The sequence below is a fragment of the Saccostrea cucullata genome, unplaced genomic scaffold (assembly GCF_032062105.1).
Source record: "Saccostrea cucullata isolate Sc308-1 unplaced genomic scaffold, CSIRO_AGI_Scuc_v1 ctg2298, whole genome shotgun sequence".
Lineage (NCBI taxonomy): Eukaryota > Metazoa > Mollusca > Bivalvia > Ostreida > Ostreidae > Saccostrea > Saccostrea cuccullata.
In genome coordinates this window covers 1-70,367 of record NW_026936418.1, presented here as the reverse complement: position 1 = coordinate 70,367, position 70,367 = coordinate 1, and the positions used below count along the sequence as shown (strand labels likewise).

Sequence of the window (70,367 nt, the reverse complement as noted above, 5' to 3'; positions counted from 1 at the left end):
ATGTACGAACAAAATATGCCGGCCGTGGATAGTCTGCTTCGTATGGCAATACAGAGGTACCCCTGTAACTCCAGGGATGTTGTCTTCGCTTTTCGACAGTCATCGGACGAGGGAGCGAGCATGTCAACTACTGCTATCACAGTGATATCCGTTTTAGCTATTCTGGTTGTAGCTGTGATAGCTACTCTGATTATTGTATATGTGATAAGGCGGAAGCACGTGGCGACAGGTAAGGATGCTTTATTCGCGATATATCTTTCATGGTGTAAATTTCTAGTTTATACGGAAGGCAATTAATAAAAAAAAAATCATGAAAACTTTATTTTTTTATTTTTTAGTGACATTCGGTAAATTCAAATTTTAAACAATAACATAAATTTATCTATTACTGAATTAATGGGTTTTTTTTGCCATTAAGCATGATTTCTTGTTGTATAATTATTTTTTAAATCTACATATTTTCTTAACAGTTGCAAGACCTGACAGACAACCGATGATGCAGAAGGTCCATATTGAGGAGGGGGGGGGGATGACGAGAACATCTACACAAACAGGTCCTTTGATGATGCAAGGCTCCACCCCCAGGCTTCCCCCGCTATCCCCTCACGACAGAGGCGACTGACATAAGTCTGACATACACAATAACCTCCCCTAAAACACACACACACTCAAAATAAAATACACGATAGGGACACTAGTTTCAACTATGTTTGCTTTGTTGTATATTTAGGTGCATCCTGTCAGAGGCGGTTTACATTTTGAAATGTGACATAGAAAATAACCTCTCTTAAAACACATACACACTCAAAATAAAATATGGTGATCTTTTCACTTTTAATTTGCTGAAGACAGTGTTTGTTTTATGCATATTTAAGTTCATTTAACTCTTCACAACTTTTTTTTATATCTTTGACGCAACATACACTAAATGTTCACGTCATAGAAATATGACGTTACCATTTCCCCTCAAGTACTGAAAAGCATGGTGCAGGTTTCTCTTAAGTTTAGCGTAAATAATATTAAAACCTGATATTTTGATAAAATTTTAAGAAATAACTTTTCCTATTTTATGAGATTTAACAAGTATAAAATGAAAGGAATTTGGAAAAAAAATGAAGATTAAATGAAATTCTTAAAGTGCGTGAAAATGCGTTATTGTGGGGGAATGGTATATGCTTGATTTTGCGTCAGAAATAGGAAATGATATATGCATTATAATGCGTGACTGCGGGGAAGGGGGTTTATTTTTATTAAAACATTATTCGTGCAATGTAAGGGAAGGGTAAGCAGTATTTAATGAGATCTCTTATTATTTTTCTAAACTTCAGCTGATATTTATTTTGATAGCGAATTATGAAATTGTATGCAGATACTACATTGTAAGATAGAGTTGTCAATCTGTTAATGTGTTCTTTTATACCTCTTGTACAACTACGTCTGTATTTTTGCTTAAGCATATGCTTTATTTAATTGATTTTTCTTTTGTATTTCTTAAAAGTTGCTTGTTAATGTTCATTAGATAAATAATGAATTTAAAGATAATTTTGATTGGTTAAAAAACGGGTATTTCTACATTTGTAAAACTTTGTAAGTTACTTTTATAACCTTTGTCAAACAAAGACATTTTTCTGGTGAGGATTTCTTAGAGATTGGATAATATGCACACCTGCGTATACTGTTCTACAGAATAGTCAAGTACAACTAATTTTTGTCTCAATTGTATGCAATTTTGAAAATATATTGAAATTTTATTCAATTATGTTTTGTTTTCTTTAAATGGAGACGTAATTAATAAAAGTTATACTATGGCAATTGATTCCTCTCCTCCTCATAGTCCTGAACGACTTAACCAAACGCAGAAGCTTGTTCCCCTTTTTTTCATTTTCGTTTTAAATCGAGGATTGACACTTTCCCCTGTTTGTTTGTATGCAAGATAAACTAGTGTCTTTGCAAACTATAATTGTCTGCTTAGAAGACAGTCTAATTACAATATGACTGATGTTTCGAATCTGTTACTGCTTCTCGGTTAACTGACAACAGAGGATTTGGTACATACTGACCAGGCCCCAGGATCATGAAACACACTTAGACTTAGGTCAAAATTTCAATTATCTATAAAATCTTTAAAACTTGATAAAGGAAACTCATAATTTGCATACAACAGCAGACTGATGATACAAAATTGGAAGGCATTTTCATTTTGGGAGGCTTGACCTCTAAAAAAATTCAGCATCTAAGGCACTTTTTGACTTAAGCTTAAGATGCTTCATGATCCTGGGGCCAGATTTCATTTTTACCCTATAAAATATCAAGAATCCAGGCGCTTCCAGAGGCCTATCTTCCCTGCCTAATAACCTCCTCCTCTCCAAATCCCTGCTTATAATGATGAAAAATTTACGCGTGCTCCGCCTTTTTATGGACGTTTTAATGCATGCCATTGTATGCACTAATAAATCCACATTTCATTTTTATTTCAAACTCTCTCGACTTTAGGCGCGATGTTGGTGACCTCTGACGTTACACTTTCATAGCGTATTAATTTACGTAATGCATCTAAAAGTGTTACTTGCTTGACTGGTACCCCATCGCTATGTCTTTGTACTTGAAATACGAATGTAAAAAGTCATTGGCTACTTATGATTAAACTAAAGAACATAAATGGCGCTTAATATATTGTATGTATATGTTTTTTAATTACTCAAAGCATTTTAAACGCATTTACATTTACATGTATTACCTTGAAGCAAAACGAATTTTTTCGTGTAAAGTACGTCCACTGGACAAATATGTTGAACGTCGTAAATGTTGCGTAAAATATTAATTAATGGAGTAAGTCTATTAATCTGACATTCAATCTAACCGTTTAGGGTATCAGATTATGAATAACAAATACTGTAATCGATGGGGAAAACAATTATAATTTAACAAGTCTTAAAAAGGCATTGTCTTATTTTTGCACGTCATTTTAGACTCTGGACATTTCTATTGTTTTGAACATATTTTATTGTATAATTTATACAATGGGATTGGCTACAAGTTCTTGCAATTTAAAAAAACCTCTCCCTGTAATATATACAATAATTAAATTAGTGATTGCCAAAATAACAATTTAAGGTGTAAAGTTATACATATACATGATAAATACAAATATTTCAAGTTAATACAAAATATTTCAAGTTAAGACATTACTAAAGATTCAGAGTTCTTACAATATGTAGATCTATAATGATACATGTAGCCTAAATGATTACAATTATAACAGTTATTTGGAAATATATATATATATATATATATATATATATATATATATATATATATATATATATATATATATATATGTCTCAGTTGATTCGATACGCAAGAGCTTGCTCTACGTATGAACAATTTCTTAAACGAGGTAAATTACTGACAAGCAACTTGACAAAATAAGAATATCAGCAGTCTCGTTTAAAGTCATCATTACGTAAGTTGCATGGTCGATACAATGACGTTGTAAGCAAATACAATTTTATCATTGAGTCAAACGCTGACTGACGTTTTTCATACCAATTGTTAGTCCATCATTTATACACTGAATTGACGACGGATTTTTTCCGTTATTTCCTGATCATGACAAGGAGCACATGGCGAGTGTGACCGGTCGGCAGGGGATGCTCACTCCTGATCCCACCCTTGATCTTTTGGGGGTCCGGATTTGCTCTGCTCTTGTTTTGTATTTTTTTTATGGACTTTGAGATTGAATACTGTTTGTTATCTTCATATCCTTCCTTGAATTAACATAGTTCCTTGATTATGAAAATAAAAAGTGAAAATCTATGCTCATGATTTTAATAAGGAATATCCTTTCATGACAGGTATAATCGGTAATGCAAGCCCAAGTTTTGTCTGCTGTTGTGAATGGAGTAGAAAAACATTAAATCATTGACAGAAGTAAATAACTGATCTTAAATATGAAAAAAACGAGGTATGGGTGTTTCTGTTGTAAAAAATGCTCATCCTTCATGTGTGTTTAAAGGCGATTCCATTCCGTTTCTTTCAACCCATGGGTCCTGTTTGTGCTTTTCAAGTGAATATTGTTGTGAGAGATTCTTTTTTTTTAAATACACATGAGAGATCATTGAATAATTGTGATGTGGAATGGTTAACATGTAGCTCTTTTAATTATCCCTTGCCAGATGAGCCATATAATTATCGGGAAATTCATAACTTTAGGCCTTTGCAGGTTGAACATGTCCAGGATATACACCAAATGGATTAGCAGATGTGCAATTTTAACGGAAGCCAATTTAGTTTGTCTTTGGAACCATCACGTGTATAAACGTTCACTAGGTAAAGTACTCAAGTTATCAATAGATGGAGGTAGCCTCTGCGAAATGGAAACCGACAATAATCGTCCTCTTTTACATAACAAAAAACGGAAATAAAGACATCTGTGTTTCTGACGTTTCAAATGAACCAACAATTTAACAGTTTTAAACATGACGCTATTTTCAAACAAATTATCAGTTAAATTCGTTCAAGTAGGCAAAAATTATGTTCAAGCCTTCTTTATTCCTCACTTAGATATTACATGCAGTGAAGGGTAAACTTCAAGGGTACTGCACCATGATATGTTTTTGGAATAGCATAGGGAATTTGATATTAACTATTTAACCACAACTTATTCATAGCGCACTTTTTTAAATATTTGAAACTATTTATCAAGATGAATTAAAATTTAATAAATTTGTACATTATTGACAAGTAATTTTCCATTAGAATGAAACTCCTATTTTTACTTACCTTGTCGATGGTTATGTGCAATATTTTTTTTGCGACAGAAAATTTGATTTTACGCATAAGTTTTGTAAAGTTGACATTTGAATGATGCTTTACAGATTGACAATATCTATGTAGTGCTGTGAAATAAAAAAAAATGTCGGGGGGTGGGGGTATGTTGTTTTCGAGGTGTGTAGAGACCGAATAATTTATGTGAACTTTGAAATGTAAATTGTAAATTGTTTCATACATAACTGCTCAACAATTCTTCATCCACTAAATCAAATCCCCACAATCCAATATATATTCCTCGAACCACGAAAATTGGATCCCACGAAAATATGTTATTTTACAGTGTTCGAAGACTTGGTCTTCAAATTTTCTGTTGGAATCCTTATGGATACCAAATGCGCCTTGTTATAAATTATAAGCAGACCCATTTTTAAATTCATATGAAGCAAAATCCATTCTATATCTTACGTTATGAAGAAACGACTTGTTTTGGCCTTCAGTTCGATATTAAAGATACAATGTACTTAAATATATTTGTCTTTTTTCTCAGTGATGTATGTTCAAATCAATTCATTTACGGCGAATATCAATTAATAATACTTACTTTCATTCACGCCTTGATTTGGTATCTTCCAATAATCTTAAATCTTAAAACAAAAGATACAACAGTCTTCGGCATCTGTTTCATATTTGAATATTTTACTATAAAAACATTGATGGTGACATATTAACAAAGCTCCATGATTAAAATTTCAATTGTAAACGTCCTTGATTAATGTTACCATATACCCGTATCACCGGTAAATAAGTTAACGTCTCTTAGTTGATTAGGTACATTGAACATGATCTACGTACATTTAAAAAAAATTCAATTGATAAGAAAGCTGATGATAGAATTAGAATATCAAAAAACTTATTTCAACTCATTGTTTTGTAAACAATTTGCAATATGGCGGAAACCATGAGGTTGTCAACAAATACTGTTAAATCTATTATTTACTCGTATGATGACTAAGGTTTTCTTAAGGAATCACTGTCTAGCTAGGAGACTATGCTAGGGACATCAACAATAGTGGAAAACATTGGATAGTTTTAGCATTAGGAAAAAAAATTATCACATGTTTCCCACAATTTTTTTTATCACTGGCATTGTCTCCTAACAAGACAGTGATTCTTCATATTTTCACTTTAACTTGAAATAACAATCTTTAAAAAATCAAATTCCATCTTATAAAGTAGGTTTGAAATGCTATCTTATTTTCCATTGCACCGCCCCATGATGTCAAATTTTACTGTAAAATAATTGTTCCATAAAACACGAAACAAATTTAATGATTGTTCAGTTACTGTAGTCAAATATCAACATTTATGAAAAAAAAAACAAAAGAATTTTAAAATATGATCAACGCAATCTTGTTTATTTAAATTATACATTTGACCTAGATTTAGTTTGTCGGAAGCACAAGCATGTGTATAGACCCTAGGTTACTTCTCCTCCGCCATATTCCATGCAATGTTGCAGTTGAATCGGGAGTTGGTCAGGAAACCGATTTTTGTGGATTTAAAAATGTAAGAGAAAGTTGACATGTTTACGAATGTTAAAATAGTAGAGGAAGATGAGTTGCTTACAAACTTGATGGCATTGACTGTGGGACGCTGCCTTCATCAGATGATGGAGTGTGGCTGTGTCGATTTCTCCATGTTCTCCAGAAAGGCTGTTACAAATGTAACGGAAGTGGAGTTCTCGGTCTCGCTGATAGTGGACAGCGTTGCGCTATACATGTAGCGACTGGGTTTTGATCCTAAGATAATTCATTATTTTTTTTGCTGGTAAAAGGATATATCATATCTAATTACTCAGTAAACAATAAAACATTTATTTTTATCATCAGTTTATTTATATGCCACTCATAAACATGCAGGTTGGCATTTGACCTTTCAGTAGTATTTTAATAGAGAAATAAACATACCACAGGTATTAAAATAAAGTTTTAACTATAATTTGTAGTGTTTTATCATAGTAAAACAATTGGAAATGGAAATATATAATAATAGTTAGGCCATTATTTTTACACTGATATTTTTCTACGGAATTACAATATCTGTATTATTTACATATAAAGGAAGATCATTTATATACAGTAAAAATAAAAGTGGCCCTAAAATAGAACCTTGTGGCACACCTGCTGTGACGGGCAAGAATTTAGAAGCATACGTACCTTAAATTATTTTACACATTGTGATCTGAAGCTTAAATAGGAATGAAACCAATTAATTGACATTTTGTAATAGTGATACAGCTTATTTATCAGAATATCGTGATTGATTAAATCGAATGATTTAGTAAAGTCTTGAAAAGTTATCCCTACATGATTTCCTTGATCCATAGCTTGTAATTAAATGTTAGTTTTCTTAATGCTGTTTGACAGGAATGAAACTCTCGAAACTAGATTGTGATTTATACATGTATATTAGATCAAGGGTAGTAGTAAAATCCCGTAGTTGATTGGTTATGTGTTCTTCAATTAATTTGGACAATGTTGGAAGAATTAATATAGGCGTGTAGTTTCCTGGATCAGCATGGTCCCCATTCATAAAAATAGGAGTGATTTTTGCTAAATGTGATGGAAATACACCATTCATGATGCTAGCATTTATATGATGAGTAATGGATTTGTATATGATTAGCTTAGAGTTTTAGTAGACGATGCCCAATTAAAACCCGATCATACATAACACTTGCTTCTATCGCAGATTTTTCGTTTCTTTTGAAGTTCTTGTTTGCTCTGCTCTTGATCGGTATATTTATTAATATATAATAATAATAATAAGAAATATATATAAAAATCAATTCAGAAGTGAAATGTTTCATTAGAAAACACCAAAATTTAATTGTTCGACTATAAGGAATTCCTTTATTTCGAATTGGAAAACCTTTTCATTCGTGTGGATGCCATATGTACACGTATTAGCCCTCTCATATCTTGGACGCTTGAAAATAGTACTTAGTCAATACATGTATCCATTGATTAGCATAGTCTGCATGGAACTACTTCCAATCTATAACCACCTTGAACCGATAAATGTGCGAGGACCCACCCTTTATATCTAGGGCTCTGGCGAAGCTTTCGAATATTCAGTACAATAGTGTGTAAAAAGAATGAGAATAGTTTATTATCAAATATAAAATTTAAAAAAAAATAAGGCATATCCCATATGAAAAAAATACTATTAGAATTCAATCGATGTATTCAGTTGACTACTAGTTGACGGTCAACTGACCGTCAATTGACCATTAGTTGAATTTTTGCCATGCAAATGAGGGAGCGATCAGCTCATTTGCATAGAGTGGACCACTGTTGAATGCTCCTATATATTCTTTGCAGTTGACCGCTAGTTGAATACCCCACTATTTCCTTTACAGTTGACCGCTAGTTGAATACTCCACTATTTTCTTTGCAGTTGACCGCTAGTTGAATACTCCTCTATTTCCTTTACAGTTGACCGCTGGTTGAATGCTCCACTATTTTCTTTGCAGTTGACCGCTAGTTGAATACTCCTCTATTTCCTTTGTAGTTGACCGCTAGTTGATTACTCCTCTATTTCCTTTGCAGTTGACCGCTAGTTGAATAATCCACTATTTCCTTTGCAGTTGACCGCTAGTTGAATACTCCATTAGTCAGTGCACGTAGATTGCTTTCATTAAAGTAATATACGCCGTATGGATGCCGATTTGTATGTGAAACAAAATGATTAAATGGTTTGAAACACATAAAGTGTAATGAAAAAATAATATTTCCACAAAATTTAACTATAAAACTCGTTGTAATAACAGAACAATAAAGCAATATCTGCAATCAAGAATTCACTACAGTCTTTTTATGAATATTGATAAAGGAAGTGCGTAAACAGTAGGTCTAAATATAGACATGTATGTCCACGGGAAATTATAGACAACGAGGCACGTTGCATTTTGACAACGATTATTAATAAAAGGTTAATATGCGTCATAACAGAGTATAGATGGTTGATACTGATTACATTTAAAGATAAGTTATATTAATAGTAACACGCCATCCATGTCAAAAGTGAGTTGTATCTCAAAGGGCTTACCTCGTTTTCTTGACGCCGTGTTTGTTTATCAATCTAAAAGTTGCTACGGCGTCACGTGGTGGATTTACTTAAAAATAGACATTATTCTCCTTGCAGGATAATAAATAATTATAATTTGATAACTTTATAACGAATTTTATTTAAATGGTGTAATTTACAGCATTTTCGTAACTTTTATTGGTAAACAAAATATATAAATTTCCAGCCGTATTTTAAAATGGCGCACGTTATAGCGTATATTACTTTAAATATTTGAAAAAAAATGGAGGGAGATTTGAAATCTAAGACAAGCAGTGTTCTTGAAAATATGAAAAGTCAAACCAGTAGAGTTTCTAAATTGACATAAATGTACTTGTAAATCTAAATGCATTATAAATGAATTGAGCTGGCACATCTGATAAGTTGTTACAATCCTTCTTTATTTTCTGGGCAAAAAAGGTTATATATAGAATTAGTCTAAAGCAATTGTATATTTTTACAACACAACAAGACACTTGATGCATAACAGGTTTTCAGAATTCTTTCAATATTTAAAAAAGTACACAAAAAGGGACCTATACTGGCTACATTTTTTTGCATTCCTATTATCTGTTTGAAAATAACAAGTTAATTTTAGTAAAAACAAATCTTTAAATTTTATATACTTACAATAGTACATGAGATATTTCACACGCTGAATCATCACGAAGAAAATAATAATGTTTCAAATCAAAATTCCCATCTTCTACAGAAAACACACATGTACTGATTCAAATCTTGGTTGTTGTAATTATGGTATAACAAACCCGATCTATGATAATGTAATTTTGAACCCAACATAAATTTAGCGTGGGAGAAATTTTCTAACAAGTCTGAGTGTTCAACTAGTGGTCAACTCTTGTTCTGCATGAAATTTCAAAGTATGAGCATTCAACTAATGGTCAACTGGCCGTTTTATGCAAATCAGTTGATCGCTTTTCAGAAAAGCATTCAACTCCGAGTGGTCAACTGTTTTCGCATTAACAGTTGACGACTAGTTGACGGTTAGTTGACGGCTAGTTGACGGTCAACTACACATTTTCGTATGGGTATGTAATACAAATAATTCTCAGTTGTCATACATAATAAAAGTATATTAAACATCATATTAAAGTGATGTATTATTAATCGGAATTTTGCATTTTGTTTTATCTTGTCTCTCCCATCAAAGGGTTTTTAAACCTTAATGCAATAATTGTTTATGAGTGCGTTTTTAAAATTGTTCTAATTTATTGTGTTGGCTCAGTTCAATATCGGAGATTTGTTTGATTTATTAATCATGTGTTTTCTAATGCAAAACATGCCTCGATAGGTGTTGGCACAATTGATAACCCAGTGCATTGCATGAATTGGTCCCGCACGCCAAATACAGAATAAACAACTTGCCGAAGTCTGTGATAGCTCATTCTGTATCGCTTCAAAACTCTTTTGAGATTGCTCACCGTTCGTTATGCCAATATTTTATCTCAATATATGACTGTTCTTGGCTACCATATTATATATCGAAAACGAAAGTAAACCTTTCCGGGTGTGGCTTTTTCTGTAATATGTTGATCTTTAGGCAGACCGACTTGCGATTCATATGATCCTACAGCAATCTTACAGGTAATGAAACGATTTTTCACAGTATTGAATAGGTTGGGCACAGTTTCTATTTCTAAAAAAATGAATTATTTCTCCTTTCAGTAATAAAAACATTACTTATTCGGGAATTTTCACCCTTTTAGCATCTATTTTCGTGTTTGTTTTAAATAGAATAAAACATAAAGTGAAAGAATATTTCACATCCTCTAAATATTCATTGTGTATTAAGTGTATGCATGCTCAAAACTGCACTATTTATTGCTGCAAAAAGCTGAAGAAGGAGTAATGAAATATCTCTTTGGTATATATTTCTTACGGAAGCTAACCTGTGTTCAAATTGGGCGATTGAATACGTTCAGCACTTGCTAACTCGTTGATGAAATTATTCGTCCTAGTTTTATTTTAAACTATTTATTAAAATGACATCGTAAAAATAATTTTAAATACTAGTGCCACTGCCCCTTTTATATATGAAAATAGTTATTTGTAATATTAAATCTCAAACGATATTCTTTTAAAATTGTTTTAGAGAGAATGCCTTTATTAGATTCCATACTTTTCGTTTCATCAGTAAAGTAAAAGGTTTGGATTACTGCTGCACGTGAGTTTCAATTCCTATGCATTTTTAAAAGATGTTACCTCCACGCAACCAAGCTATGAATTTTTTCTGTTTTTGAAAAAAAAATAGTTAAATACTTTTTAAGGGAAATATTCACATCAATTTAAAGAATACTCCCGATGCCGTATGATTAAATCTCATCTTACTCTTTTTCTACAGCACTGAAGGGTCGAATTTTTTGGTCATCGAGGTTCGTTAAATAAAAATTAAACACATCACATGGTATTTTTATGCACTTTTTATTTAATAAATTGATTTGAGGCATTATTAAAAAAATATGACAAAAATTCCCGAATTCAGTAATGCTTTTATTACTTAAAAGAGAAATAGTTCCCCTTTTTAGTAATACTTCCCCGAAAAGGGAACTGTGCCAAACCATTTAAACATTACTATTTCGATTGAATCGCACATACTTTTTTCACAAATTATAAAATTATATTATTTTAACGATATTACATTAGCATTTTTTCCTTCTTGCTAAACTTTTTCTGTCATTTTAATGAACAACAGACGACGGGTTATAATACTCAAGACTGAAATATTGTATATTTTACTTTCTTTTAAATGAAAACTTGCTTGGGCTATTGGGTAGTGGAATTGGGTTTAAAGGGAACGGAGTCAAAGAGTGGACCAATGAAAAAGCAAACCCGTTTTCCTAGACTTGTAGTTCTCAACACCCTTTTTCGGTAAAAAATGAAACTCATTAATTTTCACGCAGTGAACAAATTCTGCTCAATATTATACGTATTATACATATATTACCTGGCTTCGAGGACAGCATACCAGAATATTTGCAAGGTGACAGGAAAACCCTGGAGTGTTATGTCGCCTGATGCCGAAGGTAGAGGGCGACATTTCACTCCACGGCTTTCCTGTCACCTTGCATCAAATATTCTAGTTTTGCTGCCCGAGAATTAAGTCATGTAACATATGGTATATAACATTTTTAAACATTGAACCCTAATCGACCATCGAACATAATTATTGAATACTATGTACACAGATACGTTTAGTATAAATCCGAAATATACCATCCTATCTCGTGGGAGAAGATTTTCAGTATAATGACACTTGTGTTGATAACCTTTGTGGTATTGAAGGATTTTTTTATCCTCAATTAAATTATCCAAATCCTCTGAATTCAAATAAACAAATCGCAGAAGTTGTCCCGTCTTTTTAGTTTTCGGGGAACTGTTTACGTTTGCTTACCAACTGCCTCTGTAAATTTCGAACCCGACGTATTTAATATGCAGAATGATTGCACGCGAGGGAGGAAACATAACTGTGTTCGGGAGGGCAATATAACTGTGTTCGGGCGGGGTGGGGGGGCAATATAACTGTTTCCGTTGAAATATGTATCCGCCATGATTAAGCAGTCGGTAAAGGGCTTCAAATATAGACCTATACTCCGCACTCAGGGCCATTGAGCAGTGAGGGTTCTTTAGCGTACCAGCGCCTTTCGTGATACGTCTATCGCCTACGTTATTGAGGTCATATCCGAAAGACCAGTGACTATCACTTCTGATGCCGAGCGCTAGCGAAGGAAAAGTCACTACCTATTTTACGTCTTAGGTTTGACGCGGCGCCGCAAACGAGAATCTAACCCGGGCCTTCCGATCACGAAGCGAACGCTCTATCACTAGGCTACCGTGAACGGTTTGTACATCGAAGAATTTGTCAACATTGCTTTGTATGACTTTGAATAAATCATGAAAAATTTATGAATTTAAATATTAAGACTGAAGAATTATATAGAAGACATTAGATTTATCAAGTTTTCATTATTATTTAAAAAAAAGTTAAGAATAATGTGTATGTTTTTAATTCGGAATTTGTTTTTATGACAGGTAAACAGGATAATGCAAGCCCAAGTTTTGTCTGCAGTTGTGAAAAGAGTGAACATAGCTAGAACTATTGATTATGGACAGACGTATATAGCTGATCTTAAATGTGTAAATAAAGGAAGAGTGTGCTTCTGTTGTAAATACAAAATATGCGGATCCTTCTTGTGTGTTTAGAGGCGATTCTATTCCGTTTCTTTCTACTCATGGGTCTTGTTTGTGCTTTACAAGTGAAAATTCTTCCGAAAATTTTATTATTTGGCATACAAGTGAGAGGTCATTGATGAATTGTAATATTTGTCATAGTTACTCTATTGGATACCCTTTACCAGGTGAACCATACAATCCTCAGTTATTCAATAGATTTTGGCCTTTACATGATGAACTGACTACGGGATACACACCAAATGGATTAGCAGTATGCAAATCGGGGGCAATTTTAGCTTGTCTTTGGAATCATCAAGTGCACAAGCGTTCACAAGGCAAAGTACTTAAGTTATCTCTGGGTGGAGTTAAACTTTTTGAAATAGAAACAGACAAAAACCGACCCCTTTTTATTTGTCCGACCTACATAACAGAAAACGGAAATGAAGACATCTGTGTTTCTGATGTGAACGCCGTGGTCGTCACCGACGCGGGGGGCTTTCTGAGATTTAGGTACACAGGAGCACAAAGTGACCCTCAGTTTGATCCATTCGGTATCTGTTGTGATTCCAAGAATAACCTCATTGTAGCGGACATGGTGAAAAACAGAATTCACATGATTGATCAAAATGGCAAGCTGCTTCACTATATTCATTACAGTGACATACACATGCCACGAGCTCTCTGTATAGACGAGGATGATAATCTGTATGTTGGAGAATGGTCCTCTGAAGATATAAAAGTCCTCGCACTCCAATGACTCTTCCAAGAAGAACTTTTTTCAGAAATTTTTATCTAATAAATACTTTAATTCATTGCATTATTTGCTTCATTTTTATATATAATCTTTTTGATAATTTTGCAGTTTACTGTATAACTGTTCATATAAAAGTCAGTTAAACATACTAAAGAAGAGCTTAGTGGTATTGTTTTCGTTTCAATGAACTGTCCTTTATTAGTCTGAACCATATGTTGCTTCATACAAATGACTCACCCATTTTTACAAAAAGGAGAAAGTGGCTTGTTATAAGGATGGATAGCTGTGAAGCAACAGTCTGAATTAAGAAACAACCCTCTATTGTCAGGAAATCTTCTCATGCTTAATTTCAAAACATGTGGAACAGGCACTAGTATTTCATAAATGCAATGGCGAATCAAAAAGGTAATGCATATCAACATAAGTAAACACATTTTTAAAGCAAGTACTTTGAAATTTTAATGGGTTAAAGTAGCTACATGTATAAAACGAAGAGGTAGAGTAAGCCATTATAATTAAAAATATGTGCATGTATACGTCATTAAACGAAGTTTGTCTTCTCATTATTATCTCGAAAATTGGAACCACTTTTTTGCAAAAAAAAAATATATATTTTAAAAATTAGTTAAGGTTCTTTAGAGATTAAATAACATGCGTCTTCTGTCGTATATTAATATTTGATCATTTTCAGCTTCTTTGCAACCGCTCAACCAATTTTGGCATTGAACACATTTGGATGAAGGGGAACAACATTGTTGAATCTTGTGGCTCTATTGATTATATATCGAAAATACATTAATTCTTTGATTTTTTTCTTTGTTTCTGGGTTTTAAACAGACTGACTACATACTTAGTTACATGCAAGTTGAGCAAGTGCCATTCTTCCAGAATTGTACTCCTTGATATAAAGTAAACATTGATGGTGAACAAGGATGCCGTTTCCTAAATTGTGAAATGTGTGGAGGTAGGGTCAGGTATTATATTTAGCTATATATTATTGATTAGTTGAAATGCATTTTCCCCTACTCTGCCTATGAGTATTTAATAACCAAACTAAACATGCTTAGTTATAAAAGTAAAGATGAGCAATGATGTCTCTTTCAAAATTGTGAATGTCATAGCCTCTGGTTTAAAACATGAACCTTTGATGGTTAGAAAGTTGTTGCATGATACTAAGGCGACCTATAAGGCCCATGGGTCTTTTGTTTTCTCTTAATCGAGCCGTATGTTACATGACATCTTAGTCACCTAAAAAATGTATTCCCAGAGTTACAAGGTCATTTCATTGAAAAAATTTGTTTCTCTTCCAAAATATAATTCAAAAACTGGTGACTCAGCTTTGTTCAATGACGATTCAATCAAATTTTGACTCTTCCCGCCCGCCATAACTAACGCACAATATTATATATCAGAAGTGAACTTTCCATAAGAAGGACATTTGCTAAGATACGTAGATCCAAGCAGGTATAGTTGCATTATGCTTTTTGAGGAATTTCACAGGTCGAAATACAAACGTAACACTTCTATCGCGCTGAAAATAAAACATGTTATGGTAATATATCCAATCATTTCATTAGTATGCACTAATAATGGACCATTTGTAGTACATACATTTTTATTTATTTCCTGTTTATCATTTACATTTGATTATTGTAAGGAATATCTGAGGGGCTTTAATATTCAGATATATGTTCAAAATATTCATTCATGTCTTTTCTTTATCATTTAAACTATCTAGGACACAAATTAAACGATTTTTTCCTAACTTTTATACAAATGTTCAACAAGAGAAAAAGAGATAACATTAAAAAGTCCAAATTGAAACACGTGAAGAGGTTAAAGTTTTCAATATGCACATTACTGACGAAGAGCTTTATAGGAACGTATTTAGTGATATTGTAATGTTTCCCGGAGTATTTTATCAATACATTAGATAATTTTACTTTATTTGTCTACTTTTACGTATCAGTGGAAATATTGAAAGTACATACAGTCTTCACAAATTAACACGACCTTATCTGGACGAATATATGTACCCGCTACCTCAGATACTTGAAAAACAAATTTTGTAAAAAAGATTGATGAGATTCTTCTTTGACAGCCTGATAACACTTTATATCCATGTAACATATAAATGTTACTATTCATCATGATAAGTAAATAATATAAACATCATAATATATACAGACCCTACTATTTTAAGAGTAGATGTTCCCCTGTAAAATTTTTTTCCCAAAAAATAAGCCCTAAAGATGATTTTCCTTAAGGAAAAACGACTCTAGAGGAGGATATTTTTCCTTAAGAAAATCCCATATCGGAGAAATCCTACCCTATGCGTTTTTTCCCGAGAACCAATCTACTCGCCATCAAGAAAATGAATGTACTTATGTCTTTGGACGGAGATTAAAATATGAAATCTGAATTATAAATCCCTTTTTCTCAGTAACCATTCAGCCAATTTCTTGAAGCGTGGAAATCATATGGGCACACATTGGTATATATAAATATTCTTCAATTAGTTGTACCGTTAGCTCCGTAGACGGTACGCTTGTACCCTTATCCGGAGGTCATGAGTTCGACTCTCGGCTGCATTTACTTATATCATTTAAATAAATGGGTAGCAACTGTTTCTTCGCAATGGCAATTTAAAGTAAAAGTGGGCCCTTCTGATCAAGGCAGGTATTGACACGATAAAGTTCACTCACTGCTTGATGGCCCTAAGTGCCGAGTGGAGATCGAAATTTAAAGCCCTTCACCGGTGTATGATAACGTCTCTAAACTGGATGTAAAACAGCATACAATCAATCAATCAATATACAATTGTATTTTTAATTTCACGTAAAATCTGCCTCTCAAAATTCTGGTATTAAAATATTGCCATGGGTAATTTATTTAAAAAAATTTCAAAGAATTTGAAATTTAGAAAAAAAAAATAATAATGAACATTTTTATTTCTTATTTGCTTTCAAATCCAGTACAGAATTCGGCTTGCAAAAGAAATGTTTTGCTGTGTATACGTTTTTGCCTTTTCTTCAAAAACACATTATTCACTGTTTTTCAATTCTGTTTTTGTTACAATGTACATGTAGTTGAAAATATTATTTTAATTTCTAGAAAAATCTCAAGAAAATGCACATTATTTTTATTTTCATAACACTTAATAATTCCCCCTTTCCTTAAATTCTTGTAATTTATATATCAATTTTAAGTTATGAGAATAATTTTCCATTTTTTTCCAAAGAAATACACGATAAAATAGCGTGATCTTATATTTTCTTCAATTCTAAAATATTAATTATATACCCCACATATCAGTTGAAGTAAAATATGAGAAAATTGGAAAAAGGAAAATTGATTGTCTCAAGAATAAAAAAAATTACTTCAATTGAAATAGACCTTTATGCTCATAATTTGGAACTTGTTTTCATGACAGGTAAGCAAGATGATTCAAGCCAAGGTTTTTTAAGCATGTAGGATAAAATTAAAATTGTGAACGTGTAAAGATGTGTAAATAAAACGCGTCTAGAAATTCAAAGTTTCAATAACTTCCAGAAAAAGAAGATATTTTAGTATACATTTTCGTATACAATGCTATAAAAACATACAAGATATGAAATAATAGAGAAAGTTTCAGAAACTGCTAACATCAAATCTGTGTCTATACAACTTTAAAAACAATTTTCTCAGTTCCTTTTCCAAAAAATGGCAATATTCTGCTGCCGTTCGAGACGCACACTTTGAAACAAAAGTGAACTTTTCCACGAAGGGCATTCATCTTAGCAGGTAATGTTGCGATGAACTTGATATAATGAAAAATACAGGTAGTTAACAACAATAACAACAATAATATTGTCTGACTTTCTAGACAAAATTCTTGAATTAGAACGAATGTACTTTTTATTACTTCCTATTCGATCATTGTAGGTTAAAGCTGAACACGATTCGTAAATACGCATACACCATTTTATGTATGCGACACGGGGAATGACGACCCGTGTTCGTGCTGGTTACCTTGCATTACATTTGTTTCATATATGTTATTACAGTTACGTTTATCTGTGTTGTTTGTATACTGTATTGACTTGTACAACAATAATTGTAAGTTTCTTTCCGGCATTAGACGACGTTTCACGTTGGTATGCTGGCTATGGAGTTGTGTATAGCATATGTCCATAAACCACCGGTGTCGACTGATTACATTGAACGGTGACTACGTCCTGGGTCCGTCATTATGAAACATGCTTAAGTCTAAGAATGCTCTCAAGTATGAAAATTTTCTCAAATCCAAAATTCTCAGACTCAGAGGCCGTCATAAAAGTTTAGAAAAATAAAAATTCCTTAAACTCCTTTATTCTCAAATTCTCAGCTGAGTAATTCTCAAGAGTTGAGTTGAAAATTTCTGTTGAGAATTCTCAAAGTTTTATGACGGTGGACCCTGGTGTTTATATACGGGTCTTTATGGCCTGCGGGGTAGCGGGAATCGGGAGCAAAAATGGCGGATACATTCCTTTTACGAATCTTGTTAAACTTTTAATCTCTAAAACCATATAGAGTTTCCCAAACGGGATATTAATTGCGACCATAACAATATTTAAGTATACAAATTCCGCACAGGATAAACAATGCTTTTATAAATGACAACAGAAAAAATTGACTCAGCAAAATGACCATTACAGAGGCAAGAAAAACATTACTTACGTGTAGTCTAAATAAAGTAATACGTGGTTTTATCCCTTACTTACAGCGTAGATTTATTATTTTTTTATAAGACGAACAAATTGTTGAGCAACATGTCCATTATATCGATAAAAAGCAATCTTAAACGTAAAATTTACGTAATATCTGTCCCTATTGATAAGTGTTTTTTTATAAGACGCACCAGATCAGTAAACTGACCTTCAAATGACCCTAATATCCATAAATTAACAGAGGTACTAGTTGTTTTCTTTAACGACCAACCATGGTAGATGTCTTGACCTTGTTATGCTTCAATGTTTGGATTGAATGTAATGAAAACATTGAATCAAAGCTGTAGAGGAAGGGAGGGATGTGACCATTTTCGGACTATAATGATCTCTTTTAGAAGAAGAGCTTCATATCAAGATATACATGTACAAATATGATGAAATATGTTGTTGTTTTTTTGTCAAATGATAGTTGACAGCTCAAAATATCATATCTTAAATATTTAGTTATATCTGATGGTTAATTTGTTGACCCACAGTCCCCTTAAAAAGATATTTAGATTTTAGGCCTAATCTACGTAGAATATTTTATCTATCTAATCCATTAAATGAATAAATATTTTAAAGTTTATATTTGTATATATGTACCTCTTGATGAAAAGGCAAGAAAGAAGAGAAAGTCCATAACTTTAGAAGTTAGGTCCACGAGAGAGTCAAGCATACTTTATAAAAAGAAAACTAAATCAATTAAAATATCTGATTTTTATGTGTATTAGCCAACCATACGATGTGGACAGAAATCTGACTAAATCTTTTTAAAATTTCTATAAATACCCAGTATTTGCTTACATGAATATGCAATTCAGATTCCAACGTGCAAAACCAATTTCTTTCGAGTAGACGTTTTTTTTTTCAAATTTGAAATCTAAACCAAAATTTGTACAACTTCCTTTTGGGATATTTACTTACAGCTCTAATGAGTCACAATGTCCCATTTTGTGATATTCTCATCTGATTAGAAGATTTATCCCAACTTGTAAAATTAATATTTTGCTACACCTCTTTGTTCTGCTTTACTATTAGGTCTCTATAATGCATTCCTATGAATAAGAACCTTAAGTAACGTCCCAAAAAGTAGTTCCAGCTGTGGTTTGCAAGGAGTTATTATACAATTCAAGGTTTTTTTTATGCAAAAAAGTATATTATTCTGTATATGATTCAGCAAATCAAATTGCTTGATACTGGTTAAATTAATTTGATATCTCAAACTGGTACTTTTGCAGTTCATTTCTAAAGGAGCTACTTCTAACAGAGAATTGGTTGGATGAAATTTAAAAAAAAGTAACAAGTACTTCTCAGATACCTACTATATCTGTGAGAAACTGTCAAACCTGCTTTATTTGATGTGCATTAAAAATCATAATCAGTTCTAATTTTAAACTGGATACTTTTGCTACTTATGTTATTCATAAAATCATGTCTTTAATATTTTAAAGAGGAACACACATTTTGTTTTGTCAATTGTTCCTCAGTTTGTTTTATAATTTCAAGAAGGTGACTTTTTTGTTTGGATTCTGCTTCAATTTTGAACTAAATGGATCAGACTCCAGAAAGAAAGATACATATTGAGTTAAAAGAAGTTATTTTTAAGAATATAGAATACATAACTTTAAACTGAATCACTGGTACTTTTAATTATTCACAATATTATAATAAAGCTCACCAGTATCTGAAATATCAACTTGTGTATCAGCAAAAGATAGTTCTCCGAAAGCTTTCTTTTAAATTTTGTCACACCTGACAAAAAAATTATCCAGGCTGATGTAGACTGTCAATTCAAGCACAGTTTACGCGCGAAAACTTGATGTAATAATACGAGATCATCAGCGGTCAGAAAACTATTTCTTCCTTTTATTTATTATGAAGAAGTTGTATAGAACAAAAATCGAGTCTCACTAATTACAATTGTACTTTCAAATACAACTTTGAGAAAATATGGTGTCATGAATATACTCATCGTCGCAAACCACGGCAAAAATGTACGATCCTCTCCCATTCTGGCCGTGGTTGAACGAGGAGAGAATTCTTTGTAGCTCATTAAAATATTGACCAATGCGAGTAAAGCATGGTCGGATGATGAACTTTATCGCGACCTTTCAATATTAAATCGCAGTGTAGGAAATATTTCTTGTATACTGTTGACGCCAATTATTGATTTCAATATTGCGATGGAAACAAAACATTCCACTGACTGAATATGGCGTCACAATAGGGAGGCGTAAATATGCAAGATTACGACACTTTTTGTGATCAAGCAGTCACGGGTAGGAGAGATCTATATGCGGACTCCGGACCGTGGATTGAGACGATGGAATATACTCTGTAAACCACGTCATTTGGCCTTAAAGATACCTTTATGCAGATTAACAATTGATGTATATGTTTTCTTTTCTTACTTTGAAGGTTGCTTTCATGCTCGAAAAACAGGGTGATGCAAGCCCTGGTTTTGTCTGCTGTTGTAAATCGAGTGAAGATAGTGAGACCAATAAATTATAGACAGAAGTATATAACTGATCTCAAATATGTATATGATGGAAAGCTGAGTATTTCTGTTGTTAACACGCAAGTTGAAATTGATCCTTATTTTCAATACAAAGAAGGTTCTATTTCATTTTTCTCCACACATGGGTCCTGTCTGTGTTTAAGGGGAGATCCCAATTTCAAAGATTACATACTTTGGGATGTATGTAGCAGTTCATTAAGGAATTCATTTTATGATATGCTTCTCTTTGGCCTTCACCAAACACATCTTCTATAAATACACACCAAGGGGAATAGCAATATACAAATCGGGAGCAATTTAGGTTTGTCTATGGAACCATCAAATGCACGAGCGTTCGCTAGGTAAAGTACTCAAGTTATCAGGAAACGCAACTATATATTTTGAAATAGAGACCGATAAAAATCGTCCCCTTTTCATCTGTCTGTCCTACATAGCAGAAAACTGAAATAAAGACATCTGCGTTTCTGATGTGAATACCGCGGTCGTCGCGGACTTTCTAAGATTTCGTTTCAGGGAAGCGTAACTGCATGGATTTTTCTTTTTTTTTCTTTCTCACTTTGTAAAAATGTTTTCTTATTTGAACATATCACTTAGTGTAAATATTATGCTTGTCATTTCATATATGAAAGGAAGTTTTAAAATTAAGTGTACATCACACAGACCAACCATGTAGGTATATTTCATATAGAGCGCTAGCGCTTCATAAAAAATATGCCTACAAACAAGATACTTTTTACATTTTCTTGACATTTTACATTTAATCAGTCAGGATACTTTTAACATCTTCTTAATTGATAAAATATTGATATATTGTATTTATTGATGAGTTCATTTTATCGACCATGAAACTTTTTGAAATATGACTTCTTGTTTCATCTATTTGTTTGTCTAAAAACTTACAGTCTATCTCCATTAAGAATTTGTTTATACGTCAAGCATGCTATCGCGTATCGAATCTTTTTGAAAAATATAAACCCTGTATACGGAAAGTATATTACTGCATAAGTAATGTTGTCGATGGAAAAGTAAATCTTATCACGTTTATCTTTTGGGTTTATTGTGAAATTACCTTTAATGTCTTTTTTAATAAAATATCCAAATATGAAACATAGGTTCTTTTTAACTGAATTATTTCTGTATATGAATACAAGGGGCCGTTTTACAGAAGAGCATTTTCTTGCACCAATCCTAACCATTTGGACGAAAACTGCAAAAGTTCAACATTTACCTAAATGCTTTCTATCATGCTTTCAGCTTCTTTTCCCATTTTCCATCACAAAATCGGTTTATCTCAATGTTAAATTAAGGAGCTACAATTACCTTGTCAGCAAATACAACTTATCACTGAAACAAATGCTGAGTGAAGTTTTTCATACTTATTCTTAGTCCATTATTTATACATTGAATTGACGACGGATTTTTTTCCGTTTTTACCCGATCATGACAAGGAGCACACGACGGATGTGACCGGTTAGCAGGGGGTGCTCACTCCTCCATGGCACCTGATCCTACCTCTGATGTTTCGAAGGTCCGTGTTTGCTCTGCTCCAATTTTGTACTGTTTTATGAATTTTGATATTGAATACTGTTCGTTATCTCCATATCCTTCTTCTACGAACTACCGTTTTTTTAGCAAGTTTTGAAAGACAAATCACACTTTTAATTATTACCTAACCTACTACTAGTATATAAATTGTAATTGGGCATTTTGAACTGTTTCACGATTCATTTTATGCTTTTGAGTGATCATAAAACAGTCGAACTGTTGACCGGGCAACAGAATTAACTGTTGCCTGGCTGAAATATCCTTTATGACGTCATTATCAATCTCCCGTACTTTACAACTATATTACATTGAATTATGCATAAAATAAAGCAATTTAATGGCATTCAATTTGAAATTATCATCTGAAAAGTAATCCTGATATCTATATAAATATATTTTTAATTTCATTTCACTTAAAAGAAGAGGCCAAGAACATTTTTTTCTGAAGGTAGTTTTGGAAAAATGTAGGACCCTTCATTCATTATAGATCTTTGCATTAAAACTCCAACTCAGCATGTTATATTCAAACCTTCAAGACATTATTATGTTGTTTAGAAATGAGGCACTGATAAATTGATATTTTATTAATGTATTGTTTTTAAACCAATCGGCGTGACAATTTGATTAGTCTATTGCTCAGTTTGATTTCAAGAAATAAAAAATGTAGCCGATTTATTCTAAAATCCATTGATTATTATGTCTATGTCATCACTTTAAGAAATTATATAGTAGGTTAGGTAATAAAACACTAATTTTATGACAACTCGGGAAACAGTCAAACTGTTGTCCCTCGATAATGGGGAAAACCTGGGAAACTATTGCCCTCGGCCTTTGGCCTCGGGCAACAGTTTCCCAGGTCTTCCCAATTTCCTCGGAACAACAGTTTGACTGTTCCCCTCGTAGTCATGAAAAAAGTGTATACTGTTACACATAACATGGATACGGTTATTGGCAGTGTTTTGTAGGTGTATCATGATTGATTGATAGATTGATTGATTGTATATAGTTTAACGTCCCTCCCGAGAAATTTTCACTCATATGGAAACGCCACCATTTGCCTGTGGAGAGCTGCAAATTTTGTTCAACTTTGGACCATTGAGCAGTGAGGGATCTTTTTTGTGACAGCGCCTACTGCAATACGGGACCTCTGTGAATACGGAATAATCCGAATGACCGGTCTCTACATCCCACAATGAGATTCGAACCCCTGACGTAAAAATCAACTCATTACGACACATAACAGACGCTCTAACCACTACATCATGCGGTCGATATGTGCTCTATGAGTAAGTCATAGTAATTAGATAAAGATATTTTGGATACCTTTTGAATAACAATTATTCCATTGTATTAATAAAATCATTTTTGTTTGGTGCAAACTAATCCAAAAGTATGTGTAATATTTACTTTTTTGTTTCAAAATAAAATGTTTACATTAAAGAGCTATCCGATGATATAAATATCCCATAAATAAGATTGCTTCCTGGCCTTACATAGATATTTCTGGTTATCTCAAATGACATTTCTCAGTTACCGTATGGAAAGATCGATATGTTTTCTCCTCAGAAAGAAAAACAAAAGTGAAGTTTTCATAGGGCGTTTTCTGGAAGAACAAGGTCCTTTCAGGTACAGTGAGCATTGCGATCTTAGAGTCTTATAAGTATTTTTTTCAGGCCAGATGGCAATGACGGACCCCACTTGCGTAGCACGGGGCCTATTCAACAAGAGTTGTAGAAATATGGACTATTTTGACGCAAGTATCCTGTTCATTGTCAGCTTTGTCAAAACAGTCCATCCTAGTGAAAACAGCCAAAAATATTAGGATGTATGAAAAGGTTATGTTAGAGTGTGTACGAGAGATTCTATGAATTAAGCTGAGAATATGGAAAAATTAACAATTCAAAAGGTTTATTATTTCACATAAACTACGGAACGTATAAGTGTAATTTTGACATTTTTTTTAATTTTCATTTTAACACTGTAATCTGTACATTTTACATTTCATTTAGAAAAAAATACACTTGAATCTCGAACGCTTTCATTTGAATTTGTAAAAATAATATATATCCTGCACAGTGTATACTTCAACCTGAAAAAAAAAAACTATTTATACCCCCGCTCCGAAGGAGGGGGGAATACTGTTTAACCCTTGTATGTATGTCCGTCTGTCTGTCTGTATGTCCGTAACATTTTTTTTTCAACAACTACTCATCGGAGATGCTTCAAATTTTAACACAATCTTCTCTGAGGTAAACCATATGTTGGGAATAATTTTTGTTCAAATTTGATGTCAACTATCTGTTTGTCCGTGCGTCTATATTTCATACATGTTTCGTACCCCAGGTAGCAAGACATAGTTGGGCCAACATTGGCCCAATTTTTTTTCCAACGTTGGCCCTCTGTTGGTAACCTTACGTTGGCCCACGGTAATTTGCTCATCGGCCCAACGTTGGTCCACATGTTGGCATATTGTTGGGCAAACGTAGGTATAATTGTATGACCATCGGAACTTTTGACAGTTACTTTGGATATTTCACTATGAATTTCTGTATGTCTGTTATTAAAGTAAGTGGGTTGTCATAATTACTTTAAACTGTCCAATTTTTCTATTTGAAATGTTTATTGAATTTAATCAGCGATAAGTGCATGATAGGACTACATGGACTTTGTTTAAGCTACTTAATTATTGTTTATTCTATATCAATATCTTTAATTCTACTTGTGAAGCAAATGCATCATGTTATATTATATTACTCAGAATTTTCAATTATAAATCGTCAATCTTTTCTATAAAGGCAACCTTTCTTGGCGTGAAACTTAGCGCATAATTGAACCAAACCTGTAAGCGATTTATTAGGACCTGACCCTTCACACTGCACTTATGGCAGATATATTATTTTTTCAATTAAGAGAGAATAAATTTACATCATGCAGATTGTTCAGTAATTGTAGAGAGTTTCGGTTCTTACGTAACCTCGTCAAGGGTGAAAAACATAAATCACAAAGTTCATTCAAGGTGAGATTTGATTATCTCGTCACCTATGGTTTTGTGTTTGCTGTAATTAAGCTATGATTGGTTGCGAATTGAATAAAGTTGTGCATTCTGGATTTCTAAAAATGACATTTCAATATCCATGTATCCGTTTTCAAGTTCTTTTATGCAGGGGTTTAAATTGGGTACAGTGATGATTGTTCTTTAGTGTTTTTAGGATTAGTTTTGTTTCGATCGCTTTGTGTTGATTGTTTTTTTTTTTTGACAATAGGATCAATTTGTGAAGAGGAGAAATCTCGCCACATTTTTTCTTTTTTTGGAGAGAGAGTTCAAAGAGTTGTAATCGGAACCTACCTGTCCTTGATACACTCCGACCTAACAAGAAATAAAAGTCTGGAAATCGTAAGGCCGCTTTATCTTCATTTTACAATAGTCAACCCTAATTGCTTAAAAACGCATCTAAAATTAGGATGTGATACTAGTTTGCATAACAGAAGATACATTGAAAGTGTTTCAATGAAGTTTTTGCAAATTAACATGACCTTTTCTGAGCGACTATATGTATTCCTGATGTTGAAAATAAAGCTTTTTAAGAATTTTCGTTAGATACCAGGGATTCTTCTTTGACAGCCTTATTCCACCTTCATACATGACCAGTGTATAACATATAAATGTTATTATTTATCAGTAAATGATAACTACTATCAGAAGATAACCCAACCCTACATTTTTTTTTGTATATTATTCTAAATTTAAACTATCTCAAGAAAAAAAAAATTTCTTGATTTCTATGTTTGAATAATGCCTTTCTTAATATACATTTAATATATTTAAAATTTTCACTTACGGGAATAATTTCTTTTAATTTTTTACCCAGAGAAATACATGATTTAGTAGTATTAACTTATCTTCTCTACAATTCTAAAATAATATAAATTATAGTCTTGATATCAGATAAAGTCAAATACGAACATGGGAAAATTGGTTATCTCGTTATATAAATAAACTTTTATGTTTATTTTAATAAGGAAGTTGTTTTCATGACAGGTAAACGAGATGATGCAAGCCCAGGTTTTGTCTGCTGTTTTGAATGAAGTAAAAATACTGAGAACAATAAACTATGGACAGAAGTATATAACTGATCTCAAATATTCATATAATGGAAATGTGTGTGTTTCCGTTATAAACATGAAAAACGGTACTCCTATCTGGCATATCAGCTCACATAGAGTATCATTTGGCCAACGTAGAGGCATACGTAGCTCTATAAATTTTTTAACTTCTCATGGATCATGTATGTGTTTAAGGAGGGAAGGATTAAGATATCTATTTTTGAAAAATGGATGCTTAATGTCAAGTGACAAAGACATGAGAATAAACAAATTTTGGCCTTCGTCAGATGAACTATTGGGTGAATACACGCCTAATGGTTTAGCAGTGTGTAGATCAGGAGCCATTTTGGTCTCTCTCTGGAACCATCAAGTACATGACCGTTCTCTCGGCAAAGTTATCAAGGTGTCTAGCGGGGGAAGCAAAGCATTAGAAATAGAAACAGACAAAAATCGTCCTCTTTTTATTTGTCCTACCTACATAGCAGAAAACGGGAATGAAGACATCTGCGTCTCTGATGTGAATACCGTGGTCGTCACGGATGCCGGTGGCTTTCTGAGATTCCGGTACACAGCAGCACAAAGTGACCCTCAATTTGATCCATACGGCATCTGTTGTGATTCCAAGAATAACATCATTGTAGCAGACATGGTGAAAAATAGAATTCATATGATTGATCAGAACAGTGAACTGCTTCGCTACATCCACTACAGTGACATGAGCATGCCACGTGTTCTCTGTATAGACGAGGAGGACAACCTGTATGTTGGGGAATGGTTGTCTGAAGAAATCAAAGTCCTCTCACCTCAGTGAAATAGGGTTGCTTCATCTAAAAAGAACATGTTTTTAAAAATATTTTTATTTATGATGTCATTTTATTGTATAACCTAGAGTTATTATCGTTTCATTTGCTTCATATTTTTTTTATATAAATTCTTTTGCGTTTTAACTTTATATACATGATAACGTAAAAGTATGTTTGATTTTTCAAAGAAGCGCCTTTAGATGGAGTTTTTTCCCGTTTCAATGAAGGCTAATGATTTTCTTCTGAAGAATATGTTGCTACATAATGACTGACCCATTTCTATAAAAAGGAAAACGTGGTGGCTTGTTGTTTGAACTGATTGGTGTAAAACTCCAGTCTGCATTGAAAGACACCCCTCTATTGTATGGAAATTTCACATGCTTAATTTCAATACCGATGTAACTGTTATTTTATATAAACAATTGCTAATCAAAGAAGCAATGTATATAAGCATGAGTAAACACGTTTTCAATCGAAGAATGTTTAATAGCTTAAACAGACATGACATGATATATAAATACATGTAATAAACATTATTATGTAGAAAATTGTTGTAATACGTACATTTTGCAGAAACTGGGGTCTCTCACGCTTACAAGTGTATTATATCTAATTCCAGCATAACTGTTTGAGCGAATCCCATAGCATTGGGTGTCTTTTGAAACATTGCGACAAATATTCAAATCTAAAGAAATGGACGCTTCGTTATGTATCGATTGTTATTCGATAGGAAGACCAAAACGCTTCATTCAATCAAAAAGTTTTACCAATTCAATGCACTTCATTTCTTGAATAATTTATATGATGAAAGGGATTAACTTGTGTGTATTTTCCACATATATATATTTTATGATTACACAATTTCTTATCTGGTTTTAATGAATAACCTTTGAATAAAATGACGAATGTATTTAACCATATTCATTTATTGGACCATATAAAAATGTAACACGTTTTTCCTTTTAAAGAAAAGTTTTATACTTATATAATTTCAGTTTGTAATTAGAATGATATATTCATTTTCATTCATATTTTATACTTGTCTGAATAAAGTGATTTTTATAGTAATGTATTTTTTCTCTGATGTCCTAATGATAAAAATGGGAAAATGGAGATAAAAATGCCATTGTATTATGAAACTATCTAGTTATACAAATCCATGACCAATTATCAAATGCTTTTGCATTGCTTGAAGAAGCTTAGATTCAGGTTCCACAGTAAATTGAGGCAATAAAGAGGCATACAGAGACAAGTCTAGCACTGAGAAACATTTATTGACAAAAATGCAGGTACTATGCAAGGCAGCTGTAAGAGGATTATATAGGCTGGAACATTATAATATATGAAATGTTTACGTCATCAAAGAAAAGATGATTCGCCTTTAAAAAGTCTCTATTTAACATGAAATAAAGCACTTTTTTTGCTCATTTTAAAATCCTGTTTTAAACCATTTCTTAAAAACACTAGAGAAAAAAAAAAACAATATTAATATATGGTCCCTTCAAGAAAAATAATATTTGTTGGCATGTTTGCGTCATATTTTTTTGAAAAAAAACCCTGAGAATTATATGTTTTGGTCACTTTGGAGCTTACATTTGGAATGTGTTTACGCTACATATTTGCAATGAATAGCGTGTAACAGTCTGTTATAGATACGATGCAACTCTAGTTCCATAAATATAGTAGAGAACTGATATTTGGACACATATAATAAGTTATCTCCATCCTTTAAACACTACAAAGGTCAAGTTTATATCAAGAGATCAAAGGTCAAATATTGTGACGACATCTACTGAATCTTTTATTTTTATTTTTTCCATTGAACTTTTTTAATCGTCAGAATATCTGAAACCTTTGCTTAGATATGTTAAGGAAGGTCATATATATATATAGGTCAAATTCGTGGTGCACTGTAGAAGCATAATTGTGACGTCACGGGTAATTTACCAAACCACAAAATTGATTAACGATATTGTGATGCGTAAATAACAACTTAGATTTATTCATTTTATCAATTTATAAAATCTTGTAAAATTGTAGTATTTGATAGCAAAACAGTTGAGTAATAGAAGAAAACCTCTTGTCAAATATGGCATCGTCAACCTTTAAATGACGCTGCACAGGTGATCAAGAGGACTAGATTCACTGGTTGAATAGTTACAGTGCCTAAATGAATATGATATCATCGCTATTTTTTAAAATAATCATTAAAACTAAAACAAAATAATTTATTAAGTACAATTTGTATAGAATATGAACTTAACTACTATAGTATTGAAGCTGCACAGAGACAAGGAATGTAGAGAATATCGCTAGATCAGCAATAAGCGTATCCGAGACTTACATCAAAAGTACAAGGGCATAGACTATTTTGTTTGAGCTGAAACATGGAATGTTTATTGCTTATATAGTGTATATTTTGAAGAGTGCTAGGAGCTGATCCCGGTCTGCATAACATTGTCTTTATTTATAACAGAATTAAAGCGAAGTGGGAATTTTAAGCCATTATACACATTTCTGGCAAATTTTCTGTTACTTCCCGAACACCACTGACTAGCTCTCAGAACTTTTTGGGTAGAGGAAATTAACATCTTTAAACGTGTATCATTTTTTTCTTGAAAAACAAGCGTATACCCTTGTACTTTCCTCATTTCCTTTCTTCAGCTTAACAATTCTATTTTTATACAAGTCACGTGACAAACAGCTGATACATGCGATATAACTGGTACTGTGTACGACTCAGTCCTGTCACTTATTGATAACTATATTACATTTTCTACGGGTATTCAGTAGCGTTGTTACATTTTTTTAAAAGGTGCTTAGGTCAGAGTTTCGATATCGGTCCTTAACATAGCCGAGTGGTCTAATTTACTTTATTTTTACACATTTTATCCTACAACCTAATTGAATCATTTTGTTAATTTTTGTAAAAATTGAATAATACAAGTGAATTTTCAATTTTCCAGAGTAACAAGGATAATTCTCTAAAATGTTTTTTCCCTTTCAAGATATAACTGAAAAATTGCTGACTAGACTTTAATCAAAAACGATTAAAATATGACTCTTCTTACAAGCCATAATTTACGCATTATATGATATATCATAATTGAACTTTCCAGATGTAGGACGTTCGCTGAGACGATTAGATCCCAACAGGTAAAGTTGAATGTACGTATTACATGTTTTCTTAGCAATTTACTGTTCGAAATAGAAATGTTACACTGCTAATGCACTGAGCAAATTTGACTTAAAAATCTAACGTCCAATCCCTTAACAAATATACTCTTGGTCTATGTAAATTGTTAGTTCATGTATACCTATTTCCTGTCAATCATTTACTGTAAGCAAACATTTAGCCGCGTGCGAGAAATTTTCGCGAAGTTTGCGAAAGCCTCGTTATCGCGAATATTTTTCGCCTCGAACCGGTCCTTATAGTGTATTTGTCTATTAAAAAGAGATGAAAAAAGGCTTGATCACGACAATTAATCGTCGCGAACTAGTTTATCCATGGTAAATCGCGAAATAAAGTTGTCGCGAATACAAGTTGGTTTACAGTACATTGATTTTTTTAATAAGCATATTAAGTGCTTTTATATTTACATATATTTTAAAACTTTTAAGATCTTGGGCACAATTGGTTTTTCCTGACTTTCATACAAAACGTTCATGGTGTGATAATGTTAAAAAGTCCAAATTAAATCAAGTAAAGACAAATGAAGAGGTTAAGTTGAGCAATGTGTTCTTACGAAGGGCTTTAAATATTGGTCAAACACCTGCAGTGATGGCCGTAAAGTGACACAGAAAAGTTTTTTTTCTACACTAAATAATTTCGTCCTATTTTTTACCCCCTTTATCCCGTTGATATAGCTAATGTAATATTGTTTTTGTATCCCACAGCTATGACGTCACAATGGGTTTTGCGTTAGCGTTATGGAGTAAAATAAATTGGAATCCTATACAAAAACAGTATACATGAAACACATCGAATGTGGTGTGTAAAGCAAAGTATAAAACAAGGGATAAAAAGAAACACACATAATTTGTAATTGGATATGATTTTTATCCACCTCGCTGAGTGATTTTTATCCATTCGCCAAGGCCCAGGGATATTAAACACACAACTCTTTGGATAAAATCATATCCAGCTACAAATCATGTGAGATCCTATATGAAAATTTTAATTTTCTAGTGTCACAGATGAAAAATTAGTATAATAAACCATTGAACCTTTTCACAGCTACTTTGGATATTTTGATATGAAATTCTGCATTTCTGTAACTAAATTGAATAAATGCTCCAATCTGTCAGATTTATCTATTTAAAATGTTTATTGATTTTAATCAGCCATAAGTGAATGATATGACCGGATAAACTTGTCTTTTATCTACTATATAATTGTTTATTCTATATCATTATCTTTAATTCTACTTGTAAAGCAAATGCCTCATGTTATATATAACTCTGAATTTTCAATTATCAATCATTTCAATCTTGTCTATAAACGCAATTTTTCTTGGTATGAAACTAAGCGACATCAATAAACCAAACTTGTAAGAGATTTTTAGAACCCGACATTCTAAACCACACTCATGGTAGATATATTTCTTGCACAGAGAAGATAAACTTTGTGAATACTGTAGACGTATTTTTTCTACGGGGTTATAATTCCGCAGAATCTCAATTTTAATTTAATCCGCGGGTAGAAAATTAAACAGATTTTCTAGACTGTCACTATATGCCTTACATTTATATTAACTACGCTTGGACAAGTTTCCGCGGAAAAATTGTGACCGCGTACATAGCGTAAATTAAAACAACGCGGAAAAAAGTACTTCTACAGTAATTCAAATAATTAAGTAGTGTTTTAGTGTTCCGGCTGTTACGTAGCCTCTTCAAGGGTCACAAACATTAATCAAGAAGTTCATTTAAGGTGAGACTTGATTATCCCATCACCTATGTTTTGTTTTTTGTAGGCTATCATGATTGGTTGCTAATTTATAAAAAAAAAACTTGTGCATTCTGAACTCCTAAATTGATATTCTAATATCCCAGAAACTGTTATCCCTGTCCTTTTATCAACGGGTTGAATGAGTAACCAGTACTGCAGGGTACCTTAACGGGTGTTCTTTAGTGTTTTTGTGGATGAGGTTTGATCGGTTTGTGTTGATCCTTTCTTTGACAATAGCATCAATTTCTGAAGTAAAATTATCTCGCTTTATTTTTTCCTTTTTAGTTATCATTCAGAGAGTTGGATTCGGGAACGTACCTGTCCTTGATACGTATACTCTCCGACCTAACAAGAAATAATAGTCTGGAAAGCGTCAACCCCAATGGCCTAAACAAAACAACCACACATCTAAAATGATGATGTGATACTAGGTTCCAGAACAGGGAATACATTGAAAGTGTTTGAATGAAGTCTTTTTTTTTTCAAAAACGTTACATTCAAATTTTGTACAAATTGAAGTAAATTTGTTAAAACAATCATCTTTTTTTCTTATATCAAATGGAAGAAAATTAAATTATAAGCAATGAATTTAATAGCTACCCATTTTATACGGTATAAACTGGGTTGGAACAGTTTACGCTTTTTTTATAAACCGCTTCGCGGTTTATAAAGCGTAAACTGCCCCAACTCAGTAACTGGCATTAACGTCCATAAGTTAAAAACTTGCAGACTTCTATTACAATTAACTTCTGTAGACATCATGGATTCTCATGATAATGACCTTTGTCCTTTTCAACTTTAGATTGAATGTATGGAACACCACTAGGACTTGAATTGAAAATAATTTAAATCTTTAAATAAAAAAGTAAAATGTGAATGCTACATGTAGTATAGTCAACGCATTTTCATTGTTTTCGCCCCCTATTTAATAGAAATTTCAATTTTGTACATATTTGGAACTTAAAAGGTGTTATGAAGTATCCTTTGTGATCTAAGGTAATTAGATTCAATGATTTAATTGTTTTGCAAAATTTAGATGCAACAATTGATGAATGCATTATATTCTTAATTTGATTTTTTTTAACATAATAGGTGAACAAGGTGATGCAAGCCCAAGTTTTGTCCGCCGTTGTGAATCGAGTGAATATAAAGAGAACGATAAATTATGGTCAGAAATATATAAATGATCTTAAATATGTAAATAATGGAAGGGTGTGTGTTTCAGTTGTAAACTCCCAAGAGAACACGCTTCATTGCCCTTGCTGAGTAGTAAGCACGACAGTTTAATATTAGTATAATATTTGATTTATTGTATCTCGTTTAGTTGTGTAGTGATGGGCCATTGTAAGAGTTGGAAAATTCAATTATGAGAGACGTACGAATTGATAACAATTAAGGAAATTATTCTTTAATGAACTTGCCATTTGTCGCATCACTTAAAGATCTTTGTGTTCTTCCCGAGTCGCTTGTTACGTTATTATGAATATTTACGTCAAATATTTATTGTAACTTTAACTACTTTATGCATCTTATTTCCAACTTAATTAAACATACAGTCATTTAATATATATAGGATATAAATAGACTCCTACAAATTCATCATTTCAAAGATCTTTGATCGATTCAATGAGCTCATCAGTAATTTACAATCTATGATTATGTCAAAAACTAACTGACGTTTTTCATACTCATTGCTAAGCTGTTATTTACACACTGAAATTTTCTGATTACCATAAAATGACAAGAAGCATAAGGTGAATGTGGTCAATCGACGAGGAATGCTTACTTCTCTATGCCTCCTATTCGCTCCTCTGATGTTTTTTGGATGTTCGTTTTTGACCCCCCCCCCCATTTCTTGCTATTCAAATTGACTTTGATCTTTAATACTGTTTGTTATATTCCTAATATTTTTTTCTTATTGCCGATCACTGGAATTTTTTTTTGTTTGTATATATATATCTTTATCAGGACGGACAACTTACCTACTGTGTAAATAATTCTCGGGTTTTATCAACAAAAAACCCATGTATCATTTTAAAAAAAAATATTTCCCAATATGACGCATTTTGCCTGCCATAACTGAGGCAAAACATGATATGAATCCTGCATTTAAAACGAAAGTGAACTGGACATTTTTATTGAGGTCGTACATTATAACAAATCAGGTAAAGCCGTGGTTAACTTGGTCTGATAAAATATTTTAAAAGACTTTAAGACTTTTTATTGTATGATTTAAAAAAAAACTTTTGAATCAATACAACACATTTTCTTTTCCTTACTGTTCATCTCCGAATGCATTGATAATAAGCCGACCCTAACCAAACTTTATGTAAATGTTTCGTACATGATGTAAAATACAGTTTTTGTTTTCAATTTAATGATAAAAGTTAACTTAACTCGGCACGTTTTCAATTGCAGTTGTAGAAAAAACAATAATGTGTAATGTGTACAAAATTTTTTACATGGTTTCTAGCCCTTAATTAAGCTAAGGTTATTTTCTATATGGCACACCATATGTGTAAAATGACATTCACATGTATTTAAAAAGGGCTGGCATTAATGTCCATAATTAAGTTAACAAAAGGTCTTGCGGATTTCTTTTACAACCAACCTCGGTAGACATCATGAATTATCGAAATGTCCAAAAATGATAATAATCTTTGGTCTTTTGAATTTTACAGTGAATGTATGGAATACCAATAGAAGTTGAATTGAATATAATTCAAATAATCTTTATATGAAAATATATAATGTAAATATGAGTAGTTAACGTATTTTTACTGTTTTTATCTCTATATTTAATAGATATTTCAATTTTGTGCCAATTTTGAGCTAAAAATGTTATGAAATATCATATTTGATCTGAGGTATTAAGATTTAATCATGTAATTGCTTTGCAAAATTTAAATGAAACAATTGACGAATGTATTATTTTCTTAATTTGACGATTTTTTTTAAAATAGGTAAACAAGGCGATGCAAGCCCAAGTTTTGTCCGCCATTGTGAATCGAGTGAATATAAAGAGTACGATAAATTATGGTCAGAAGTATATAACTGATCTTAAATATGTGAATAATGGAAGGGTGTGTGTTTCAGTTGTAAACTCCCAAGAGAACACGCTTCATTGTCAGTTTAGAGGTGGCTCGAATTCTATTCAATATTTCTGTAATTATGGGGCCTGTTTGTGTTATATCCATGGTAGACATTACTTAGGAGATTACGGAATTGTCATATATTCGGATAACAGATCATTGTTGAGTTATAGTATTCAGCCTCAACTCACAGGTCCAGTTTTGCCTTCGCAAAATGAACCATTGGATGGATACATCCCAAATGGAATAGCAGTGTGTAAATCGGGCTCCTTATTAGTTAGTCTATGGAACAATCAGGTGCACGACCGTTCTCTAGGTAAAGTACTGAAGTTATCTTATGCGGGAAATAAACTTTCTGAAATCAAAACAGACAAAAATCGTCCCCTTTTTATCTGCCCGTCCTACATAGCAGAAAACGGCAATGGAGACATCTGCGTTTCTGACGTGAACGCCGTGGTCGTTACAGACGCCGGAGGCTTTCTCAGATTCCGTTACACGGGAGCACAAAGTGACCCTCAGTTTGATCCATACGGCATCTGTTGTGATTCCAAGAATGACATCATTGTAGCTGACATGGTAAAAAACAGAATTCACATGATTGATGAAAATGGCGAGCTGCTTCACTACATTCAGTATAAAGACATGCACATGCCGCGTGCTCTCTGTATAGACGAGGATGACAACCTGTATGTCGGGGAATGGTTGTCTGAAGATATCAAAGTACTCTCACATCAATGACGTAAAAATTATTTTATCCATAAAAGACTTCTTGTAAACATTTTTATTCATATTATGTGATCGTATTGTATTTCACAATTAGATTAATATAATATTATTTGCTTAATATTTTTAAAGTTCATTTTAATCATTAAGCATTTTTCTGTATAAAAGTTGTAATGTAAAAATCTGTTAAACATTTCAAAGAAGCGCCTTAGAGTTTTATTTTTTCGTTTCAATAAATTGTCATGTGCTTTCTTCAGAATAAATTGTCTCTACAGAACGTTGCATTTCTACAGAAAGGAGAAAGTTTTTGTTGTAGGGACGGATGGATGTCTCAAAAGCTTTATTTGAATACCCTTTAAAGAGGTTTTCCATAAATAAATCAAATAATCAAATAGGGCGTGTGTATCGACACTGAGTAAACATGTGTTCAATCAATACACATGCTTTGATAAATGAAATAGACAAAACATGACTTACACCTACATGTAATATATGCACATGTAATCATACATGTATATACATTCCCGATTCTGTAAAATTACCATCTTGCAACGAATAAATATATGTACTTCATTATATATCTCAGTTATTTATCATCATAACAGTTTAAACTCATTCTGAACTCCAGCCTATGATGCCTGTTTATTACACGTCAACCATCAAAGTTTGAGGAGGCAGAGTCCCTAATGACATTGGGCCTATCATGAGTTTGTTCATCTACACCCGGGATCTTGATTATTTCAGTGAGAGGACACACCAAGTGAAATAACTCTTATAATCCTTGAGCTGGGTCTGAACAACTCAAGTCAGCTTTTGAATTTTATTATATCATTCCTAGATGCTTCAATATGCAATTCCTTTTACCCTGAGGCCCCTTCCTGACCAGAGCGGCTCACAGGCTCTAGTTCCCAAACTGTATAAAAAGCAGCAGAGATAGACAAATCCAGCTCTTGTCTTTTATTTAAGAAAAAATCCGTTTATTTTATGATCACAATAAATACAAAAAATAGTTTGAACACAGTACATACTAAACATCATAATAAAGATACTGTGTTACAATATAAAATATTTAAACCTGTAAATAAAATAAACCATGTGAAAACTTAAAATGTTTTACAAAAACACGCAAGTCTACCAATTGCAAATAATCATACCTGTATAAAATGAAGAGACAGACACAAACTAGCTCTTGTCTGGCATATGTCCGTCTTCCGCTCATTTTATACCCCAATTCTTCCTCCATTTCTCATCTCCATCTTTAGATCGCCTTAAAAATTTCAAATAATTACTTTAACTTCAATTTTGAATTTTTCATTATAATTACTCTGTCCTCCAACTCTCTTTGTTTACTAATGTATTTAAAAACAGTTACTTACTGTCTTTTGTAAAATCTTTTAATTTCACTTGGTGTATTTAATTTATTCAAACAACTGACCCCTGGTCACTTAAATGTTATTGGTCGCTCCTTCATCGTAACCAAATACATCTTTATATAAACAAAAAAAAAAACTGCATTCCAAATGACCCATTTCTTGGAACCGTTCGGGTTAAACACTACTAAGTCAAAAACTTACTGACATTCCCATTTTTTACTGACAAACTTAGAAAATTACTGACAATGTGCTGTCGTTACTGTAAAACTTAGACATTTACTGACCCTTTTACTGCCGGTACTGATAAACTTAGAAAAGTGCTGACAATCTTAGTCGGTGCTGATAAACTTAGACAATTACTGACCCGTTTACTGTCCCTGCTGAAAAACTTAGACAAGTGCTGACATTTACTGATAATTACTGTCCCTATTGTTCTCGCTCTCGGGGAGGCTGCAGTGGTGTGAAAAAGACTGGGTTTTATATTTTGAATTTAAAAACAGTCTTATTTAATTTTTGATGAAAAAAAAAACCCAGACAGTTATCATTTTTTTAATCTAAATATTATTGATATCTGTAAAATATTTCAGAATATGATTTGAAATTAACTATGAGTAAATCAATTTTAAATTTATGTGTTGAATATATCTATCCCTGTTTAATCAAAGAATTAAAATTAATTAATCATCAAGTTAGTTTTCATCTATTTATTTCTTTGCAGACAGATATCTGACTTTAATGTTGAGCCCCCCCCCCCCCCCGTTTTCACGATCGGAAAGTTGTATCAATTTTCTTTTCACAAACAGGACAGATTTTTCTTATTAAAAAGGGAAATCTTCTAAATATTGAATAATTACTGATAGGTATTTCAGTTTCCTAATGTTCTCGGACATTTGTACAAGTCATATAATTATTTACCCCTGTTTAAGATGTACAGTTTCATTTGCTCATACGGGAGTTCCCCTATTGAACAGAACAGTGTTTCATATATAAACTTGTACTATGCCTTGTTAATTTTGTCACTTATTTCTAAATGAATGGTTGGTTGATCGATTACGCAGGGTTCATAAGTACCCAATGTCTGTAAGTCCGAGACTAATAAAAAATTATCAGACTAGTAATAAAAATTAATGTACTAGCAATTATAGAAATCTTACGGAAAATATTTATACTTAATAGGTCAGCGGTAATTAGCAGTACATGTAGCACAATACTCAAATTTTTTCATAATCTCTCTCTCCCTCCCTCCCACTCTCTTAAAGATATGGTCGGCGGTAATTAGCAGTAGCACAATTCTCAAATATTTTTCTTCTCTCTCTCCCTCCCCTTCTCTCTCTCTCACTCTTAAAGATACAAACAGTATTGAGACTTTAATTTACTTAAATACTTGAGAAGTGCTGCGTTTATTCACGGATTAGACTACTATTTAATTTTTAAACTTAATCTTTAAGTATTTTTAATCATGATTCAATTTTAACAAAAATATTACATGTTTCGTACCTTCCATTTTTCCCCTGTAACTATCGGTAAATTGGAATTATTTTAATTTTATGTGCTGAAATTAAATTTCATCTCATTAAAGTAGGTAGGCGTAGGGTGTTATGATGTTAACATGATAATAAGGCAGGATGCGGACTTGTCTAGTAAAATATTTAACGAAGTAGTGAAAATTGGAAGTCATTAGTCCGTCGAACCAGTGCTCCTAAATATTTATTTCGAACCCTCTAGCATATATGTATAAGCCCCCCCCCCCCCCCCCCCACACACGTTACATGAAAAAAAAATCTAGTATACCGGTACTTGAATATGATTTTTTTAAAAAAAAGTTAGTTTTTTGAATGAAGCAAATTTCTTTGTCCATTTGATCAATTTATACCCGTCCCGTAATCATTATTTATTTGATTCAGGTTTCATTAACATCTTCCTTTTCATAAGATTAAGAATATTCGCTAAGTGTAGGTTCCTACTATCTTCCGTGACGAGTTACCATTCATCTCTCTCTCTCCCTCTCTCTCTCTCTCTCTCTCTAAAACATTTATATCAATATTGACCCAGGCAAAGCAGGCAAAGTTTAAAAATACATGTATAGTTAAACTCCGGCTGAGTTTTTTTTTTTTTATGTCATAATACTTCTGCATATAAATTGTGTTTGATTTTTAATTGGAAATATACTATGAACTATTTTTGATAATCAACAAAAAATATTATGAGCCAGTAATTTTTACGAAACTTTGGATGTAATGTACCCCTTCTCATATATTTATTTTTGCTTAAACAATTTGTGCCTTTTCCCGGATGGTTTTTACATCAATCTTTTTTTTTTTCATTAATCATTAATTTTATCATACGTCCTCGGTATTACTATATTGAAAAAAATATTCATTTAATCTAAGAAGAAGTTGAAGGATTGTAGATTGCATATTTATATTTTGTATGTGTTGGTGTTGAATTTCTCAAATTCAAACTGTCTTGAAGAAGAGTCTACCTGTCGCCGTAATGTTGCGTAACTAACTTCCAGTTAAATCCGGCGAGTGTTCCTCTGTAAAATACGGCAGTGACACCTATTGTCTTCTTAACCCGCTACCGTACACACTCGGATCGCCTCAGGCGATATCTTCTACACACAGGTGCTTCACAGAGTGTCCGATTGTTGAATGATTATGTAATTCGGCTGGATACCAGCTAAACGACTTGAATAATTTTGGACGAATAAAAAGCACAGTGTTACTGTAAAATCATGATACTGGTTTCAATACCGCACAAAGCTATGAAACGTCGATTTATTAAGTTACTAATTAAATTCATTAATTTTTTGTACCTAAACAGATAAAAAGGAATACAAACTGAAACACGACAGTATTAATTGTGTGTTCTACTTTAATAAAATAAATAAGTACATGTTCATCGTTCTTCATTTAGTTCGCACGTGCACCCCCTCCCCAATTTTAATTTGAAAAGACAAAAAGAAACTAGATCTATGTGAACATCTACCGACACTCTAATTGAAAAGAACGGAACATAGAAATTAATTTCTATCAAAGTTTTGTTTCAGGAGTATGCATAGACATAAGATGGTAATATAAAATGTCATAGTTTTTCATGTATTTGAATTAAAATAACACTTTCAGGTGGGGATCCAGAAAATCCAGATTCGAAAATCAGCTAAAAGATGCACATTATTTTAAAAGACTAATGCGGACAGTAACTAAATCAATGAATATCAAAGGATCAATGATCAATGTTGGCCCGTAGCCCCCCCCCCCCCCCCCGCCCAAATAAAATAAGAAGTCTTTTTTTTTTAAATTTAATTCCACCGTCTGTCTCTTAATTTTGGTTTCTTCTTGCAAATGCTTGGATTCGGGTATGTTTGACTGCACAAAAACAAATGTGGGCGGCCTCCACATAATTAAAAAATTTACATAATATGAAATCTATAACAAACGCCTCTCTCAAAAAGGGGCACCCACGGCCTCACCGCGCGCTATGAGTTTATTAAAATTATTCAAACTAATTTGACTTAATTAAATTAAAATTGAATAAAACACATCTAACCTAACAGTTTAATTCTTTAAATTAATATTAAAGAAAGTCAGGGAGTCAATGTTAATTAAGGAAATATTATAAAATGCATGTCATGTAATAACAATGTTTTATTATAAAAAGGAAAAGATCTCTGTTAAATTCACCACTAAAGGAAGATTTTTTTTTCAATTGCTTATCTTTTTAAGGTTTTGAAATTTTATCCCTTCTCTTGAAAATATTTTTTTTACGAATAAATTTTCTATAAATAGATCAAAGAAGCTTTTTTTTCAAAGATATCATCTAGACATAGCTGAAAAATTATATGAAACAACAAATAAATGAAATAATCTATCTTAAAATAAAACAAAAATCAATTTCACACCACTGCAGCCTCCCTGAGAGCGAGAACAATAGGGACAGTAATTATCAGTAAATGTCAGCACTTGTCTAAGTTTTTCAGCAGGGACAGTAAACGGGTCAGTAATTGTCTAAGTTTATCAGCACCGACTAAGATTGTCAGCACTTTTCTAAGTTTATCAGTACCGGCAGTAAAAAGGTCAGTAATTGTCTAAGTTTTACAGCAAGGACAGCACATTGTCATTAATTTTCTAAGTTTGTCAGTAAAAAATGGGAATGTCAGTACGTTTTTGACTTAGTAGTGAAAGTTCAACTCCTAGTGGTCAGCATTTTTAGGTCACCTGAGTAAACTCAGGTGACCTATTGCTATCCGTTTTCGTCCGTCGTCGTGCGTCGTGCGTTGTGCGTTAACATTTGAACATTTTCAGCTTCTTCTCTGCAACTACTCAACCAATTTCAACCAAATTTTCAAAAAGCATCTATGCGTGAAAGGAAAAAAAGGAGAATTTCATTTACCCTGACCTCCTTGGGCCTGTGGGGTGGGGCCAAAACCACTAAAATTAATGCAATCTTTAAAAATCTTTTTCTTTACTCCTGGACATCAAGCAGTCAAACTGTTTGCATGATTGTGATAAGGATTGAGTCCTCTACCAAAATTATGAAATTCATGGCCCTGGGGTCAGGGGTTCTAGTGCTAGGGCGTGGCTAAATAAGTATATAGTGAAAATGCATTATTTCTTTGAAAATCTTTTTCTATGCTCTTGATTATTAAATATTCGAAGTACGTACATAGTTCTAATAAGCAAGAGTGCCTCTACCAAAATTGTGAATTTTAAGGCCCCAGGGTCAGGGGTTCTGGTGTTAGGGAGGGGGGGGGCTCTATTGATTATATAGTAAAAATACATGAATTTTTTGAAAGTCTTCTCCCTGCTCCCAAGTATTAAATAAACTAAGTGCATAATTATAATGAGCAAGAATGCTTCTACTAAAATTGTGAATTTTAGGGCCCCAAGTTCAGGGGTTCTTGTGTTGGGGGGGGGTCTATTGATTGTATAGTGAAAATACATGAATTCTTTGAAAATCTTCTCTGCTCCTACGTATTAAATAAACTAAATAAGTGCATAGTTATGATGAGCATGAGTGCGTCTGCCAAAATTGTGAAATTTAGGACCTCATGGTCACGGGTTCTGGTGTAAGGTGGGGCTCTATTGATAATATAGTGAAAATACATGAATTCTTTGAAAATCTTCTCTGCTCTTAGTTATTAAATAAACTAACTACGTGCATAGTTATGATGAGCATGAGTGCCTCTACCAAAATTATGAATTTTAGGGCCCCAAGGTCAGGGGTTCTGGTGTTAGGGGGGTTCTATTGATTATATAGTGAAAATACATGAATTCTTTGAAAATCTTCTTCTCTTATCCTAGGTATTAAGCAGTTGAACTACCTATATAGTTACGAACAAGGATCCTAATCTTCCAGAATTGTGAATTTCAAGGCCCCAGGGTCAGGGGTACCTTAGAGGGGGAGGGGCTGTACTTATAGACTGAAAATGAATTAATTGTTTGAAATCTGCTCCTTGGTATTAATCACATATTTTTGAAAAGCAAGGATGCTTTTTCAAAAATTGTGCAATGTGTGGATCTAGGCCTAAGGGTCAGGGGTTCATGTGTGGTAGGGGCAATTTTGATAATTACTGAATATTACTGATTAGTTGAAATGCATTTTGTGGTCCTCTGCCTTGTCTATGGGTATTAAGTAACCAAACTAAGCAACTGCTAAGTGTTTAGTTATGAAGATCAATGATGCCTCTTTCAAAATTGTGAATGCCATAGCATCTGCCTCAAAACATATGAATCAGATTCAATCACTGGAAAGTTGTTACGTAATGCTCAGGTGACCTATAAGGCCAATGGGCCTCTTGTTAATTATTATAATCTTTATAGATATATTCTGGGAATCGATCACGATAAAAGGAAATTCTAGTGGCTAGCATCTATGTTATTTTTATTTTCAGAGCTCGTGTACCAGATATCTCTCTCTGCCAAAGAGTGAAAAGCCATCAAATATGTTATCTTCTAATTATTACTGCATTTTTTGTCATGATATAGTTTTAAATGATTCAATAAGACGATGGAAGATTAAATCATTGTGTACTTTTCATAAAATATTCGTAATCTATGTCTTTTCTGATTTTATTGGAAAACTTTAAATGCAATTGATGAACTACTGTTAAGTCATTTATTTCGTGGAGGGGGTGGGTAATTTTCATGGTTTTCAAGGTATGAAGAGACCCTTGAATTACATCCACCAAGGAACGCAATTTTCAGGGTTCTCCATCATTTCAAATTTAACTGTGGCGCAAGAACATTCGCGGTCATTTCGTGACCAATTGGCGAGGGAAACCCGAAATTTAAATTTAAAAACATACGGCTCTTATGAATAAATATTCAAATACAAATAGGCATTGATTAATTGGCAAAATGTCTTTGATGAATGTAAGGATAATGATTTAAAAACTATATGGATTTAACATGCTGTATAACAAAAATTTGATTATTTCCACAACTGTTTGTGAAAATATACATGTAGTATTAAAAAGACCCTTTTTTTCCCAAACACACAAAAGAACTAAATAAATAGATATTTGCTTATAGAATATGAAAGAAGGTATAAGTAATAACAGGTATGAAGCATTGAATTCTTATTTTAAAAAAATTGTTTTCAAACGGTAAATATACGTATACAGTGTTAATAAAGATTGACAGAGGAAATACTGGTGGATCACTTAAGACAAATACATGTGCGATGTTTTTACTCGCAGTGCAAGTGTAATGTTAGAGACATAGTAAAATGTAGAACTATTTAATCATGAACTAATAGATATTTAAAATGTCCTTTGTAATTATCGTGAAGTGTGACAATCTAGAAGATAATTGATTGTGCAAGCAAAGCAATGCGCCCTAATTAGAGTAGATTAACAGCTTAGCATTAGAAACTGAAAACGGTACATTGTATTAAGGTTTAGAGATTTGTTTTGATTTTTCAAAAAAGTATAATTATATATTTATGGTACATGTAGTGTCAATAGCGATCTTACTGTGGCGTTGATATTTTAACTGTGGCGGTACTATGACACTAACTTTTTAACTGTGGCGCAAAGGAATTCAACTGTGGCGAGGCCGCCACGTTAAACGGCCAATGGAGAACCCTGAATTTTCCCCGTATATTACTATTGAATAGTTCTTCAAACACGAAATCAAATCACAATGAACCAATGTATTTTCCTAAAACCACGAAAATTTCACCCCTTGAAAATATGTGATTTTACAGCATTTAACCATATTAATTTTTTTTTTGGTATTGATATTAACTGACAAAACAATTTTCTCCTAAAACCTTCTTCGTACTAAGGACATAATATGAATTCAATGCTCATATTTACATTCTCTTATTTCCCTTCTTAATAATTGCTTATTTCGTTAATCTTAAATGTGGATTTATTACTTTTCAAAACTGCCTTGGTTAATAGATGTAAGAGCTGATTGTGACGTCAATTGACGTTAAATGACGTTGCAAAGTTTAATTACGCAAACAAACATTGTGAGAAAAAAAGTGACAAAATAATTAAATGCACATTACATTAATTTAATATACGTTTATTGTTCAGGTTTATAGTTTTTCATTGAATAGACTCTATTCATGCGTCCGCCATTAAAATACGAAACCGAGGCTGACCTGACAAACTAGCGTCCTTCACTACGAGAAAATGGCGAAGTGCGGCGAAGGTCATCCAGCTTGGACGCGCTCTCTCGCAAGCGTACCAAGGATAACCGACGATGTAATATCGGCATGGTCTACCACGTCAAAAATCCCGAATAAATCTCTCAAAAGAGGATACAGCAATTTTGCTGAAGGATATGTTCATGATATTGAAGGTTTGTTTACAATTTTACGATGGACCATCGGACAGCATGCATAGAATCCTTTACGTTGATATCTGTCATTATTACTGAAATTCATTGAATGGAAGACAATAAATATTCACCACAAGTAGAGAATACATACATTTAGTTATCATTTTTAAAGAAAGAAATAATATAAATTAAGAAATTTATGTCCACGTTATGTGAAATGTACGTACACTAAAGTGGGCGTGGCTTATATATATAGTTATCAAAGAATGAAGTCCATTTAACGTAGACGTTATCGATGCTGTGATATTATTTACCTTGTGTCATTTATAAACACATTACTTTTTCATTTTGTAAATAAATAAATTTAAACTATTTTCATTTGATATATGTCTTTGTTTTCTTTTCTTTCTTCCTTTTTTTTTTTTTTGGTTTTTAATTATTATTTATATGTCTTGATATTCCTGTATTTTGATAGATTTTTTCCTTTTGAAAATTGCAAGGTATTTCATTAATAGAACATGGAATTTTAAATGTAAACAAAGCACTGTTTTAACATTTGGTACGCATATATACTAATACAGCACTTTAATTTGATGGTTACTACATGTAAATGCTTACCGGGGGGGTACTATAAACTAAATTCAAATACATGTACACATATATACAAACACATTTCAAATTTTAGGATTCTTAACCTTTTATTTATCAATCTTGTTGCGAGGTACGTGATGTCTTGGTTTTAGTATTGGTTGGAATGCTTCATTTAAATTACATGTAATAAATATTATTGTGTATAAATTATATACATGTAGTTGCAATTGCATTTTCAATGCCTGCACATGTACAGGTGTACTATCAATCAGATTGAATAATGCACACATGTATATACATGTGCTACATACTTTCAAAGAATGAAAGACAAGCTTTGATTATGATTTAGATCAATAGATTTCAATATTTTCATTGTGCATACTAGGATATAAAGTGAATATACATGCAGATTTAAAGAAATAATCCTTTGGAAAATGTATGTTGAAGAGGCCAGAGACAACAATTAATTTAGAATTTATGCACTGCATCAGGGTTATTTTTTCCCCTTTAAAAACCTAGTCAATATGTACATGTAACATGTTCCACACTACCATATTCACAAAATAATGTTAAAGTCCTGTAGAGGTGTAACATTATATACCAAGAAATCTGGCAATTTCAATTTCAAGTCTTTATATAGCTTAAATTTACATTCAATACATGTCCAAATTTAAAAAAAAATCATCTGAATCTTTTGCTTTCCTACTTATGTAGCAAATAAATCCCAACCTGGTTTTCAATCTCTTTTATTCATTTTTATTTCATATCATTTGTCCAAATTTCTTTTCATTTCTTTAAAACAGTTTCATTTTGTCCTTGGTTGTTTTTATTTCTGTTTCCTTATCAATTTTCATTTACAAGGAAGCTAAGTAAGCTTCTTCTATTGTTTCAGTGAGACCATGTACATCAGGGGGCACTGGTGCTTGTATTAGAGCCAAGTGCTTTCCTTCTATGAGGAAAAATGATCCCCCACATAATTTACAAATTGCCCTAAAAGCTGCAGCTTGTACTGTTGTTGAAAGTTCTAACTGCACATGTAAAGCAGGCTCTGGACATTGCAGCCATATTTTAGGCCTTATGTACACATTAGCCCACTATCAAAAGCTTGATTTAAAGACAGTGCCATGTGTCAAATCTAAGACATCAATGCCTCAAACATGGCATATACCCCAACGGTTAGAGGGTATCCATCCTGAAGCAGTTGAGGATGTACATATTCAGAAGACAACCTGTAAAAAAATAAAAAGAACAGATGGTGTGAAATCAAAATTTTATTGTCCAATACAGCAACCTATACCTTATCAGAACATTTTGGAATCATTGAATCAAAATATAATGGCAACAAATGCTCAATTTAAAACCATACTGCCACCTTCCTCCAAAATTAATTCCATTGAGACCATTGAATCAAAAGTTGGACCAGTGCCTAAAGGTTCCCTTCTTTCTTACCAGCAAAAGAAAATTGACGAAAGTAACGATACAATTATAAACAATCCTGCGTTTCCTACTTTTCCTGGATATAATTTACCTATTCTTGATCAAACTTTTAATACAGCTCTAAATCTGGGGGAACAAAATTTTTATGATGGACTTGCCGTGTCAAAAACTGATTCTGACGACATTGAACAAAATACAATTGAACAGTCTAAAAATCCCTACTGGAATTCAGCAAGAAAACACAGAATTACTTCATCTAAATTTAAAAGAGTTTGTTCACGGAAAAAAGATTTTGAAACTTTGGCTGACGCATTATTAAAAAGTAACAAAATTCAAACAGCAGCAATGAAATTTGGACTTGAACACGAACAAGAGGCAGCAGAAGCATACGCCACTATAACAGGAAATAATGTGTTTAAAGCAGGCTTAGTCATCAATCCCTCATGTTTTTATTTGGGAACTTCTCCTGACAGGAAAGTCATAGACCCCAACTCTGTTCCTATGTATGGACTCTTGGAAATTAAATGTCCAAATGCAGATTCCATCACAAATTTAAAATATCTAACTCTTGTGAATAACAGCTACAAACTAAAATCCTCCCATGAATATTATTATCAGATAATGGGTCAAATGGGTCTGACCGGTGCTTTGTGGTGCGATTTGTTCATTTGGTGTAAAGATGACTACCATCTGGAAAGAATTAACTTTGTACCAGGAAAGTGGCAGGAAATAAAACAAAAACTTGACATATTTTACTTCAATTGCTTTTTACCAAAATGTGTTCGATACTGAAAATAACATCTATGATGGATCATAAAAAGAAAAAAAATGTACATGTGAGTACATGCATGCTGTTATTTTTGTTTGGTTGGTTTCTTTGTTTTGTTAATCCAAAAGTTCAAATAAGCTTTTTTCTGATTAAAGAGAGTCTGTCATCTGTTTATTTTAAATGAAGTACCCCATTCTCTCTATACATGTATGTAATGGGGAGATGATTGGGAAAGAATGAAAATTTGGCATCATTATTTTTTTCTACTAAAAACAAAACCCCACTTTAATAGCCATAAGAAGCAAAAGCTTCCTTATATAGTGTAGATTCAAGTTTGTTCAAATCCAAATTTGTTCAAAGCCTTGTCCTTTTCAAAAAAGTTGTCCTTTATGTTACATACAAAAAAAAAAAATAAATGCAACGTAAATCTTAATAAAATTGAAATTGCGTTGATTACCAAATGTAATTATGATAGCATTGCATATACAGTATAATTTAAAAATTCTTGTACTTAAATCAAATTTTAAAATATCTGTATTAGATTTCAAAGTTACCCAAACCTTGATAAAATCTCACTGTATTAATTTTTTTCCAAAAAGATTAATATCACTTGAAAACATATCAATGAAAATTTACAAAAAAAAAATCAATTTCCCAAAGCATGCAAAGGAAAAAAGTGTTGTGCACAAAAAGCCATATTTCTGTTTTGAATATATACAGGTATGTGTACCTTCTCACTTGTACATGTCTGGTATATCAAATATGCAGATGATGTTCATTTACATGCCACACACATAAACTGTATCAAACAATTGAAAATATAACTGTCAAAATAACTTTTCTTTAAAATTTGTCAATAAACAACACACAGACCAAATCTGGTTTACAGTCCCAGCAACAGACAATGGCAGAACATTATCAAAAATATGGTACTCTTTACACCTTCTGATAGCTCTTTCTACATGAATTCTTAGTCTTGCTATTTGCTGAGTTTTAGTAACGTCATCCTTACTAAATTTAACTTTATTTCCTAAAAAAGGAGGAATAATCAAGTGTGCACCAACACTGTCAAGTAAATCTTGGATTAAAAAACCTTTGTCGACCATCACATCATCACCTTGTTCTAATAGATCAAGTATTCCACTTCTTTGTGTTACATCTTTATCAGAAATATTGCCAGTAAATAATCTGCTAACAAAACATACAGCACCATGAGGGGTTATACCAATCAAGCCTTTAAAGGTAGTATGAGACTTGTAATTTGAATATGACTGAGAGTTAAGTACTTTGGCACTTGGAGTCTGCACACGTATTTCTGTACAATCCAAAATAACTCGTGTATTAGGAAAAGTAGTCTTAAAACAATCTGGCATATTCTGTTTAACAATATCTAAATCTGGCCATATGGGTAAACATCCCAAAATACAATACAAGTAATTACTCCAAGTAATAATAATACGACTAACAGTGCTTTGAGACACACAAAAACGTTGTGCTAAATCTTCTTCAAAAAAACCTTGTCTAATTCTACATAAAAACATAAAAAATTGATCTACAATTGACAAAGATTCTTCTCTAAAAGGATTACAAACAATGTTCTTATTTCTCTGAACTTGTGACCACCTGATCATATTTGAGGCTGTTGGCTCAACAACATTATATACAGCACAAAAAATATCATAAGTAGAAAAACCAGTGTAAAAATTTATCAAATTTGGATCTTTGGAAAATCTTTCAATTCCGAACTTCTCTACTTTCTTCTCAAGGTGCTGTACCCTTTCTTCTAGTTTAGAAATGTGTATCTTCATGGCCTGCAATATAGTACATGTATTACACAGTGATATATGCACATGGTTTATCTATTCCAAATTAATGTCAACATTACCACAATATCACAGAGACATTTTCTTCTTTTATTTAAATTTGTATGAGCAACTGTATACAGTATTATTTACATGATGAAACATTAATTATATTATTGAATGCACATCATTGGATGTTTCTTTGATGGAATAGATGCTGCTAAAAAATCTTTACAGGTGGTTTACTTTTAAACAATGTTAACTGATAAGATTTCCATTGTGGTTTTCATAAACAAGAGGCCCATGGATCACCTGAGTAATTTGCTCCATTCTGTTCTTTGACAGATTTCCCCCTTGTACCCTTGTACCGTCTATTGCAAAAACTTGGATACCCTATTATTGCCCCATCCTATCCCCGGGGGTTAGTTTAGAATCTACACTGCTCCAGCTTGATGCTTCCACATATAAGTTTTAGCTTTTCTGACCTAATGGTTCTTGAGAAGATTTTTAAAATTTTTTTCCCTTCATATTTCAATGTAAAACTAGGATCCCCTATTGTGGCCACACCCTACCCTGGGGGGGGGGGGGTGTCATGATTTGATTAATTTAGAATCTACACAAACCCAGGATGCTTCCACATCAGTTTCAGCTTTTCTGGCCCAATGGTTATTGGGAAGATTTATAAATGACCCACCCTATTTTTTTCTTTTCATGATTATCTCCCCTCAGAAGGAGATTTGGCCCTTCAAATTAACAAGAGGCCCATGGGCCTTATAGGTCACCTGAGCATTATGCAACAACTTTCCAGTGATTGAATTTGATTCATGTTTTAAGCCAGATGCTATGGCATTCACAATTTTGAAAGAGGCACCATTGATCATCATAACAATACATTTAGCAGTTGCTTAGTTTGTTTACTTAATGCCCATACCCAGGGTAGGGGAGCAAAAAATGCATTTCAACTAATCAGTAATATTCAGCAATAATCAGTAGTGCCCCTACCACACATGAACCCCTGACCCTTAGGCCTTGATATTTGATTAATACCAAGGAGCAGATTTCAAACCATTCATTCATTTTCAGTATATAAGTAAAGTCCCCCTTCTTCTATGGTACCCCTGACCCTGGGGCCTTGAAATTCACAATTCTGCTGGAAGATTAGGGCCCTTGTCCATCATAACTATATAGGTAGTTCATCTGCTTAATACCCTGGAGCAGAGAAGAAAATTTTCAAAGACTTAATGTATTTTCATTATATAATCAATAGAGCCCCGCCCTGACACCAGAACCCCTGACCCTGGGACTATAAAATATACAATTTTGGAAGAGGCATTCCTGCTCTTCAGAACTATGTACTTAGTTAGTTTATTTAATACCCAGGAGCAGAGAAGAAGATTTTCAAAGAAATAATGCATTTTTACTATATAATCTATATAGCCCCGCCCTAACACCAGAACCCTTGACCCTGGGGCCATAAAATTAACAATTTTGATAGAGGCACTCTTGCTTATCATAAATATGTATTTAGTTGGTTTATTTAATACCCAGGAGCAGAGAAGAAGATTTTCAAAGAAATACTGCATTTTCACTACCTAATTTTTTAGCCCCGCCCTAGCACTAGAACCCCTGACCCCAGGGCCATGAATTTCACAATTTTGGTAGAGGACTCATTGCTTATTACAATCATGCAAACAGTTTGACTGCTTGATGTCCAGGAGTAAAGAAAAAGATTTTTAAAGTATGCATTAATTTTAGTGGTTTTGGCCCCACCCCTCAGGCCCCAGGGGGGCAGGGATCATGAAATTCACAATTTTTGTTCCCCTTTACCCATAGATGCTTTGTGCCAAATTTGGTTGAAATTGGTTCAGTGGTTGCAGAGAAGAAGCTGAAAATGTTCAAATGTTAACGCACGACTCACGATGACGGACGAAAACGGATAGCAATAGGTCACCTGAGTTTACTCAGGTGACCTAAAAATTTAATTTTCCTTTGCCCAAGGATGCTTTGTACCAAGTTTTGTTAAAATTGGCCCTGTGGTTCTTGAAAAGAAGTTGAAAATGTGAAAAGTTAACAGACGGACAGAAGGACGATGGACAACGGGTGATCAGAAAAGCTCACTTGAGTTTTCAGCTCAGGTGTGAGCTAAAGTCAACATGCCCCCAAGATCAAAGGAACTACATGATCTGTGTATTACCTCAAGATCTTCTTCAAGAGATGGTGCTTGGCGACAATAGTCATGCTCTTCAGATGGCATATCTGTTGAAGTATCAATGGCACATGTTGCAGTTGATGATGAATGTTGGTCTGTGTCTAACGAGATTGAGGATGATGTTTTCTGCTTCTTAATAATTGACGTTTCTTCTCTGAAAAGATCAATATGTATCATAATACATGTAAAATATTATACATGGCAATGTTTTGTTTTGATACAGTAGAATTTTGAAAACTCAGCTATATGTTATTGGGACTTAAAAATCTTGCACATTCCTAAACTTTTATGATTCATTTGATCACAAAATGCAATACTTTTTACAAGTCAGTGGTTGCATGCAAGCTTCACTACATACAAAAATGATAAAAGCAAAAGTTTGCGGTCAGACACAATATTGCATGTAGAAATAATTTTCATGACATACTTTTCACTAACATTTACACATCCAGATAATACCATAATCCATTGGTACCAATATAGATTTATCTGGAGAAAAAGTGTCTAAATAAAACAATTTACTTATTTTACTCCAAGACTTCGACCATATTATCCTTTGGGATGATTTGAACTAACATATGAGATGATATGTTAAAGCAATGAATCATTATTTTTTGAAAGAGATATAGTCTCGTAATTGCAACAGTGTGTGCAAACAAATCAAATGTCCCTGTTATGGTGTTTTAAATGCCTTAAATTTCCATATATTTTACATGCAAAATACATGTTTATAAATGTAAATTTTATATATATCTTTAAATTTACTGATTTTATTTTTTTCTATGCATTCCCATTAAGTAAAGCTTGAATCTATAGTACTTTATATCAATACGGTTTCACACAAGCTTCATTTTTTTGTGGCTCCTGTTTTTTGAGAAGATTTTTAAAGGATCCCACAATTTTCATTGACTATTTTCTTAATTATCTCCCCTTGGAGGTAAGAAACTTGGTTTTCCCTCACCCAAGGATTGTACATGCATGTCCCAAGTTTGGTTGAAACTAGCTCAATGAAAGAAAATGTGAATATTATTTGTAATGACAACAAACACCAATGACAGATAATAGACAAATTTGATCACAGGCCTTTAGATCGTTAGAAAAAAAAATAAGGTGTTGAAAAAAAAAAATAAAGGTATGAAACTCTTTTCGTAGGGTACCTTCTTTTCGCCAAAAAAATTCTTTTAAATCAAATGCTTTACAATTTTACTTTCTATCCATATCAATTCAAATATAAACAATCTTCATTACTACCAAAGTTCATCCCGAAATTCCTTATACTTCTTGAGATATTCGAGGTTTTCTCTAATATGATCATATGATATTACTAAGTCACAAACTACATTTTAGCTGTCTAAATGTTTTGAAAATTGAAAGGTATACAATGCATTCCAGAAAATATTTGTTCTACCATGGCTTCACTTACATTCTTAATCAACATGGCGGTGCAGTTGTTGATGCAAATGTCTTCAAATTAATTTTTCGTGAAAGGAATTACAGCGTATTTATGCCTTACACACAAACACACTCACCCCTTTCACACTATCCACTATCCATCTATAGATAATATTAAAAAAGAGAGATAAAAAAAAGATAATAAATGTAAATTCTACTGACTTAACCTTACAATCTGGAGTAAGAAATCAACTTTGAATTGTTGAAAAATTTTGCAAATACTTTGCAACTCTTCGCTGCACTTTAAACATCATCTGTTTACATGTGAATGACCAGGGGCCCAAGCTAATGTTGAGTAAAAGAAAGTAGGTCATTTTTGAAATTGATTTCAGAATATCTCAAAAAATATGGTATATGGAATTTCGGAGTGAGCTTTGGTAGAAATGAAGAATGTTTATCTATGAATAGATTTGAATAGAAAGTAGAATTTTAGAGCATTTGAATAAAAAATATTTTATTAGCAAAATAGGGTACTCAGTGTAAGAGTTCAATACCTTTATTTTTTTTTACACACACAATTGTTTTAAGCGATCGAAAGTGAATTTGATCAGAAAATCTCACTTGAGTTTTCCGTCTGCTCAGTTGAGCCATTACAATGGCACAATAATCAGCCAATAACCTGTAATAAGGATTTAATAAATAAAAAAACTTGATTCTCATCCAATTTTTTTTTTTTTAAATTGAGGCAGGTGGTGGATTTCATTAAAACAAAATTTTCGTTTCTTCTATTATACAGAAATTTTTTAACCTTATCAAATGGTGCAGATTTAAGTGTTATATCCATTGTCAGATATGTATCTTTGTTATACATCTAAAAGTCATACATAGTTATAGAGATCAATTTAAATATGTTTATCTCTTACTACACATCATCTCACATCAGGAATCTTTCACAACTACTGATGATCCTGTTTAATGATCTTAACAGCCGTGAAAATCACACTGACATATGGGGGATAGAGGACGAAAGTTGAATACTGGTTGATTACCGATCCTGATCTGAATTAAGACTAAGAAAACAGATTTTTTTTAATTTGAGATGAGGATGAGAATCTAGTTTTTTTTATTTACTATGGCCTTGCACAGGTATGGTGTGCATTATTCAAGCTGTATTTATTATTTAAATGGTAATATAAGTACCGAACTGTCCATTTTCATGTTCATCATCCCGTAACATGACCAGCTGTACAAACACATGATACGTAAGTGCTTATGCATGTAACTCAGTTTGTGAGCACAGCTGTCCATGCTGTGACATGATGAACATCAAAATTTACAACTCAGTGCTTAAATAATACAAATGCAGCATTCCTTGTTTATCAGAAGCAAAATTAATACTGCAAATTGTATCATGACTTATAAACTCTTACTGAGGAGGTCCTTCCCTCTTCTTGGGTGGTTTACGGCTTGGTGCACTCTTAGTCCATGGAAACATACTTGGTACTGTGCCTTTCTTCAATTTTCTTAGTCCTACAAAGTGTGTAGACATGTTTATTAACCATTATAAAATATTTAATTATCTATTTCCAATTTAAAATATTATTTGTTTGTTGTACTTGACTCCAAATTACAACTTTATTTTTGAACTTTAAATAGAAATTATGTCACCTTGATTTTTCAGAAAGTTTATATATATTTAGAATTGAATATTAATTTTATTGATATAAATTTATTATAAATCTAAATGATCAATGATAACTAAAGTGCATTATTTAAACTTTTAAGTTGATATTAATATAAATTAAAATTCAACAATTTAATAAAGTAACAGCAAAAGAACTCAAACTTTGAAGCTGCTTGTTGCCTTGTACCTGTCAATGTTTTTACAATATCATCTTCCTTAAAATGCTTTGAACACACAAATGTGGACTTTGATATCTGAAAAATATCAATCAAGTTGTAGAACATCTAATTGGGATTCTTATTGTTTCAGTTACAATTTAAAAGTTATACATGTATTAAAAAGTATGTACACTATTTATTATGCTTCTTTTAAAAACATCTATATAATGTTAGGAAGGAATTAATTAATTAACGGATACACAAGGTTTTAACTGCTTACCTTGGCTTTATTAGGCCAATATTGGCCCCTTCACCATTATTGTGGTTCTACACTTTTGCAGAGCAAATTTATGTGTAATATTTGATGGCATTTTTGTTTATACTGATAGATAATTACTTTTACATCGAATTTAACCAAAATATAGCATTTTGCCCTGCAAAAGAGTAGTACCACACTTATTGTGAAGGGGCTATGCAAGGGGTTGCTGGAGAAAAAAAAATTTCAAGTTGGTGCATAAAATAAATCAGGATATTGTAAACAAAAGAATTTTTCTTAGACAAAATTTTATGACAAGTATGTTAAACAGAAAGGAACTGGACATCCTGATTACAAGTGTTGCGTGTAAATTCTCACTAGGGTATTGTCAGAATATTTTATGGCTGGCATTTTATTTTGTTTTGTTGATGCCCATATGACCTATAAATTATAGGCCTGCTCAATTCAATTAAATATTGAACATGTATCATGATATAGTGTATATGATTTAATACTATACAGGCTGCAGATGTTATGAAGAGAGTTGTTTTTTCTGTTGGGAACTAATTAAGCTGCGTGTTGGTTGGAATTAGGCTTGGATTTTCACGTTTATATAGATATTTATCATCCAAAAAAACGTATTATATGACTGGGAAATTTATTAAAAGTTGTTATATCGAAATGCAATCATCTAACTTAAAAGTGTGTAGAGATGTAATGAAGTGCGAGATGATAAGAAACCTCGCTCGCACCTTTAACATGATGGACGTAAACAACACTGGTGAGGCTGATGTGGAATCTATCGCCTCACTGTGATTAATTAAAAGGGTCCTGTATGTCAAAACTCAATGAAATTAAAGGAAAATATAATCAAAATTAAAAATCTGTAACTTTTTAAAGATGTTTCAGTGAGGGATTTTTTTATATCCACAAAATCGATAAACTTTGTGTTGGGCACGTGAAAAACTTACATGGAAGTCGGGGCCTTCGTCTCGCCGTATTTTAATAATCCACTCTTTCCGTACAGATGGATCCTTTGGAAAAGAGTGGAAGGACGTTGCTGTACCCCGACGACTGTCTTCATTACAAAGCGGCACACAACAATAAGCCGCGGAGCCTGTTTTCGCATGGCCGTCCATTTTCAGCGTCTGCTCGCACATGTGCTTTTTGTCAGGTCAGCCTCGTTATCGCTAAGAACTTTAGCGCGTGCGTGAATAGAGTCTATTGAAATAAAACATTTTACAATTTGGTTATCCTAGAGTATATAAAATGCATGTAGTTCCGATTGCGTATTCTAGCGCGCAGTGACAAGGTTTCGCGTGTGTTATTTAAGAAATAATACTGATTTCATGTCACATCCCAATGAAACTCTAAAAAATGATATTTTATTTCTTATATTTATATTTTTTTTATTCTTGTTACAAGAAAAAATAGGCGCTATTTAGACATTGTTATAGAAATGCAACATAACGTAACTACGGCGTCATATGACGTCACAGTCAAGACTTTCTAATAGTCTCGTGCGGTTTGCCAAACTGCATGTCATTGAAAATTGAACGTCAATTTAATTTATATTGTCATATAAGGAAAGACCTTAGCAAATGTAAATACAGAAATTTGAATGTCGTGGATTTCTAATGGATTTCATAAGGAAAATAACACTGAATGTAAATATTGCATTATGAGGTGTAATGTTTCCCTGAGTTACAAAAAAAATTACGAAAACGGATTTTGTTTTCCTTTTAAAACTGAAATACTGCTAATAAGGCTTTATACATAAACGATCAATATATAACCCTTCTCTACCGCCTTGATTGACGGAAGATATTTATACCTTAAAACCGAAAGTGAATTTTGATTCAATAAGGAAGTCGTTTTCTGAAAAAAAAGTAAAGCCTAGCAGGTAAGGTTGTGTTGAACATTGTCTTATTAACATTTTAATACATCTATCTCGTTTGTTTGGTTTAATCTGGTTTTAAAATACAGTCTTTTATTTCTGACACCTGACATAATATTAGTGACATAATATTTAATTTAAAATTTAAACGATACTTGCCAAGAAAAATTTAATTGTGATTCTCCGAATGAGATAGGGGAGGTGAGATTGCAAAATTGTTCACAGAATTCAACATTTAAGGGTGTTGTAGCCAGAAAACAAAACTCTCTATACTGTAATGTGTGGGTGGGGGTCAGTGGCACCTGATCTCTTATATTGACGTATATTTCGGATAATTGCAATCAAACGTCTACTTGGTAAGTACCGTTTAATTCTTAAATTCTCCATCAACATACGACAGTATCGAGATCACGTGGAAGATTTAAAGCGTGACCATAACACTTTACTAATTAATAAATTAATTAAGCAAAATGTCTTAACATTGCAAAACTGTCGACAAATTGTGAAGATTACCAATTACTGCAATCAATTGTGGAAACATGATAAGTTCTATTATCCCTGATTGTGGAATATTGTGATAAAACTTACAGTCCAGAATTATCGCACTTAACAGTTATGTTATAAAACTTGTAAAATATTCCAGAATTAGACTATCCTGCAGCATTCATGGTGACGACGGTCCCATAGATTTTGCGTCAGTAGTTGCAGTAGAGTGTATGCTTCAAACACTATTTTTTTTTATCAATGCTAACTTCTGTCAACACTTTTTTGATCCAGCGGGCTATGGTTTGGCTGGTTACAGCATTCTAGGGTTTTTTAATCATTATTAATAATTTTGTTACATCTTCCCTAATTCCGCCCTTTCAATAAGTGCACCTCGCGTACGAGATTTTATTGCCTTTTATATGAACCTTAATCATGATGCTCTTCTGACTATTCTGTAGACTTCACTTGTGTAAAGAAGAAAAAAAATGAACTCCGTAAATTATGTAATTGTACAATTTAAATATCATTTCAAATTCACCGGAAATGTTTCGCACTAATTCACTATCTAACAGGAGTCGAAAGATATACTATAAAAGTCACAAAACAAAGTTAAATACACAGAAATAATAGAGCGTAAAATTTTACATCTGATGGAATCTAGGTCAAACTTCGCACTGAGTTCTTGGAATCACTTTGCAATCTCCGGAAGAGCTTAACATGGATCCTGTTTGTGTTTAAAAAACATGAAGTTAATAATTTAGAAGTACATGTAATTTATGCATATTAATATTCGGCGATACGAATTTTAAAAAAAAAACATGAAGGTAATAATTTAGAAGTACATGAAATTTATGCATATTAATATTCGGCGATACGGATTTGTTTATTTATTTGTTGAAAAAAATATTACAATTAATGCTTTATTTTTATCAGCAATTTTTATCAGCAATTGGTTTTATGACAGGTAAAAAGAATAATGCAAGCCCAGGTTTTTTCTGCTGTTGTGAATCTAGTGAAAATAGCAAAAACAATTAATTATGGACAGAAGTATATAACTGATCTGAAATATGTAAATAAAGGAAGGCTAATTGTTTCTGTTGAAAACACAAAAGGCACAGATCCTTCTTGCATATTAAAAGATGATTCCATTCTATTTCTCTCTACTCATGGGTCCTGTTTGTGTTATACAAATGACGAGTTTTGTGAAATATTCATTTTTTGGAATACATGTGAGAGATCATTGATGGAATGTCGTATGGAAAAAGATAACAGTTACTATGACAGATATCCTTTGCCAGGTGAACCATATAATCCTAATACATTCCACAGATTTTGGCCTTTGCCAGATGAACTAACTGGTGGATACACACCAAATGGATCAGCGATGTGCAAATCGGGGGCCATTTTGGTTTGTCTCTGGAACCATCAGGTGCATAAGCGTTCACTAGGAAAGTACTTAAGTTATCTCTTGGTGGAGTTAAGCTCTTTGAAATGGAAACCGACAAAAATCGGCCCCTTTTCATATGCCCCACCTATATAACAGAAAACGGAAATGAAGACATCTGCGTTTCTGATGTGAACGTTGTGGTCGTCACGGATGCGGGAGGCTTTCTGAGATTTCGTTACACAGGAACACAAAGTGATCCACAATTTGATCCATACGGCATCTGTTGTGATTCCAAGAATAACATCATTGTAGCGGACATGGTGAAGAATAGAATTCACATGATCAAAACGTAGAGCTTCTTTACTTTATTCAGTATCAAGACATGCACATGCAACGTGCTCTCTGTATAAATAAACATAATATCTTGTATGTGGGGGAATGGTTGTCTGAAGAAATTAAAGTCCTCTCACTTCAATGATTTGGAATAATTCCATCCGCGGCACTTATTGATTGGTTGATTTTTTAAAATATTTTTTATCAATGTTAATGTAAGATACTATAATAAATGTATAAATCTAATGTTTTGAATCAATTCAGGCGATTGAGGAGTGATTTTGTGCACCTTTCATATGTAAAATCATAAATATATTCACTGTATGTTTGTATTATTATAACCTTTCCAATAAAATTCCTAAAATGTTTAACAGTATTTATTTTATTTCTAAATTTATAAATGGACAAAAAATTTTGTTTGGAACATTTTACTTTTATTAAGTATAATTTTACTGTAAAGGAATCTTTTCGTACAAATAAAAAATATAGTTTTCGCAAGGGCATATTGATTTCTGTGTTAAAATATAATTCTTTCAAGATTACAAGTTCTGTAGTTTGATTTCCGTGCGACTTTTAGAAAGATTTTCTAAATAACGTGAGGCAATCTGGTGAAATACTTGTTTAGGGTCTTTCAAACGACAATTCTCGAGGATCCAAATAAATGGGAAATGGCAAACTGCTTAGCTCTAACTGACCACCCATTTACTTCATGTAAAAAAGCATTAGGGTTTGTAGCATTGCTGGCAAAGTACATATTTCTTAGGTAAACTACAATTGCTGCTGAGGCCATTACTATCTATACACCATTATGAGATTTTCAAGGCAAAAAAAAGCCTAACTGTTGGCGATGACGCGTTTATATCCATATACTTATGCAAGGTATTGCCTCATGTTAACCTCTGGCTTTAATAATTTCAGTAGAAGGTTTAACTACATGATACTTATCCACTTTCTAAATACATTGGATTTTTAGTCAGCGTACAGACGCGAACCCCGTACAACTGGGTAAATCCCATCAATGCTATCTTCTTATTAAAATAATTATTAAAATCCCCGCTTTCATAAGCAATTGCAAAACCATCTTTATTCTTCGAAGAAACAAGGACTCTAGTTTCTAGCTTATATTATAGAATGATTAGACTAAGAATAGTGCCTCCGTAGAACTTCGTGCCGATAAAGTTGATAATAGTTAATTCCCTATTTTACGCGAGTACAAAACATCTCGGAATGGTTTTAGATGGCAAAAGATGAGAAATAAATGCTGTTTTCTTGTTAAAATACATTTGACATATTGCTGACAAAGTTCTTGCACAATAAAAATCGAATCATTATGACCCTTCTCGGCTGCCATTATATAGGTATAATATTTTACATTCTACAGTACATTTAAAATGAAGGTGAAGTTTTGTACACAGGAAGGGCGTTTCTGTGACAAAAAGATCATAACAGTTAAAGGTCTTCTGAACAATATGATATATATAGGAACTCAAATGATTTGAAGTTGGATATGATTTTTATCCAACGAGTTGTGTGGTTTTTATCCCCGAGCATTGGGGAAGGGATAAAAACACACAACGAATTGGATAAAAATCATATTTACATGAAACTGCAAATCATGTGAGATTCTTTTTATCCCATGTTTTTACACGACAAATAATGTTTAACACTGCTTTTATATAGGACTCCAATTCATTTTACCTCAATACTCTTACGCAAAACCCATTGTGTGACGACACAGCTGTGTGATACGAAAACGAGTTAGAAAAAAAAATTACGAAAACAGATTATGTTTTCCTTTTAAAACTGAAATAGTGCTGATAAGGCTTTATACAGAAACGATCAATATATAACCCTTCTTTACCGCCTTGATTGATGGACGATATTTATACCTTAAAACCTAAAGTGAATTTTGATTCAATAAAGAAGTCGTTTTCTGAGAAAAGTTAAGCCTAGCAGGTAAGGTTGTGTTGAACATTGTCTTATTAACATTTTAATACATCTATCTCGTTTGTTTAGTCAAATCTGGTTTAAAAATACAGTCTTTTAATTCTGACACCTGACATAATATTAGTGACAGAATATTTATTTTAAAATTTAAACGATACTTGCCAAGAAAAATTTTATTGTGATTCACCGAATGAGATAGGGGAGGTGAGATTGCAGAAAAGTTCACAGAATTCAACATTTAAGGGTGTTGTAGCCACAAAAGAAAACTCTCTATACTGTAATGTGTGGGTGGGGGTCAGTGGCACCTTATCTCTTATATTGACGTATATTTCGGATAATTGCAATCAAACGTCTACTTGGTTAGTATCGTTTAATTCTTAAATTCTCCATCAACATAAGACAGTTTCGAGATCACGTGGAAGATTTAAAACGTGGCCATAACACTTTACTAATTAATAAATTAATAAAGCAAAATGTCTTAACATTGAAAAAACTATCGACAAATTGTGAAGATTACCAATTACTGCAATCAATTGTCGAAACATGTTAAGTTCTATTATCCCTGATTGTGAAATATTGTGATAAAACTTACAGTCCAAAATTATCGCAATTAACAGTTATGTTGTAAAATTTTCTAAAATATTCCAAAATTAGACTATCCTGCAGCATTCATGATGAGGACGGTCCCATAGATTTTGCGTCAGTAGTTGAAGTAGAGGGTGTGCTTTATGCACTAATTTTTTTTTATCAATGCTAACTTCTCTCATCACTTTTTTGATCAAGCTATGGATTGACTGGTTACAGCATTCTGGGATTTTCTAATTATTAATAATAATTTTGATACATCTTCCCTTATATCTGCCGTTTCGATAAGTGCATCTCGCGTACGAGATTTAATTGCCTTTTATGTGAACCTTAATCATGATGCTTTTTTGACCATTCTGTAGACTTCATTTGTGTAAAGAAGAACAAAAAATTTGAACTCCGTAATTTATGTAATTGTACAATTAAAATATCATTTCAAATTTACCGGAAATGTTCCGCACTGATTCACTGTCTAACAGGAGTCGAAAGATATACTATAAAAGTCACAAAACAAAGTTAAATACACGGAAATAATAGAGCGTAAAATTTTACATCTGATGGAATCTAGGTCAAACTTCGCATTGAGTTCTTGGAATCACTTTGCAATCTCCGTAACAGCTTAACATGGATCCTGTTTGTGTTTAAAAAACATGAAGTTAATAATTTAGAAGTACATGTAATTTATGCATATTAATATTCGGCGATACGAATTTTTAAAAAAAACATGAAGTTAATAATTTAGAAGTACATGAAATTTATGCATATTAATATTCGGCGATACGGATTTGTTTATTTATTTGTTGAAAAAAATATTACAATTAATGCTTTATTTTTATCAGCAATTTTTATCAGTAATTGGTTTTATGACAAGTAAAAAGATTAATGCAAGCCCAGGTTTTTTCTGCTGTTGTGAATCGAGTGAAAATAGCAAAAACAATTAATTATGGACAGAAGTATATAACTGATCTCAAATATGTAAATAAAGGAAGGCTAATTGTTTCTGTTGAAAACACAATCCTTCTTGCATATTAAGAGATGATTCCATTCCATTTCTCTCTACTCATGGGTCCTGTTTGTGTTTTACAAATGACGACTTTTGTGAAGTATTCATTTTTTGGAATACATGTGAGAGATCATTGATGGAATGTCGTATGGACAAAGATAACTATGACAGATATCCTTTGCCAGGTGAAACATATAATCCTAATACATTCTACAGATTTTGGCCTTTGCCAGATGAACTAACTGGTGGATACACACCAAATGGATCAGCGATGTGCAAATCGGGGACCATTTTGGTTTGTCTCTGGAACTATCAGGTGCATAAGCGTTCACTAGGTAATGTACTTAAGTTATCTCTTGGTGGTGTTAAGCTCTTTGACAAGGAAACGGACAAAAATCGACCCCTTTTCATATGCCCCACCTATATAACAGAAAACGGAAATGAAGACATCTGCGTTTCTGATGTGAACGCTGTGGTCGTCACGGATGCAGGAGGCTTTCTGAGATTTCGTTACACAGGAACACAAAGTGATCCACAATTTGATCCATACGGCATCTGCTGTGATTCCAAGAATAACATTATTGTTGCGGACATGGTGAAGAATAGAATTCACATGATTGATCAAAACGGAGAGCTTCTTCACTTTATTCAGTATCAAGGCATGCACATGCCACGTGCTCTCTGTATAAATAAACATAATATCTTGTATGTGGGAGAATGGTTGTCTGAAGAAATTAAAGTCCTCTCACTTCAATGATTTGGAATAAGTCCATCCGCGGCACTTATTGATTGGTTGATTTTTTTTTTATTTTTTCAATGTTAATGTAAGATACTATAATAAATGTATAAATCTAATATTTTGAATTAATTCAGACGATTGAAGAGTGATTTTGTGCACCTTTCATATGTAATATCACAAATATATTCACTGTTTGTATTATTATAACCTTTCCAATAAAATTCCTTAATTGTTTAACAGTATTTACTTTATTTTTTTTTAATATATAAATGGACAAAATATTTTGTTTGGAACATTTTACTTTTATAAAGTATAATTTTACTGTAAAGGAATCTTTTCATACAAATATAAATATAGTTTTCTCAAAGGCACGTTGATTTCTGTATTAAAATATAATTCTGTCATGATTACAAGTTCTTTAACATGATTTCTGTGCGACTCTTAGAAAGATTTTCTAAATAAAGTGAGGCAATCTGGTGAAATAGTTGTTTAGGGTCTTTCAAACGACAATTCTCGAGGATCTAAAATAAATGGAAAATGGCAAATGTCATATTTATTTCCATAGATCAATCAATTAAAAATAATTTATATATGGATGTGCATAGAGTTATATGTATAGAACAATTATATACCCGGTATATATCAACTCTTTTTAATTATGTTACAACTTTAGAAAAAAAAAATATTTAATTTAATTTTTTTTCTTCTTAAAATGAACTTCAAGGTTCAGCATACGTGAAAATTAAGTACGGAATTCTTTACGAGTTCTATACATATTAATACATATCTATACATAATGCCAAGGACATCGGTGGGATGATGTTTTTTCTTCCTTTCATTTCCCCCATCACCGCTGTAGTGTAGATTTATCTTTAAATTGAAACCGAGAAATGATTGCTGATGTTGATAGCTAAAATATAATTATATACGTGCGTTAAGTACTTCAAAAGTCATTCAAAATTAATTAATTTTAGCAGCCAATCAAGAACTAAAGCTAACAGGCTCCGTCCACTTCATTTGCATACCGTTTCTCAAAGCGTACCGTTCACAAAACGAACCATTCTGTGCAAGAAACGAAACGTACCGTCCACAAAGCGTACTGTTCCGTGCACAAATCGAACCGTTCTGGGCACAAAGCGAATCGTTCCTTGCACAAAGCGTACCGTACCGTTCACAAAGCGAACCGTTCTGTGCTCAAAGCGTACCGTACCGTTCACAAAACTATCTATTCCGTTCAAAAAAACGTACCGTTCCGTGCACAAAGCGTACCGAACCGTACCGTTCAATTGGTGTAGTAGCACGGATTAGGGTCCTACAAATACCAAATTTGTCAGATTTATTTCACTTTAATTAAAATAAAATAAAGAGAGAGAGAGAGAGAGAGAGAGATTTTTTTCGAGAAAAAGAGAATATCCGAGTTTCAAATTATTTTGCGTCTTATTGTTTCGATTCAAAGAAGAAGTCTCAATAAGGCATTATCTGTGATCACCGGTTACTTGTCAAATTTTAAACTTTCATTAAGACACTTAAAAAGTAAAATTTATTTTGTCTGTACTATTTGTGCCAACGTTTAAAAATATAAAATAATTGCAATAGACAACACGCCAAGCCATGTTTTGAAGGTGGGGTCCTTTGATTTTCATAAATATGAAAAGAAATTTGTGACAGGTACCCACTTCACAGCTTTCGTAAACATCGAGCGCAGATTTGTTCAAAGTCGAGATCAAAATATAATGTGTATATTATATTTATACAATAAGGATATGGAAATAACGAACAGTATTCAATCTCAACGTCCATTAAACAAATATATTGATTGATTGATTGTATATTGTTTAACGTCCCTCTTAAGAATTTTTCACTCATATGGAGACGTCACCGATGCCGGTGAAGGGCTTCAAATTTAGACCTATACTCGGCACTCAGGGCCATTGAGCAGTGAGGGTTCTTTATCGTGCCAACGCCTACCGTGACACGGGACCTACGTTTTTAAGGTCATATCCGAAAGACCCGTGACTTTCACTTCTAGTGCCGAGCGCTTGGCGAAGGAACAGTCACTACCTTTGTTTACGTCTTAGGTATGACGCGGCGCCGCGATCGAGAATCGAACCCGGGCCTCCCGATCACGAAGCGAACGCTCTACCACTAGGCTACCGTGACCGGTTTAAACAAATATACAAAATAAGAGCAGAGCAAACACGGACCTCCGAAACATCAGAGGTGGGATCAGGTGCCATGGAGGAGTGAGCATCCCCTGCCGACCGGTCACACCCGCCGTGTGCTCGTTGTCATAATCAGGAAATAACGGAAAAAAATCCGTGGTCAATTCAGTGTATAAAAAGTGATGTGAAAATATTTTTGTTGAACAACCTTGCGCTGTATGTTTTCTAGGAAAAAGTATCATGATTTTGAATCTGTTCGGTGAGTACATTTACATAGGATTAACCTCTTGTTGACCTGCTAAGAATAGATAATATGTCACGTGATTCCATACCGACACAGGTAAATACCTCTGGAAAGCGTGTTTTTTTTTTTTTCTGTAAGAAGCGACACATGTAGCTCGTATTGGAAAAGTGCAGTCACCAGCTTTAATCTTTTTTTTTTAAAAAATCAAAACAAAGTTCTTTATAGACTACCTCTTATGTTAAACTTTGATGATTTTCCGGGACATATTTTTAATTCTCATGAATGTAATCGCAATTTTCCTGGGATTGCATTCAACACACATCAAAATACGAGTAGATAGATGTAAACATAATTACACATTTAATCAATAGAAACAAACATGCACAAAATGCCAAAGACGTAACAATTTCTTCTCATTTATCCAGTCTAAACAAATGCACTATACTGACAACTTCAATATTCATAGCAATCTTACACTCTTGCCACGTTTTTGGAAGCATACAAACTCGGAAAAACTTCAAATGTATTAATGCAACGAAAAACATTACTATTGAGTTTGAATTTCATTTACCAATCTTGTGATATTTATTATAATAAGAGAAAATCCTTGTGAAGTATAATAAATTCCCCGTAATGATTTGCTATACATTTGACTTTATGACATTCAATTTAATGACAAAATCGACAATACTGCATACCTGTATTTTTTTCTACTGCACAATCAGGCTGATATTTCTCATAGCAGGCATAAATAATAATTATGTTTCTATTATTCCAGCAACTGTTTTTGAAGTGTTTATATACATGTTTATATTACAAGTATTTGTACAAGTCATGTATTAATCAATAATCGATAAGTAAATCAGAATATTCAATGCAGAATTTAGAATGAAATTAAGAAATAGATATACATGTCAGGCAGGTAGTATCAGGGGTTGGATGGGTGAGAAAAATCTTGAGGTTTTCATCCCCCCCCCCCCCCACAAAAAAACTTTTTTTACGCTGTTGCGATACGAATGAACACACATTAATCTTAATGTTTAATTTTTCAAATCAAAATGAGTAATAGTTAGACTCCCACTCCCAAATAATCACTTTTTCAAGTTTGGGAGGGTTTCCTCTTTTACTTTTGCTTTATCAAACTTTTATTTGGGTATCTATATTCTTGTTAAAAAGTTGTTTATATTTTTTCTTAGCTGCCCCTTTGCAAAGGAAAGGAGGTAAATTATTATTTGATCGCTCGTACTTTTTCATCATATTAAAGAAAATAAATAAAGTGGTTAAAATATTTTGACATTTTATTCAACAATGATAGATAAAACAAAATTAACGTGATTTTGGGATATTCAAAACTCTGACCAACTATACATCAAAAACAAAAAGAAGACCCCTCACTCACACCAAGTTAAGAAGAATACGAATAATGCAAAATAAAATTCAAGCTTATTGAAGATTATTTTGACCCATCGTTTACTACATGTAGTATTGTTTATCATTTCTTATTTCACGCTACAGCTCACCATGTCATCCTTTATATAGTACCTAATTTAAATGTCTCCGCCCATTTGTATGTAATAGAGAAACCGCACTCTGTTCGAAAGAAAATGTTCCGGAATTTCTACGTGCGGTAGGTGTCGAATATTGGCCTATATTTCTTAATGCTTAAAGTGATTAATGATGATTCTACAATATTTCAATCAGAAATACTATGTTATACACCATGCAAATAAAAATAATACCATATCCTCAAGTATATTCTGTAAAATAAGGGCGAAAAAAGGGACCAAGCTACTATACTTAAGTGGAAAACTCCTTTGTTCAGTCTGCCTGTACAGTCAAATTAAGTCTTTTATATAATCATTATCAGAAACATCTTCAAAATTATTGAGGGAGAAAATATTGTTGAACCAAAAAGTTCAACTGTAGATCCGTGTAATCCTGATTATTGAACAAAAGGAAAGCGATTTAAGGGACTTTGATCTAAAGAAAAATTTACAAGAAACTTGGACGACTATACAAGATTTTCAATTTAGGATCCGATGAGGTATAATAAATAAATGTCGTTCAACAAAAAATGGTAAACTTTGAATTACGCTGAAATAAATAATAAAATAGATCATGTATGAATATATTCTTTTACTGATGGAACCAATTTATAGAATTTCCGTATGAGTAGAAATTTTATTGAGGATTTAATTTTGGCATTATTAGCGAGGCTGTTTAGAACGCTTAAATTAAATATCTCTAAAAATAAATTGCGTGTTATTTGTACAAGCTTCTTTAATGGGCATTTTAAAATCGCTAAAAATTACTACTCGCTGAAAATAAAATCTAGTTTTTAAATAAAAATCGCTAAATTTGCGTCCCACAAAAATCACATTGTTAAAGCTATCAGAATATAAAGGTAATCAAAATTAGCCCCCTCCCAACACCACGCCCCCGTTTACTTTTTATTTAAACTTTTATTTTGTGTGTATATACCTGGTATCTTTCCCTAATAAAAGTATATGTATTAGTTATTTTTTAATCTATACCTGTGCCACGTGCTATGTATATTTTGACTTGCATTAGGAAAATTGGCCTTATATATGGACTTTATTATTGAATTCTGTTCGTTATCTTCATATCCTTATACTAAATATATTTAGAACAAAAATCGAAATTCATTAATGTTGATGCATTTTTTTTTATTTGAAGGTTGTTGCAATAATACAAAAAAAAAGCCAGTGATGCAAGCTCAGGTTTTGTCTGCCATTGTGAATCGAGTAAAAATAGTGAGGACAATAAAATACCGACAGAAGTATATAATCGATCTGAAACATGCAGGCGCAGGAAGGGTGTGCGTTTCTGTTTTAAACACAAAAAGCGATGATTCCTCTTATGAGCTAAGAAATGGCCCAATACATATCTACTCTACTTTTGGGTCCTGTTTCTGTTTTATCAGTTTAACCAATTTCGTTCTTTGGGATGCATCTAACAGATCATGGGCGGGTTCTTATTCTTCATGGCCTACGCTACATGTAGATGAACTATCCAGTGGATACACACCAAATGGGATTACAGCGTGTAAATCAGGTGCCTTTTTAGTTAGTTTCTGGAACCAGCAGGTACATGACCGCTCACTAGGTAAAGTTCTCAAGTTATCAAAGAAAGGTCGTAAGCAATTCGAAATAGGCACAGACAAAAATCGTCCCCTTTTTATCTGCCCGTCCTACATAACAGAAAACGGCAATGGAGACATCTGCGTTTCTGATGTGAATGCCGTGGTCGTCACGGACGCCGGGGGCTTTCTCAGATTCCGTTACACAGGAGCACAAAGTGACCCTCAGTTTGATCCATACGGCATCTGTTGTGATTCCAAGAATAACATCATTGTAGCGGACATGGTGAGAAACAGAATTCACTCGATTGATGAAAATGGTGAACTGCTTCACTACATTCAGTATAAAGACATGAACATGCCACGAGCTCTCTGTATAGACGAGCATGACAACCTGTATGTCGGGGAATGGTTGTCTGAAAAAATCAAAGTACTTTCACTACAATGACTTAAAAATTATTTTATCCATAAAAGACTTCTTTTTAACATTTTTTTCATATTATGTGATCGTATTGTATTGTACAATTGGATAAATATATAATATTATGTGCTTAATATTTTTAAAGTTCATTTTAATAATTAAGCATTTTTCTGTATATAAGTTGTAATGTAAAAATTTGTTAAACATTTCAAAGAAGCGCCTTAGAGTTGTATTTTTTCGTTTCAATAAATTGTCATTTGATTTTCTTCAGAATAAATTGTCGCTACAGA

General features: G+C 32.8%; 7 protein-coding genes and 1 pseudogene across 9 annotated transcripts; 7 read left to right on the top strand and 1 right to left on the bottom strand.

Annotated features, from left to right (window-relative positions):
- The first annotated feature begins 6 nt into the window (after positions 1-6).
- LOC134245566 (uncharacterized) lies at positions 7-686 on the top strand. The gene is made up of 2 exons (XM_062727845.1): positions 7-229; positions 471-686. The coding sequence occupies exons 1-2, from the start codon at positions 16-18 to the stop codon at positions 620-622; spliced, it is 366 nt and encodes a 121-aa protein (XP_062583829.1). The 5' UTR covers positions 7-15; the 3' UTR covers positions 623-686.
- Positions 687-10,378: 9,692 nt separating this feature from the next.
- LOC134245565 (uncharacterized) lies at positions 10,379-13,909 on the top strand. Of its 2 annotated transcripts, none has more exons than XM_062727842.1 (2): positions 10,379-10,506; positions 12,952-13,909. In XM_062727842.1, exon 2 carries the CDS (start codon positions 13,229-13,231, stop codon positions 13,847-13,849), a length of 621 nt encoding a protein of 206 aa, XP_062583826.1. In that variant the 5' UTR covers positions 10,379-10,506; positions 12,952-13,228; the 3' UTR covers positions 13,850-13,909. The 2 variants fall into 2 exon arrangements, with proteins under 2 accessions (XP_062583826.1, XP_062583827.1); XM_062727843.1 differs by lacking the exon at positions 10,379-10,506 and adding an exon at positions 12,003-12,037.
- Positions 13,910-24,170: 10,261 nt separating this feature from the next.
- On the top strand, positions 24,171-28,471 carry LOC134245564 (uncharacterized). Of its 2 annotated transcripts, XM_062727840.1 has the most exons (3): positions 24,171-24,265; positions 25,903-26,033; positions 26,679-28,471. In XM_062727840.1, exon 3 carries the CDS (start codon positions 26,688-26,690, stop codon positions 27,552-27,554), a length of 867 nt encoding a protein of 288 aa, XP_062583824.1. In that variant the 5' UTR covers positions 24,171-24,265; positions 25,903-26,033; positions 26,679-26,687; the 3' UTR covers positions 27,555-28,471. The 2 variants fall into 2 exon arrangements, with proteins under 2 accessions (XP_062583824.1, XP_062583825.1); XM_062727841.1 differs by lacking the exon at positions 25,903-26,033.
- A 6,120-nt stretch (positions 28,472-34,591) lies between these two features.
- On the top strand, positions 34,592-36,325 carry LOC134245562 (uncharacterized). The gene is made up of 2 exons (XM_062727839.1): positions 34,592-34,659; positions 35,458-36,325. Exon 2 carries the CDS (start codon positions 35,470-35,472, stop codon positions 36,322-36,324), a length of 855 nt encoding a protein of 284 aa, XP_062583823.1. The 5' UTR covers positions 34,592-34,659; positions 35,458-35,469; the 3' UTR covers position 36,325.
- Positions 36,326-48,766: 12,441 nt separating this feature from the next.
- On the bottom strand, positions 48,767-56,923 carry LOC134245561 (uncharacterized). Its single transcript, XM_062727838.1, has 5 exons — positions 56,745-56,923; positions 55,547-55,613; positions 55,106-55,205; positions 52,269-52,437; positions 48,767-50,083 (listed from the first exon to the last, which is right to left on the bottom strand). Exons 1-5 carry the CDS (start codon positions 56,910-56,912, stop codon positions 49,100-49,102), a joined length of 1,488 nt encoding a protein of 495 aa, XP_062583822.1. The 5' UTR covers positions 56,913-56,923; the 3' UTR covers positions 48,767-49,099.
- A 980-nt stretch (positions 56,924-57,903) lies between these two features.
- Positions 57,904-60,094, top strand: LOC134245560 (uncharacterized; annotated as a pseudogene).
- Positions 60,095-63,280: 3,186 nt separating this feature from the next.
- Positions 63,281-64,343, top strand: LOC134245559 (protein lin-41-like). The gene has a single exon (XM_062727837.1). It carries the CDS (start codon positions 63,548-63,550, stop codon positions 64,166-64,168), a length of 621 nt encoding a protein of 206 aa, XP_062583821.1. The 5' UTR covers positions 63,281-63,547; the 3' UTR covers positions 64,169-64,343.
- A 4,916-nt stretch (positions 64,344-69,259) lies between these two features.
- On the top strand, positions 69,260-70,289 carry LOC134245558 (uncharacterized). Its single transcript, XM_062727836.1, has one exon. It carries the CDS (start codon positions 69,286-69,288, stop codon positions 70,102-70,104), a length of 819 nt encoding a protein of 272 aa, XP_062583820.1. The 5' UTR covers positions 69,260-69,285; the 3' UTR covers positions 70,105-70,289.
- The last annotated feature ends 78 nt before the right edge of the window (positions 70,290-70,367 follow it).

Bases quoted from the DNA above. Each gene is read 5' to 3' on its own strand.
- LOC134245561 (XM_062727838.1), bottom strand. From the start codon at position 56,912: ATGGACGGCCATGCGAAAACAGGCTCCGCGGCTTATTGTTGTGTGCCG. The intron at 55,206-55,546 runs GTACAAGGCAAC...CACACTTTGTAG, and splicing joins TATTGTAAAAACATTGACAG to GACTAAGAAAATTGAAGAAA. The intron at 50,084-52,268 runs GTAATACACAGA...ACTATATTGCAG, and splicing joins CTCTTGAAGAAGATCTTGAG to GCCATGAAGATACACATTTC.
- LOC134245564 (XM_062727841.1), top strand. From the start codon at position 26,688: ATGATGCAAGCCCAGGTTTTGTCTGCTGTTTTGAATGAAGTAAAAATA.
- LOC134245566 (XM_062727845.1), top strand. From the start codon at position 16: ATGCCGGCCGTGGATAGTCTGCTTCGTATGGCAATACAGAGGTACCCC. The intron at 230-470 runs GTAAGGATGCTT...TTTTCTTAACAG, and splicing joins GCGGAAGCACGTGGCGACAG to TTGCAAGACCTGACAGACAA.
- LOC134245559 (XM_062727837.1), top strand. From the start codon at position 63,548: ATGGAATGTCGTATGGACAAAGATAACTATGACAGATATCCTTTGCCA.
- LOC134245565 (XM_062727842.1), top strand. From the start codon at position 13,229: ATGAATTGTAATATTTGTCATAGTTACTCTATTGGATACCCTTTACCA.
- LOC134245562 (XM_062727839.1), top strand. From the start codon at position 35,470: ATGCAAGCCCAAGTTTTGTCCGCCATTGTGAATCGAGTGAATATAAAG.
- LOC134245558 (XM_062727836.1), top strand. From the start codon at position 69,286: ATGCAAGCTCAGGTTTTGTCTGCCATTGTGAATCGAGTAAAAATAGTG.